At 40.8% G+C, this 59,267-nt stretch overlaps 1 protein-coding gene and 1 long non-coding RNA gene across 4 annotated transcripts; one reads left to right on the forward strand and one right to left on the reverse strand.

Moving 5' to 3' along the window:
* Window positions 1-24,274: 24,274 nt before the first annotated feature.
* Window positions 24,275-25,417, reverse strand: LOC145554734 (uncharacterized). The gene is made up of 2 exons (XR_014090724.1): window positions 24,764-25,417; window positions 24,275-24,596 (listed from the first exon to the last, which is right to left on the reverse strand). It is a non-coding gene; the product is annotated as an uncharacterized LOC145554734 (long non-coding RNA).
* A 3,429-nt stretch (window positions 25,418-28,846) lies between these two features.
* Window positions 28,847-51,162, forward strand: LOC103474634 (uncharacterized). 3 transcript variants are annotated; one of them, XM_017308090.2, is made up of 14 exons: window positions 28,847-29,127; window positions 29,208-29,246; window positions 32,085-32,142; window positions 34,867-34,979; window positions 35,887-36,009; window positions 37,122-37,280; window positions 38,000-38,039; window positions 38,334-38,425; window positions 46,239-46,327; window positions 46,908-47,134; window positions 48,899-49,049; window positions 49,142-49,310; window positions 49,412-49,465; window positions 50,093-51,162. In XM_017308090.2, the coding sequence occupies exons 1-14, from the start codon at window positions 29,100-29,102 to the stop codon at window positions 50,338-50,340; spliced, it is 1,590 nt and encodes a 529-aa protein (XP_017163579.1). In that variant the 5' UTR covers window positions 28,847-29,099; the 3' UTR covers window positions 50,341-51,162. The 3 variants fall into 3 exon arrangements, with proteins under 3 accessions (XP_017163579.1, XP_017163578.1, XP_081470813.1); XM_017308089.2 differs by having other exon boundaries at window positions 28,848-29,127; window positions 37,122-37,304; XM_081614687.1 differs by lacking the exons at window positions 28,847-29,127; window positions 29,208-29,246 and adding an exon at window positions 30,377-30,438 and having other exon boundaries at window positions 37,122-37,304.
* The last annotated feature ends 8,105 nt before the right edge of the window (window positions 51,163-59,267 follow it).

A 59,267-nucleotide genomic window follows, 5' to 3' on the forward strand; every position in this document is an offset into this window, starting at 1 on the left:
AACTGCAGAGTGAAAAGGATGAGAACTATGGGAGAATATTGACATACACATCAGGAGCCAGATGAAACCGTATCTATTGTCGCTAAGTTAAAGCGCTATTTCAGCATTTATTTCAGGATTCTAATCTGAATTTGATCATCTCTACACTGTAAAAACCGTCAAGTTGTTCAAAATTAAGTCAAGCTAACTTGAATAGTTCTTATTTAAACAACTTAGATCTCTACTGGAGTTGTGCAATCCAAATTACACAAAACTATTAACACAACAAACTTTTATAATTCAGTTTTTATTGACTCAAAACTGTAGCTTCAAACAAATCCTTACTACAGAAGCCATTATCAAATATCAAAAATTGGTCTTTTAAAGCTGACACCTTAAAGGTACTTTCTTGTTTGTATTTCTATCCAAATTGCTAAATGCTTTTGAAACATTGATTTGGGTGTACAGCAATAAATTAGAATACTGTAAAATTATTTCTATATTTTCAAAGCAAATTATTTTAGACGCAATGGGAATGGCAATGCTAACAGAAGAGTATAAGTGTTTTTAAGTACCTGTTTCTCATAAAGCTGGTCTATCATTTCACCAACTCCTCCAGTTTTCTTCTTTGCGAAAAGTCCAATCAGCTGACGAGGGTAAACATCCATACTAATTAGTAATCCAGTGAATTTTGCAGTAGAGCTCATGAGAATTAGCGAAAAAAGGAGAACACAGAGAAAAAAAACCTGATTGTGTCAAGTGCAGATGAAAATAACTTCTGTTGTGCTTTTACTCGAATTACTGCACCCAAAAATGCTAAAGTTGAACAGTAAATATTTTCAAAAACATAAAGATTAAACTTTGGTCTTAAAAAACATTAATTTAAACGTTCTTGCTCCATTCTAATTTTATTTGATAGGGATTAAGGATGTGGACTGCACAGCACCACCAAGCAGAGGCAGAGTAAACCTTTACTGTAGAGTTCATGCCAAGAGGGAGCGAAGATGCAAGCAGTGTAAACAGGCAGTTCCTCATAAAACAAATTACTACTTTGACACGTTCTGTTTATACAGTTGGACTAGAACAACTGTAGTTAAAAAGATTAAACTTCATTTTACCGAGAAGTTGTGTGCTGTGTAGATTTGAATTAGTAAGTTACTTAACTATTTCAACCAAATAATCCGTCAACCGCTACATTTTAAATTTATTCAAGTTGACTTAAAACAATGCCAGGCTGGCGATCTGCTAGCCAGCTCCATGAGCATAGTCTATTTTTTTTGCATATCAGCAAAATAGTTGCATAATTTCCCTTGCAAGTTCTGTATAAACACAACGATCAAAGACAAAGCAACCTGCAATTTTCACAGTGCAGCTTATAAAACTCTTCTGTGTTGAAACTTTCCTCTAATAGCCGGCATGTCCGGGCAAAACTCCTCAGCATCGTGTGCCAAGCTCAGTGATGTCACCAGAAAGAGGTTTTATTCATTTTAATATTGTTTCTTTGAATTGTTTAAGTTGTGATCACTGACTCAGACCAAAATAAATGATTTATCTGTGCTTATTGTAAATGAGCTAGTACATCAAGCTGTTCGTTTTGGATCTACTCTGCTCAATTTATAAGTTATTTTTACAATTTAGTTGAAATGAGTACAAATAACTAACTTCTTGTCAGTACGAAGCACCATTGGGGTTTACATTTTCTGATTGCTGAGACTTTTTCTATTTATTTTTTCACTGAAATTAGAGTCTTGTAAGCACAGTCTTATTGTTAGTTTTTATTTTTTAATGGCTTGACTGGAAATGGGACATTCCTAGAATAACAAGTTATACAAGGTACTACTGGGCCTTTAAATTACAGTGTAGTAATAACAGGTAATTCAATGTCATAAAAATATTTAATTTCAATAAGAAACCCAGGACACAGTTTCTGCTCCAATGTTTCATTCTATTTGTAGGTATTTGTTTTTAGACTTGGTCAAATTGATTCCTTAAATTCCTGCTTGACTCAAATTTGAGCTTTATCTATTACCTCATTATGGATATTAAAAAAAGCATTTAAGTCATACCCCTATTTTGATTACGTCTACTTTATTTTGTAGTGTTTCACATACATATACCAGCATGACCTGCAGATGTGACGACAGACTAATGTCAAAACGGTAAGTTGCAGCAGCATGATTAATGCACTAATAACTATCTTCATCTTTCAGGATATATCTGAGTTCAAGGGCGTAGATCCCATCTCATTATTGGGGGGGACCATAAACAGAGACATTTTTTAAGATACATTTTGGGGGGATCGGCAAAGTTACAGCAAAATGTGGTTTAAATTTATTTTTGTGTGTTTCTTTGAAACTGACAAGTTAGTATAACAAAAGTGTTTTTCTCAGTAAACCTATTGAGACCTAAAGAAGTCAAACTAAGATTCAAATGTTGCTTAGATATGAGTTTGGTTCAGAGTCACAGATCTAATCTCTGCTATACCTCAACAACTTAAGGCTCTGACTACAAACAAGTTTTAATAAGTAACTCCACTTAATAAAATTCTTCATAAATATTGATTTATTGCAGTGGTTCTAGATAAAAATCATGTGTTATTTAAATTATAACTTAAATTGCTTTAAACTTTTATTTTTGAGGGTTTTTTTCATGTCCTGGATGGCTGAGTACCTATAAATATGTAGAAATTGAATATCTGGGAAGTATCTTAACTTAAACTTAAAGGTCAGCACCAGGGTTTGCTAGAAAAATATTCAGATTTTATTTTGTGGTTTTAAAGGCTCTACGTTGAAGATAAGAAATAAAGGCATACTTTCTTTTTTTTTTTGTTTTACTGTCAGATGCAATAGTTCCTCTGCTCTTCGCTCCCATACTGAGCTGTCGGCTAGCGCTAATGCTCAGCCGCTCCAGTTTCAAACTCTTATTAAAGTAAGAGTTAGAGCGCTAAATACTATAATTGAAATATTGGCTACCTTCAACAGAAAAAGGAGCTAAGTCTATGAAACCAATGTAGCAGTTTAGCTAGTTTTGATTACCAAGGCATAAGGTGGCAGTTTATCATGATTCAGCCAAAGTAATGAAATAACGAACTGTTTATTGTCAATGTGTTTCTTCTTATTGAGCAGTGAAAGTAAATAAAATGTGTTACATGTCTTTTGCTTTAAGTATTTACTTACTGGAGGATGTTTTACTAGTGCTGCAGAACCACAGCTAACAGCTAGCTCCTCACTTAGCGGCTCTAACGGATCCTGTGCCGTTCAGCTCCTCCTACACTTTGGACTGAACCATTGTTCTAATAATGGGAGGGGGAAACCTAAAAATGTATTCTTATTTTTTTCTTAGATGAATGGCAGATTTAGGATTGAGGATGAGGATGAAACATTGACACTATTGGGATGACTAAGAATAAACGACTCGGACTACGATTTCTTTTGAGACGGTTCCTATTTTTTGGAGCATTTCCTTTTTCCATTACAAGTGAGGATGGATATTACGTCACTCAAGGCCTGCGCAAGAGTAAAATATTGCTTGCGTCCAACTTTTTATTTTTTCCTAATGCACAGGATAGAACAATCCCTCTATGTGGAACCCTACCAAGCATTCAATAAAGACTTTCATTTTTGGAGACATCATTTGATTATTGATCTGCCTCCAAATAATTGCAGATCATTTGATGATGGCAGCCAAATGACAAAGGAAAAGGGGGGACAATAGCAAGCCTCCAAACACCATCAAAAGAACAACAAAGTCGATGTGTTGGCGTTGCCATCACAAAGCCCAGATTTCAGCCCAATGGAGAAGTTGTGGGAAGATCTGAAAATGTGCATGTGACAGTGACATTGCCTGCAAACATGACTGAGTTATGCCAGTTCTGGACGAATGGATCGAGAGGAATGTGTCAGAACTCCAGCAAACAATTGTGAAAAGCTTGAGGGAGGAAACCCAAAATGTTTGACCCACAGCTTAAACTCTACAATTATCCCTGATGCTAATCAAATGTATGTGAACTTCTGAATATGAAGTATGTTACAAAAAAGTGTCTGAAAAACGTTTTTGATATGTTTTCTGCCATTTAGCAAATATAAATAATTTAACTAACCTTAAATAAGTAAATAAATAATTTGTTTTAATGGCAATCACTGAAGTAAAAATGTGTATCTCTTCTACCATTAGACTTTATAGTAGGTTCTTTATAGGTTATTTATAGTAGACTTTGATTAGATGATAGAGGGATACGTTTTACTTGGATTTCAAAAACGATATGAAACCACCACAAATAGTAATAATTGGGATATGGTTGGAAGACAGAAACCTTCATTGCATAACCCTAGATGATTATCTTGGGACATTTTTATGGTGCTTTCAACAGTTGTAAAAACCCAGGAGTGGGCAAAGGAGTGGTGTTAACAAAATACAGGTTGATGAGGCGATACGGTTCAGGTGCGGAGGCCCACCGTTGCTTTGGAAACCACGTTTCTCTGCACTCATATACAGAGATTGAGACAGGCATGCTAAGATAAACACACACACAGTAGGATAGGGGTCCGGAATAAATAAAGCACAAGTCTGAAACAAGGTTCAACAAGTGTTTAGCTAATGCTGGTACAGCCACGGTGGAGGTACTCAACACGTCAGTAAACAAGATCCGTGATAAACAGACTTGTTTTTCCTCCAGCCTTCCCACTCGCACCTCGAGAAGCCACAGACGGAAAAAACTCGGAAATCTGTTAAGGTTTTATTAAAGTCTTTGTTAAAGTCGTTTATGGAAAGGGCGGCTAGACTGTAATTTAAAAACAATTATTTTGTACTTATTCCAGCTACTTATACTCTATGACTTGTACAGAAACAGTTGTGCATCAGACCTGCGCTGACATCGTCATCAAATGATGCACCACAAATGTTGCTCTGTTTAGAATATTTTCATAAGGAATTACTTCATCATTTAAGACTGAAGTTGTAATTTATGAACCACATCCCTATTAACGACTGTCTCTTTTTACTGCAGTGGGTTCTTCTTACTTTCACCATAAATTGACTCAAGATTACAAGACAATGTGATGGCCTGCATGCCCACAGTCATTGCATGCTTACTTAGAAGCAGCGATTGCTGCAGAGGCAGCCGCTGGACGCATTCAGCTTTGTCTCCTTAGATAGGAAACCTTGGCACATAAACTGAAATGACTGTCCTGTTTTATGAATACGATGAAACTGGAATAAGTGATGGACTTGAATTATTGTTTTCTAAATTATTAATTATTGTTTCAGATTTCATCTATTGGAAACTGGTGTAAAATAGCTCAACTGAATTTATCTAAAGTGAATTATATACATGAATAAAAGACACTTTAAGTCAAGTCAACTTTATTTTTGTTAGCACATTTCAGCAATAATCCAGTTTAAAGTGCTTTACATTGCAAAAACATGCTACAGTAACCAATTGTGAAATAAGAAATAAACATGGCATTTTTTGACAAATGCCATTATCCTTGATTTAAAGAAACTCAGTGTTTCAGTAGTTTTCCAGTTTCCTGGAAGTTTGCTTCAGATGAGAGTACCGTAAAACCTGCTGCTTCTCCATGTTTGGTTCTGGGGAATTAGAATAGACTTGGACCATTGAGAAGTCGAGCTGCAGAATTCTGATTGAATTTTTAGGCAGACCTTGAAGTCACTGTTGCAGTAACCAACAGTGACTTCGCATGGATGAGTTTCTCTAGATCTTGCCGAGACATAAGTCCTCTAAATCTGGAAATCTTCTTCAGGTGATAGAAGGCCGACTTTGCTAATTGTCTTTATGTGGCTCTGGATGTTCAGGTGAGAGTCCATCACTACTCAAAGATCTTGTGCCTCTAGTTTCCAGTTCTAATAACTGAAGATGTGCACCGACTCTAAATTGTTCCTCTTTAGGTCCAGAGATTATAACGTCAGATTTGTTTCTGTTCAAGCTGGACAAAGTTATTGCACATTCATGTGTTGATTTGTTCTAAGCAGATGGGTTCAGAGTCACCTGGAGACATCGTAACGTAGAGCTGTGCATCATCTGTGTATTTATGGTAGCTAATCTTACTACTTGTTTTAACGTGAGCTAACGGGGTCGGGTAGATATTTGTTTTTGAACTGATTGATTTCTTGTAAAAGTTTATTTTTTTCTCCCATTTTTCAAGCAGATATCATAAATTCAATGCATTTAAGTACCTGATTATGCTTGTCATTTTAAATGGTTTATTTTGCATTCACATTTTTACATGCAGCTCCTCTGCAAACAAGTTTTCCTGTGTTCAATGAAACTGTGTTCCTCAAAGCATGTATGTGCTAAAGTTTACACCATCTCCATTAAAAAAAAACAAACAAAACTATTTTCCTTCCATGGGGTTCATAAGTTGTTAAGAACATGCAGTTTTCCTGCTTTCTGGACATATTCCAAAGATTTCCTCTTGATTATGACTGACAGATTCTTATGATGATTATAAATGACTAATATATTGTCATATCAAGGGAAACTGAAGCACCCGGATTAAGAACGCTGAACCTCCTCCGCCTGGATTTCTGCTCCTAAGAGGAGCAGTGTTGCTTCACCTATCACACATGTGCAGACCAAAAGCACATGAGCTTGTCAAAAATATCTGTGGGTTTACAGACAATTGAAGAAAACAAAAAATCTTGACGGTAAAAAATAAAGAGGAACTGGAGCCGGTCTGAAATCCTGCCCTCTTCCAGTATATGATAACACCAAACTATTTTTGTGAAGGCTATGTTTCAGGAACTGTTTTTTTTTTTTTTCTTTAGCTTAGGATCTACATAAAGCTGAATATGTTTACAAAGAGAGACACTTTATATTCAAGATTTCAAATCAACACTTAAAAATGTCCAAGCACATTCACATAATGCACATCTGTAGGACGACGTAAAATGTGGACAATGTGGAGGCCCTCCAAATAATGTCTCTAAAAACATTTTATGAATGTAGAAATCTGCGACAAAAAATTAAACAAATCACATTTCAATGCCAACAATCTTGCAGTGAGACATAGATAGATCCTACTACAGATTCAAAGTCCAAAATTACATAAAAGATCAGACAAAACTAAATATTAGAACAAGAATAGATAAACATATAACGACTTCCAACCTTTTCAGAGCCAGTCAGTACCAAAACCAATGTTTTCAGAGAGCACTACATCCAGCGTTAGTATCAGGACGGCTGTTTAGACACATTTAGACAAATAAACTTAGACATCAGAGTTTTTAAGCCAACCAGCAAAACGATAAAATTAGCAGACACAAACAGATCACTGGAACTGGTCCATCTGGGTTTTTTGAAGTCCTCAGTCCTAATCTTAAACATGTACACAAAAATTGAGCTCTAGATTACTTGTGGAAAAAAAAAGTGTCTGGTTATTTATAGGGTGAATATGGGTGATTTACAAAGATTGTGCGCGCGATTAAATACTGGTGCAAAAATGGCACGGACCGCTTTATTTGTGCTGTGGCTGTTATCATGAAGAATGCAGCCGTATGTCGGACTCCAAATGAGGCTGAAGTACTTGTTCAACTTCCAGTATGTTGCGCTTTTTTGTTGGGTAGCATATTTTCTGTATGAAGGCAGACACAATAAATGGCTTCCCCCTGCTATTCTGTTAATTTTACTGATGCAATTCTGGTTGTTATCACTGGTTGTAATCGTTTTTACCCAAATAAACCTTTTAAAGATCATCCTCTTGATTTACCACTGTAAGCCACTAGTAACTTGACAGAGGAATGCATTCTCTGTTTGTGACCACCGTCTGATCCTCAGCAAACCAAACAGGAAGAGAAGGGAATGTCAGGTGACTTGCTCTAAAAATACTCTAGACATTATGTCACACTCCTGCACAGATATCGCAACAGGACAGCAAGCGATTGCAGCTCCCACAATCTGATCATCAAGTGAAAACTTGAGTGTAAAGAAACAAGAAGTGCCAAATTCCAAATACTTTAGAAATTGTTTTATTGCTGCTTATCAACTGGACAAGAACACAAAATAAAAAGACAGAGGAAATGGTAATGAATCCCAGGTCAGTTGCTGACTGGACTCCTGTAGCCATACGTGGTCAAAGTATTAAGCAGATCGATTCACACAAGTAGCTCAGAGTTTTCATCTAGACAGTGACTGAAAGATTCCTTTGCGTCGTCACTAGACTTTCACTGTTTGGACGATCTCCGAAGGCGTCATGTTGATCATTCACAAAGCAGCAAAAGAAATCATTCTTCAATATGATATGACTAGTTAGTTCAACAATTTTTCTCACGAAACTGCTTTGCAAGCAGATAACATGACGCTGGATCCTGCATGTCTTAAACCCTGGGTACATTCTTTTTCAATTATGAAGATGGTTCAGCGGCCCACAATGTATACACTAATGATATAAAAATGAGATTATCCCATGGTCTGTTCACCACCGTAACGGGCCAAGACAACGAGGTGAGCTGGACGATGACAGCTCATCTTTGCAGGCTTAGAATGAGACTGATGTGAGGAATGTGTGGGAAAATGGTAAATGCCCCGGAGACAATTGTTTTATGATTTTTTTAATTCGTATTTACTACCTATTTACATAATCATTTCTTGTATAAACTGAATGATGTAATTGTTGTAGCATTTTTCTTTCTACCAGAGACAAATAGAGATTCTTGACATACTTTTTGTACATAGTAACTTGAAACTCTTACTATATTTCCAAAAAAAAAAAAAACAGCAAATGAACTCAGTTTGTCAGTTTGGATGCATCATCAGTTTTTCAGACTTGCTACAGAGTCTTGCTCAATCTTCGTCTGTGTGTTTGCTGTGTCCTCAAAATCAAAGTTAAATGCACTGACGTTTGCAGAGGAGTATGAAAAGACATGAAATGGTGTAAGAGGTGCAGATGTTGCAAGACAATGTTCAAAACTCATGCAATGACAAGGAGTATGAGCTTGCCTGTACCTTTTAGATTGGGTGGTTTAATTTTTTGTTAAGCTCAAAGGAACCACATGAAATCAAAAGGCAGCATGTCAAAATATTTAGTCTTGACAGTGGTTATCTTTTTGAGGGGGTAATGAAAAGTTTCCAAGCTCGCTTATTTGATTTTTTTTTTAAAGTTACCGTCAGATAAAAAGACACTTTTATAGACAAATGCAAAGACCATTTTTTTAACACATTGATTGATTTAAGAGTTTCTGTTTTGTATACCTTTCCCTCAGCAACATGTCAAAAAAACAAAAAAAATGATAAAGCGCAAAACAAAATTCACTAATCACGATGATCACACATACCGTAACCTCAAAAACATTTACTGGAAAGCCATTACCAGCGAGACAGCAAGTGATTTGACTAGCATTTTCTTTTGCGAGAAAATGTTGTGGGAGAGACACCTCCAGCAATGGGAAGTGGCTCACTTGTGGCTTCAAGGACTCATCGCTTGTTAATTTCTTCACATCGGGTGCAGTTGTTGGCAGGGTCCGACAACAAGTTGGAACAAGTTTCTTTCTTTATTTCTTTCGGTCAAATGAACAAGACAGGTACTGTTCTGTCTCGGGATCGGATTTCTTGCTCTGAGGAGCTAAATTGTCGTCTTTGCACAAGGATTATATCTCTAAATATAAGACTACAGGATTTAGGGCTAGACACATTGCACTGATTTTAATAAATGAATATTCTTTATTAATCCTCAAAGGGAGAAATTTACATTTCAGTACAGCCTAAAAAAATAGAAAAACAAGCAAACGCAAGCGGACATGAGTAGTCAGGTGCCTGAGGCTGCAGGGGATTACTGCCCTTTACATTAGATTAGATGAGGGGAAGAAAAATCATATCTCACACTGCGGGGTTGCAAAAAAAAAAACTCTGCACATAAAAGCAATATATATATATATTTACAACTCTATAAACCGGATGAAAGAACCTCAAGGCTCTCATCAAAGTATAGAGCTAGGACACATTGCATTTATGATGAACAAGTGATTATCACTATCAGAGTCAAGCTTGTTTGTGTGCACAAACAAAAAATTGGACTTTGTTTTATATTTCCATACCCTACAGACATCGATATATCAACTTCAGAGGCCATAAAAAAACGATTAAAATGGAAATATGTATGTGTTCATCCGGTATTGCTTTAAAAAATACAGGCAGGCTTTGTGCTGTGTGAGCTGATTTTTAGAGCATATGCAGAGGTTGCAGTCCTTCACGTGTTTGTCATGGGTTTGATTCCTGGTGTTGGTCGTTTGCTTTCCTGTCACCCTCTCCACCCCATTTCCCATAACTCTCCCCACCTCCTGTTTCTATGCTGTTTAGTAAAGACTACTAGCTCCAACCAAATCTTAAAAAACAAGGCAGGTTGCAACATCCCAATATCCTTATAGCTCAGGCTGTAACGTGTTTATTGAGCTCATCAGCCCGGGGGAAGGAACTGATTTTGTGGCGGCTTGAGTTTACAAAACACAAGCTTTGCAGCGTTGAACTGAAGGTGAAAGTCTTAACAGATTGTGTCCAGGATGTGTGAGGTTATCAGCCCTTCTCAGAACCATACGACTGTATATTTCCCGGACTGGGTAAAGGTCCAGGAAATATACCTTTCCTGGTATATTTGGCTCTCTCTGCAGACCTAGTTGTTCTTTTTTTTTGTTTCTCGCCAAGCCAGTGATCTGACAGCTTAACATTGTCTATTTAAATAGACTTCCTGAAAGCATGACAATGCCACCTCCATGGTGCCAGTGGTATGTTCAGGGTGAGGCGGTGTTCTTTTTCATCCACACATGGCATTTGACACAGGGGTCTTTCAAAGAAGCAGCAACTTTTAAAAGCATACCAGGTTTGACACATCTTGCTTAAGGCAGCAAGTCTTTACTAGGTCTCTTAGCCCTTAAAAGCCTGACTCATCAACAAATAGTCAGAAAATTCTAATTTTTTAGAACTAGGATCTTCATGAAGCCTTGAAGCAAAATCTTTTCTTTTTTTGCCATGTCATTTATTTTATGAGCTATTTTTTGTATCGTATTTGATACGGCAGTCTTTTCTTAGAACTTTTGCCTCACAACAATGTGTGAGTTTTACATGCAAAAACAAATGTTGTCTATAATATTTATAAAATATGGAACACTCTAGGAAGTTTGTCTCTTAGTTTTTTTTTTTTCCACCAACAACTTTTTACAGCCATTTATTTCACATCATGGTGGGCACCAAAAGAGCGTCTGTCCTTGTTCAGGCAAAGACGTATGTTACACTTTTTACAGTAGATGTATAAAAAGTGATTTCCAGAGCAGTGCTTGAGTCTCTGTCAGGCTTTCCATGTTGGAAAATGATCAATGCCATTATTTCTCACATCAAGAGGCACACTGCAGCTTGGTCTTCTGCAGGGGGCTGTTGAAGTCGCTTCAGAAGAGGAAAGTGGTCCACCATACTTGATTTTGACCTTTCCTGCACTTGTAGGAGAAGTGCTAACTAAAGCATTTTAAATTGTAGCTTCAGCTAATCTGTTCTGTAGAGGTTTCAAGCATCGATGATGGTTACTGTAACAGTGAGCCACTAGATGCACATGCACCATCTTCGGGATCTAAAGCCAAACTTAAAAAATGCTGATAATATATCAAGACGAGCAAAACCTCCCATGAACTCATGTGATTCAACAATGGCTGGCTTGAAAACCGTTATACGAGTTTTTTAGTGGATGGAAAATTGCTTCATGAGGAATGGAAAATAATTTAATAGTGGAAGAGGGTGAAAGGATTTCAGAGTGAACCAGGACAACAACATAATTGTGATCTAGTTTGACAGGTAGTGAACCTGTTTCTTCATTTGTTGGCATTGAGCCAGTGGAAAATGTTCTGCAATCCCCTGGAACATTTCATCGGTGACAAAGTGCTTGGATATATACAAGGAGTTCTATAACGACTGTTTGTTTGAACTTTCCTAAACCCTGGAAAGTTCAAACAGGGGTGTTTCAAAGAACATCAACGTATGGAACGTGACAGTATCAGTATCAGCGACAGAAACCATTTGCATTATTTGTTTTTCCAGATTAGTCTACACCGATTCATTTCTGGCTGTGTGCAGGGTAATTGTTTGGACCTCAATTGCCATATTGGTCTGGGTTACACTTTGATCATCATAGTCTTCATCATAGTTGGTATCTGAACATCCTTCATCATGCATGGCCGGGGGAATCCAGTCCTCATCATAATCCTCATCATCTTCTCCTTACTGCTCCATATAGCTGGTATGACATTGATTACTTTCTAAAAAATATTACATTACTGTTCAGTCATTAAGCACCTTAAATACCTGCAGTATCAAATATGATACACACATTTTAACACGATTTTTAAATGTAACATAACAAAAACATTTTAAAGTAATTTTGCATTATTTCAAAATGTAAAACATTACTTTAAAAAAGTGAATAACAATGTATATATTACTTTCATTGTAAGTTCTCTGAAATTGGCAAAACCTTTCTGGAAAAACGCATCTGACCAATCTCTTGCGAGACGACCTTTTGAAAAGAGAAAAAAAGCTGTTTCTCTGCCTGCAGTTCAATGATAAACCAGTAGATGGCAGAATACATGTCTCAAATTGTATATTATAGGTTGTTTGGGTAATTATTAATCACTGTGTAAAAAATAGAAACCACAGAAACTTATGTATCATTTATGAAACAAATGGCGATGCTGCTGGTGATGTAATTCAGTCACAGTGTTTGTTAGAGCAGGGAGGCATCCAAATGTTGGAGGACAGCAGCGCTGTAACGTTTCATTGAATGATTCGAGGACCTCAATCTTGAAAATCCCACGAGGCAAATTATCTGCCTCGAGGCTTCGTTAAATCATGTGTTACTTCTGTGTTCCAGCCAGATGGTTATTTATGTTGCGTAATGCTCTCATTCTTATTTTTCATTTCTCATTTAACAACCCATTATTGTACATTTAAAATGATTGAGAATATCATATATTTGAAGCTCTTTAATTTATTTCCAATCAGAGCATAAACATGTTAAAACTGAACCACTCCCCGTGGCTAATTGATGCAAAGAGTAAGAGTACAGTTATTTGCAGTCAAACAAATCTATTTTATTATGTACTTAGTGATGAAACAGTTCTTTTTACTATAATTGCGTTAGTAATTATATTACTTTAGGCTTGAAAATATTGGCATGAAGCCCTTTGAGTCACACTTATGGATTGCTTCACAGGTACAAAACAAAGAAGTCTTTCTCCTCAGAATGGTCAGAATAGAAAGGCAGGACTGGAATAAACATGAGGCAGCACACTGTCATGAACAGCCATGTTGGGGGCAAGTGGTGGAAAAAAGACACCACTTGCCCCCAACAGTTGCTGTTGGCAACAGCCAACAGCAACTGTTGGCTGTTGCTACAGCCAACAGTTGCTGTAGCAACTGTTGACTGTAGCAGCCAACAGTTGTTGGCTGCTACAACTGTTGTTGGCTGCTGTAGCAGCGTTAGGTTCAGTACAGCCACAGCTTGAACAACATGACCTGTTTAAAATAACAGCCATGTTCTTTCTGAGGCAGATGATTAATAATAATAATAATAATAATAATAATAATAATAATAATAATAATAATAATAATAATAATAATAATAATAATAATATAAAACAAGGATTTGCTTAAAATTGAATATTTTAAGGAGCTGGCAAGTTTACTTTGTAAAAGTTCAAATAACAATCTTCATAGTTGGATTGTTTTGTTACCATAGCAACAATCTGATGCTTTGAATTTAATCTTTGAATTTGAGCTCTGTTTGATCACAACTACAGTACAGACCAAACGTATGGACACACCTACTCATTCAATGAGTTTCCTTTATTTTCATGACTATTGACATTGTAAATTCACACTGAAGGCATCAAAACTATGAATTAACACATGTGGAAATATGTACTAAACAAAAAAGTGTAAAACAACTGAAAATACGCCTTATATTCTAGTTTCTTCAAAGTAGCAACCTTTTGCTGTGATTAATGCTTTGCACACACTGCATTCTCTTGATGAGTTTCAAGAGGTAGTCTATGCTCTCTCACTCTCTCTCTCTCTCTCTCTCTATATATATATATATATAGAGAGAGAGAGATAGATAGATAGATAGATAGATAGATAGATAGATAGATAGATAGATAGATAGATAGATAGATAGATAGATAGATAGATAGATAGATAGATAGATAGATAGATAGATAGATAGATAGATAGATAGATAGATAGATAGATAGATAGATAGATAGATAGATAGATAGATAGATAGATAGATAGATGTATTTATTATTATTATTATTATTATTATTATTATTATCAGCATCTCAGCTTTAAGCCACATTTTATAGAATCCAGTAATATTGATGGTCACTTTACTCACTAACTGCCCCAGCCAAACCCAGATAAATGTTTTAGCCTCTTTATTATTTGCTATATTAAAGCAAATGTATTCAGCAAATACACACTCATTCCGTGAATTAGAATATGACTGAAAAGTTATTTTGTAATTCCATCACCAAGTGAAAGGCATTATATAGATTAATTAGATTACTTCAGTTTTAACATGTTTATATTTTGCAGTATTTTTAATAGCTGCCAAAAGGTTATTTTTGAAAGTTACTATTAATCTGACAGGCCTGATCAGGACGTATATCCAATATCCATTATTCTTAGCAGTAAAAAAGAAAAGGCCTTCCACTAAGTGGGTGCATCAATAATGCATCCACTTAGTTCTTCTACCAAAGTGGGCAATGCCAGGAGATAATGAGAGGCACCAGAATGAGGGAAAATAGAATCAGAGTCAGAATGAATGAAACCATTGTTGCCAACTTAGTGACTAGTGACACATTTAGGAACTATTTCCTGTGTTAGAATCACTAATCTCTGACTGAGTGAGAAGTGAATGCTGCTCTGTGGTTCTCCTGCTTCCTAATCGCAGTACTCAGTCTCACACAGTCATCCTGCAGCAACCCATTCCACTCCGTATCCGTATTGCAAATGTATGACAGAGTGTTATGCTGCGTTCCAGTTACCTCAGATATCAGAACTGGGTTTGACCACACACCTTAAGTAACAGCCATCCAGTTAACACGATGCACATAGACGTTGTTCACAGTGCTTCTTATAAACATAATTGTAAGATTTACTTTCAATCATCAAACATCACTTTTAATTTCTTCAGTTTATAGTTGCAGGCCCTACATGTAACATGGATTTCAGGTACACGTTTACATGTGTGTCTTTTAAAATAGACACGTTTCCACCACAGCTTGCTGTTGCTGATGCGATGAGCAACCATATTGAAAAGTTGGCCTTATAAATCTTAACCACTGGAAAGTTGCTCCCACTTTTCAGTGGAAAAGCCAACTTTAGACGTTCCAGTTGATTTTTCCCACTGGTAAGTTGGGATTTCCCAGTTCCAGTGACAACTGGAGGTTAGCATTTGGGCCAAAGAGACAAAAAATGACCAGAAAAAAGCTACAAAATTACAAGGAAAAAAGTCATTATAATCAGAGCAAAGCTTTCTTCACAGTAAACACAGCTGGTTGCACAATCCTCTCTATGTCCTGCTACTGATAATATTTTGATGTAGGTGTGCTAAATGATTAAGTATGTAATTAAATAAAACCAATACAAAGTACCAAAGATTTCCATTTCTAATTTTTTATTATGGAGGAATTCTCATACCTCGCTCTCCTAATGTACAACTTTATTCTCGTAATAATATTACTTTATTAGGTAATACACTGACTTTATTGTTGCATCATTGACTTTATTCTCGTATTATTCAAAATTTATTGTCGTACAACTTTATTCTCATGATTTTATTCTTGTCAGACAAGAACTTTATTCTTGTAACATTATGATTTCATTCTGACATGCCTTTTTACTTCCTCAGTGTTATGACTTTACTCATCTTATGTCATGAATTTATTTTAGAAGTGAACAAAAATATTTTCCTAGCCCTAATACGCCATCATACAAAATAACTCACACACGTGCAGAGCTGAAAAATGCTACCAATAAATGCTAGCCAACACTTGTGACTAATTCCCAGATTTTCAGCCGGGTCCTTCATGAGTCAGCAATATTCATCACTGTTTGACTTGGACTGGCATCCTACCCAGGGTGTACCAGCCAGTCTACCAACCCCACAACAGCCCATTAACAGCTGGCGTAGACTCCAGTCTGAAGTGCAACAGATCAAAGTAGGAGAAAATGGAATAAGAAAATATCTGTAGAGGAATTCCTTAGATGTGACTCCATCAGTAGGGAAGTGACCTGACTGGAGTAAAGCAGCAGTAAGCAGCTCTGGAAACCTTCAGTCCAGAGCTGCTTACTGCTGATGACTGGGGGAAAAAAGGCAAAGCAAAGTTGGGTAATAAAAAAAGGGAGGATAAGAAACGTTAAACAGATGGTTTGATGTAATGATGCAATGCTGCAAGGAAAACTGTAAAGTCATTGTTATTTCATTGTTGCAGCCGCAGAGTGAAAGAAAAAAGGGGAAATACTGAAAGATTTGTCAGCTGTTCTTTTTTGCTTTTTCTGCCAAAAAGTGGGAGCAGCAGTAAAGTGATCGAATTACTGTACGCATGCAGTGACGCAGATGGACAGAAATAGCCAATAGCCAATATAAGCAACATGGCCAGATCTTTCTTTAACAGCTCTTATAATCTGATGTGAGATTATAAGAGTTTACTTATCACATGCCACTTGATTTCTATGACTGAAAGAAAACAGACTTTGAGGTATTTGGTCTTGCCAATAATTTACTTTCTGACTCTGGAGAACTCTGGAGGTCAGCCATTTGGTAGGCACCTGCACAAGAGCTACAATAGTGAAAGTCAAGAACAGGAAGAATAAAACAATAACGCATAGGAAATTAGATAAACTGGATTGCATCTTTGCTGGGACATTTTTGTTTTAATATACAATAGGTGGCTTGGCAACAAACAGTCTAATTAGTGCCACAGACACTTTTGTTCCTGTTGCGCCTGCAAAACCTCTGGGTCTAATTGCGACGGTTCCATTTTTTCCTGACATTGTATGAAGCTCAACATTCCGAGAAACATCCTGTTTCTCCTTTGACCATATTCAATTTGGTTAACCTTTCTGTTTACACGTGGATTTCTCAGAATGGACCTGAATCCATTTTCTTAAGTGCAAGTAATGCTGTGTATATAATTTACATAACTCACCAAACTCCCACGGCAGGCTAAGATATGGGTGTATGCTGAATACGCTTCAGGTCATTGCTGTGTGTTTACTTTAATTTCTCTATTTCCATAAGTTTAAGAAGACATTATCTTACTTTGACAGTTGCAATGGTATTTCCGTCAGGGTCGATTAAACGATCAACAGAAAGTTGTCCACCAGGTCAGATCCAGGTCCTCTCCATGAACCTGCACACACTCAAACTAATAACACCCCTACACACACAGTGCCGCCCACCACCATGCCCACACATGACGGCGCAAGAGGGCAAGCTTTCAGAGAGAGAGAAAAATAAGCAATATATGGCTCCTGCAATCCGAGTTTAAATTATTTCGTGGAAATAATTCACTACCATTATCACCCATAAAGAATGGCTGTTACAATTGGAATACAAAAATTGGAATACGAAAAGAACTATTCATCCATCAAAGTGCACCCAAAGTCCATAAAAATGTACTGCTGAAAATGTAAGCACACCACCATTCAAATTTATGTGCACATGCAACAAATCCAAGAGTTTTCACTGCCCGTCTGCTTCCTGAAGAAAGCAAATTTTAGTTATAGTTCAGTCTGAACAACTGACTTCAGTTCAATTAAAAAGTTATTATACCTGAACAGTATCCACAATTTATCCCACAGTCGAAGCATTGCTAGAACCACAAGATGTCTTGCAACAACGTTTCTTCTTGTAGCATTCCACTCTGGTGCTGCTGAAATCCACTCAGAACAAATTTGACAAACAGTGCGCTCGCTTCCACCAGCAACAATATGCATAAACATCTTCCTTTTTGAACCATTTTGAGGGTAACGATGGCTGTGATTCTGGCTTGGCTTTGTACTTGTATAGCTCTTTATCAAGTCCAGAGGATCCCAAAGCACAGCATTCATGCCCCATTCACACAATGACAAGCTACTGCATAGTAGCCACAGCTACAGTCTGACAGAAGTGAGGCAATTATGCACCGGCACCACCAAGGCCTCTGATCAGCCCAAGGATACAATGAGGACTGAACCAGCAACCCGCCGACTGAGGGGAACCTCCTACCACCTATTGCCGCATTTTAGCAAGAGCAGATGATTAGCAGTCAACTCCTCCAAATCTTGAGGATATGGTGATCAATGTTGTCATTGGATGGCTGTTAATTGCTTCAATCTCACCAAACAATACCACCAAGCCTTGTTCATCCAGGGTCTGAGTCTTTAAAATAGAGTTTAGTTCTTTATCCGTTTTTCCCAAGCAACTCCATGATGTCGTCTACTTGCTTTCTTTGGGGGAGCAGTAGGTGTACTTTGACTTTGACAGCACCTGGGCTACACTGACAAGCAAGTGTTGTCATTTTTTATACATTATGTAATGACTGATTGAAAGAGTTTATACACTTATTTGCAAGTTGTGCTGTTTGAAGGTAATATTTGCTTTTGCTTCATGTTTTAAATGTTATGGCATGGTTAGTGCCTTTTGCAAACAAAATGTGTCGTTTTGACCCTGGGTGTCAAATGTTTGAAAATGTAGAATCAATCAAGAGAAACTGTAATGGCGTATACAGTGATGCAAAGGATTGAAATACCGCTGTGTAATAGGACGGCATTTCTGACCTGGTTTTTGTTGCTTTAGTCTATAGACGAATTATGCATGTACAATCAATTATAGTGATACAGTGACATTTTTGATAGAAATCCACACATAAAATTAGTCAGAATCAACTTTATTCATCAGGCTATCACACAAACAACAGATTTGACTTTGGTTCTGCTTTGCTCTCACTTAAAATATAAAAAATAACAAAAAATATATTTTTTTTCTTCTGATGATTTTTTTCTATAAGAAAGTGTGCTTTATGGTGTTTTTCTGCTTACAGTTATTGTTTGTCATTTTGCTTAGTTTAGTCCCGGGTTCTGGTTTGTGTCTTCGTAGAAGTATCCAAAGAAAATGAATCAAACGTGTTGAGGGAAAGGATAGTCAGAGCACAGGAGTCAGTTCTGTTGCGTTGACGTTGGTGTCTGTATTCCAAAACCAAATAAAAATAAATGAAAAAAAAAAACTCCAATAAAGATAGACGGGTTTCCTCCTCCTCGATAAACATGTTTATTTGGGCAAACGTCACTGACATAATTTGTCTTATGACGCAAACGAAAAAAAATTGAAGTAAATGTAGCTATCACTGTTCTTAACACACCCCCAAAAAATGTGCATACGTAAACGCACCCATCATGCGGTCTGAGACATCCTCAGGCACAGTTTGAATGCTGACCCGGTGAATGTTTGTCAAGAGTAAATATTTCTGTATAATTACCTGTTCCAAGAAAAACGTACTACAGTGCACACACAGTCAATTCTTTAATTCATGGCAGGAGGTCTGACCTCCAGCAAGATGACCACTGTCAACCAAAGTGGTTTCTGGTTTGGATGTGGAATCAAGTTTGGTTGGAAATTAACTCCAGTTAAGTTTTCATGGGCAAAGCTCCTCTGACTCACTTCCCTTTCCCCACATTTTCTTACGCTACAGTCGTATAGACAAAATTGTGTTGAAGTACTTCTGGTAAGGAAGTGCGAGCCGCCATTTTTTGTCGGGCACAACAAGTCACCTACATGCTATCGGCAGAATAATGGTAGCAATGTAACAAAACAGCAGTCGCCTCCCCTCACATTCCCATTTTCCAACCTGTGTCTCATCAGGATTCAGAAGGAAAAACCTGGTGATCGGCGTTTAGAGTTAGCTTTTCTGCTATTGGTCAAAATCAAGATCCAAGAGCTTCTTGTCTAATGAAACACCCTCCTGTTTAAATGAAACGTCATCCATTTCAGCTAATCAGAATCTATTTGGCTCTTTTATATGAAAGGTTTTCACTATTTTCTATGAAAGTGTTTCACGAATTTATAGTAAAGGTACCCACTATGAAAGGTTTTCAGTAGCAGTTTTAAGCAATTTCGTTTAACTCCAATGCACTGTAAGCAATATTCATTCATTCGTTATGCAAACCTTCTGCAGTTTAGTCCTTCATGGCTGGAGGTCCAACAACAGACAGCTCCTGTCCATGGCTCCAGAGGACTGGGGCCTCTGTGCATAGGGTAGCACCACTGGTCCCTGTGCCACGGCTGCACCCATTGTGGCATCACATCACATAGTCAAAGTGTCCAATGTATTAAAATCTGTGCTATTTGCTGACGACACAAATATCCTCGTCTCTGGTGAAAGCTTGCAACAACTTCTTTCCATAGTCTCCTCAGAAATCAGTGAATTAAAGAAATGGTTTGGCACTAACAAATTATCACTAAATTTGGACTAAAATCATGGTTTTTGGAAACTGTTACAAAAATACTCAAATTCAAGCTCAGATAGAGGGTGTAACTCTAGAAAGGGTGTAAGTTAAGTTTCTCAGAGTAATAATTGATGACAAAATCAGTTGGAAACCTCATATTAAACATATTCTATATAACGCTCTGATTTTGCCATATTTAACATATTGATCAGAAGTGTGGGAAATTAATTACAAAAGCTCTTTACATCCATTGAGTATCCGGCAGAAACGAGCCGTTGGAATCATCCATAATGTTGGTTATTATGAGCACACAAACCCATTGTTCTTAAAATATAGAATTCCCAAATTTGAAGAATTTTGAATTTCGAATTTAAAATTGTTCAAATTATGTTTAAGGCATCAAATAAACGGCTGCCTAAGTTCATACAGAGCACGCTTTTTGAAAGAGAAAGGGGATATGTAGTTTATGAACAACAAGAAAGAGCTTTTCTATTTCAATCCATGGGGTAAAATTATGGAACAACGAGGAGTTAAAACAAAATAAAAATTTAATACAATTTAAAAGGAAATATAAGGTCATTTTCACAAGGTGTAGAAATATGGTTGAGAGTTAGCACTAATGTTTATATGTAAATTGAGGCTAACACTTGGGGATGGATGTATATATACTTACACATACGTAAATAATAAAATAAAATAAAATGGAACATTAATTAATCTACGTTTATTTTATTTTTTTATTTGATTTAATAATGAAGGTCCATCTGAAAATATGGCAGGAGTTCACGAGGTAGGATTTTCTTACTTCTTCCTGCTCCTTTTCAGGCATGTTAAGATTATTGTAGTACAAGAAATGTATGTCTTTTGCATTCCTTGTTCATGTGTGTGATTTTATATAACTCATTTTCAAAATACACATTGAAAAAGACTTGAGGCTGTGATTGTTGCGTAGTAAGGAATGTTTATCAACTGTGGACCTGGACATTTTCTGGCACCAGGATCTGCTGGTTTTCACCTCAACAGTACTTGACTACATCCAACACTGTGTTGGCACCGTCACAGTGGACAGCAGGTGTTGGTGTTTCCCAACCAGACGTCCTGGAACTGCTGTCAAGTCAAGGAACTGCTGCAGAAGAGAAATCAGATCTGGAAACAGGGACTTGTCTAAACGCATCCGAGCCTCTGGCTTCAGAGAGACCAAAGTGAACTACAAGCCAAGGACTGAGGAGGATTTCAGCAGCAACAACAGCTGCTGAAATCCTGGACCTCTTGCCAGGGGCTGGCAAGAGGTCCAACTTCAGATTCAGCAACACCACAGAAATATCTGGAAATGCTTCACTGGTAGAGCACCTCAGTCACTTCTTCACCCAGTTTTGAGGCAGAATCACCAGCAGAGGCCCGACTGCAGACGACATCAATCAATCAATCAATCAATCAAATTTTATTTGTATAGCACATTTCAGCAGCAAGGCATTTCAAAGTGCTTTACATAATTAAAATAAAAACAGAAATAATCAGTGAGAAAGAGAGAGATTAAAAAAATTAAAAAAAAAAACAAAAAACATTACATCATTAAAACGTCGAAAAGAAAGAAGAAGAAATTAAAAACATTAAAGACATAAAAACATGGAAGACATCAAAACCCACACTCTAACCCTAATTTAGCCATAAGCAACTCTAAACAGGTGAGTTTTAAGTTGAGATTTAAAAGCACCATTTTACAGTTTTCTGGAAGTTTGTTCCAAATCTGTGGTGCATAGAAACTGAATGCTGCTTCTCCTCGTCTGGTTCTGGTTCTGGGGATGCAGAGCAGACCAGAACCAGAAGATCTGAGGGGTCTAGATGGTTGGTACAGTAATAACAGATCTTTAATGTATTGTGGTGCTAAACCGTTCAGTGATTTATAAACTAACATCAGTATTTTAAAGTCTATTCTCTGAGCTACAGGGAGCCAGTGTAGGGACTTTAAAACTGGTGTTATGTGCTCTATCTTCCTGGTTTTAGTGAGAACCCGAGCAGCAGCATTCTGGATCAGTTGCAGCTGTTTGATTGATTTATTAGTCAGACCTGTGAAGACGCTGTTGCAGTAATCAATGCGGCTAAAGATAAACGCATGGATGAGTTTCTCTAGATCGCGCTGAGACATCAGTCCTCTAATCCTGGAGATATTCTTCAGGTGATTGAAGGCCGACTTTGTGACTGTCTTAATGTGGCTCTGAAGGTTCAGGTCAGAGTCCATCACTACTCCCAGGTTTCGGGCCTGATCGCTGGACATCCCTCCACTGCCAGACCATTAATGTACAGACACAGGAAGTATGGAAAACGCTGAGGACAGTGAATCTCCGGAAAGCCGCCGGACCTGACAGTGTGGCAGAGTGGGTGCTCAGGGACTGTGCAGACCAGCTATCTGGGGTATTTAATCACCCAGTGCTTCATCCCTCCATGCTTAAAGTCCTCCATCATTCCTCTGCCATAGAAGGACAACTTTAGCAGTGGCCAGCAGGCAGTTTTGATGATGCCACTGTGGTGACCTTGATGCAGAGGTCAACAACCTCTGTTTGAACATCTCCAAGTTAAAGGAGCTGATTGTCGACTTTAGGACGTGTAAACAAGATGTTCAACCCATTGTTATAAATGGGCAGTGGGCCATGGCGTCTTGCTGTAGTTCTCCAGCTGCTCTGCGGCAGAGAGGAAGCAGCTCCACCGCCCACAGACAGACCAGCTGCCCTCTCCCGTCTCTGCAGGAGAGCTACAGGATCCGCTGCCTCCAGAGAGCCCGCAGCATCAGCAAGGACCCCTCACATCCCGGCCACCGCCTCTTTGAAATCCTGCCCTCAGGGAGGCGTTTCAGGGCAATAAGTGCAAGACCAAACAGACTAAAAAACATTTTCTACCCAAAAGCAATTGTTGTCCTGAAAGCAGCTAATTCATCGAAAACCTGATCATTTATTTTTTCTTAATATCCCAGTTGTTTCTGTGTTTCTACAATATCGTTATATTGAGACATACTTATTATTTGACTTGCCCTCGAGAGTTGCCGTTTTGTAAATGTTGTGCTTTCTTCCATGCACAATGCCAGTAATTCTGATTCTGAGTGCTCGGGTAAATGTGATTTCTCGACTTTTCTATTTTTGATTTAAAAAAAAAAAAAGCACAACAAATCTCACTGTCAAAAGGTATTTGTATGTATCATTTTGAAGGAGATTATTTAATAGAATCACAAATAAGGCTTCAGCATAAAATGTGGACAAAGTGAAGCGATGTGCAGACTTTCTGGATGAACTGTAATAATCATAGGTGGATGGTTATATCTAAAATTCATTTCAGATCAAAGGATGGATTAAATATTGCACTGCAAGATGTTTGCAGCTTTAATTTTCTTTGTAACTTTAACCCTGAGATTTCAGAGATTTTCTTTGATCTTTGTCGTTCTGCTTGTTCATCTAATGAGCTCTGACAAACCCTCAAGGCTCCCACGAAAGAACTGGATTTAAACGAGGCCAAATTACACACAGGTGGACTCTGTTTACTCTGCTATTTTTGTTTCCTGTCCTTTAGTTGTAATACAGAGGCTGAACAGGTGTAGTGCATTATTCCAGCTTTTATAAAGCTTTATTTGAGAACAGTGGGGGGCCAGTGAGTAGATTTGGTCAGTCGCAAAAACCACTTTGTTACAGAACAGAGATGGGTGAGGGAAGGAAAGTGTAACCTGTGTTACATTCTAGGATTTAAGATAATCCAAATTATTTCTTAAAAAAAACTAACTAGGTTCGTCTGCTGGAGGTGGCGGCAAATTGTAAAACACAGAGACAAGTAGATGGTGCAAAATCAGCGAAGTGTATTTATATTCACAATATATACAAATTGTTTCACAACTGTGAAGTCCAGTTCCTTAAAACAAGGAAGTCTCTTTGGGTGATGAAAGGGAAAAAACAAAATAGTCATTTAGTTCCAGCTGTGAATGGTTGGTTGAATTTCCAACCAGTTTGGAGACGGCTCCTCAGATTTTGGGTGGATTTCTGGTTCCGCTATGGTTAGCTCGCCAGTCCGGTCAGTGTACATAAACCAGACAATTCTTAATGTGTCCCAGATCCTCCAGTTTACTCCGAGCGGGGGTGGGATCTGGAACACACCTGGCCTGCGCAAACAGGCCAGACAATCAATATACATGTACATGCATTTCTTAATAATCGAATCTGTGCTTACATAATTGCATGCAATTCCAATCCAATGTGTTTTTACGTAGGTGCGTAATCACGGGCTGGGAGGCTAGCGCTAGCATTCTAGCTCCCGAGCAACACTTACCAGTTCCTCATTGACAGACAGAGATCGTTTCAGCGTACAGATGAGTGACCATATGTCTGTAATTTAACAGAGGTATACGATTGATGTATGATCGACATTCAAAAGCAAAACCGCTTTGGGAACAGAAACCCAAGCCTACCTGCACGTCAGAGTCCGACAGCGTCTCCTACCTAAGGTGCGATTCAGCACCAATATAAGCCGTAGCTGTCAATTTAGGATGCTGACGTGCAGCTGTCACATGACATTGAAACATCGCGAGACCAATAATGTTCTCGCCTGCTTGGTGTTGAATAAATTAAGGAACGGGGGATTTTAATTAAATCTTTAAATGAAAAATAAATAAAATTAGATCTAATCAAAATAGAAAAATAAAAAACCAAATCCAACAGAAAAATAATCCTGGTTACAAAAGTGTACCAGTAAAAAAGAAAAAACACAACAGATTTCTCACAATGAAACCTCTTCAAAAGGTCAGGCTAAGGTGACAACAACTATTTCGCCTGCATATGTCAACTGGATTTTATTTTCTATGCGTTGTTCTGTACCAGAAGAGGGATAACCGAAAATCTATTATTCCACACTTCAGATCTGAATTCCTAAAAACCTTGAAAACCATGTATTCTTTTTATAACTTGCATCATTTTGTATTAGTCCATCCATCCATCCATCCATCCATCCATCCATCCATCCATCCATCCATCCATCCATCCATCCATCCATCCATCCATCCATCCATCTTCTGTACACACTTGTCCCTAGAGAGGTTCTGAAGAGTGCTGGTGCCTATCTCAAGCGAACGTTTTGGGCGAGAGGCGGGGTTCACCCTGGACAGGTCGCTAGTCTGTCACAGGACAAACAACAATGGGAGAATTTAGAGAGACCAATTAACCTGACAGTCATGTTTTTCGACTGTGGGAGGAAGCCGGAGTACCCGGAGAGAATCCACACATGCACAGGGAGAACATGCCAACTCCATGCAGAAAGACCCCAGACTGGGAATCGAACCCAGAACCTTCTTGCTGCAAGGCAACCAACTGCACCACTGTGCAGCCCTTTGTATTAGTCTTGAACATAAAATCCAATAAAAACACATAGATGTCTTGATGGCGATGGGGAAACAAGTGCAGAAGCAAAGCATTTTCTGATTTCATTTTTTGCCTTCTCCAATCCACTGGTTGTCCTGAATGCAGCTGTTTTTATTGATCGGGAGAAATAGAGGTTCGCTTTATGTGCCTCTGGTTTTCTAATGGCAAAAAAGTTCAGATCAGTAGAAAGATGAGAAGGATAATTGCTATGAATGGTTAAAATCACATTCAGAATAAACACAGCTGTACAGAAGGTACCGCCGCTACACTCCAAACTCCCCTAATAAATATAATTGACATCATTCTTGAGAATCTTGCTGGCATGCAAGACCTATTAATAGTGTTAAAACAAGCTAGTTATTCATTCAGTGACATGAACCAGTAGCCAACCTGTTGAATGTTTTAATAAATAACACAAGTCAGGAGACGTTATGGGAAGTACAGATTTCAGAGGAATGTGAAGTTGATAGTTTCTCAGAAGTAGAAGCTGACTTCGCAGTTTTGCCCACATTTTGTTTTGGTATTTGGTCACTTGTGATTTTGCACATTGTTTCTCATGTGGACTACAGGAAATACTATTGTTAATGTCACATGAGAGGTTTTCATGCCATGTGAAAGATCCAATCGCTGCCAAGATGTGTGAGTTTCAGACATTTTTGTAAATTGATGAATTATTGATGTTTTAACATCAATAATTCATCTAACATCATTAGAATTCACGGTAAAAGCTTTTACAGCTGTAATTAGCACTAATGAATGGTTTATGAGATCCATGTTAGATTTTGATCACAGCCATGTAAGAGTTCATATTTGACCAGTCTCCCAACCATAAATGCCACTTTAAGGCTCACTTTAATTGGTTTACATCATCAGTGAGGTTTCTATAATACCAGGAGGGAAAGCCATGCTAACCCAGAAGCTAATGTTTGCCCATTTGATTTAAAAGTCTACTTGGCTACAGTCTAGCTGCACCTGCATACAGCTGATATCCAAATAGTCCCTCAGTGTGGTGCAAACACCCCCCATGTTTTACAGCTATTACACTGTTAGATTTGAAGTCTCCTCTTGACTTTTCCCAAATACACTTCTTTACATCACGGTCACGCAGCTCCATCTCTGTCCCATCTGAAGATTTCTCCTGAAGCGACTTGGATGTTTGTGCTGGCAGCAGCAGCTGTTGCCTGAACGTAAAAGGTGGGGCTGTGAGAAAGGCTCAAAGGTTGGGACATTGTTTAACTAAATCTGCTTCAGATTTCCCTTGAGCTCCCTGACATGTTTGTTGTGTCTCTTAGCCCTGACCGTGCTGCTCGTCCACTTGAATCCAACATCACAGGCGGATGCTGCTAGGCTGCTGAGCGGCCGACATCATGACTGTTATTTGTGGAAAAAGGAGAAACTGTACATAATTCGTCTTTCACTTAGCAGATTTACACCAGTTGTAAAGTACTGCTGTTATTAAAAGGTTGGAAATATTTCTATGGGTGTAACAGATTTTTATTTTATTTTTTTTTGTGGCTACAAATGCAGCCAAGACATATGAGATCTGTTCTCAGTTGTTTGTGTTGCTTCCAGAAAAACAGCACATGGCAGAAGTGTGTAAATCTCTTTGACTTAAAAGTTGAATTTGCTTCTAAAGCTCACAGTAATTCATGAAAACCTTCTATGGTTCAGTCCCTCTTTTAAGGTGCTTTGTGTGACATCTGAAAAATCTGAACAAAGTACTTTACTTTTTCTGTATTGGACCAAAATCTGCAGCTATACAAAGATGACAAACCCTGTGGTCTTCACTGCAGTCCTCACGGCGCACTTTGTTACAAATCACGGTGAAAATATGAAAGTGTTATGGATGTATGATTCTGTCGTGCTGCACGGAAGGGAAAAGGGCGCAGCACAACGAAAGGATTGCCATTTTGTTTTCATGTTAAGCTTTGACTTAACGAAGAAACTGCCATGTAATTTGTTTCAATGAAGAATTTACACAAGAGTAAAATCATGAAAAGATGAAGTATGAAACGCTGTCTGCTTTTCATACGTTTCACAAAGATTCTTTGAACATAAAAAATTGACAAACCGAGGTGCATCTTTTGCAGAGATTCACTTATTCCTTGCGCAGGACAATTGAGGAAGAAACCCTCGTCAAAATCAGATGTCAGCGTATTTTCCCATCGAATGTGAAGCTTTTATAACAAACCTAAGCATAAATTGCTTGTATAATAAAAGACTATAAACTTCCAGGTGAGATAAAGAATCCTGCGCACCAAATTCAAAACCTTCCTCGTCCGTCAAAGAGCCGTCTTTCATCCACAAGTACCACAATTTGGATGAGAAGGAAAACATAAGATAATATCACAAAAAAGAGAAAAGAAAAACCTGCTGGATAAGATGTTGAACAAGAGCCTCTCACCATGTTCAGTGCCCTTATAAACTTAAGAAAACAAACGTAAACGGAATAAAACATCCACAGATGAAAACGCAGCGACCGCTGCGGACAGGCAGGATGATGCTGCGGCTGACTCACAGTGAGATAAGGATTTTTAAGAGATACGAGCTCCTCTGCGGTTTATAAACATTTGCTTTGTTCTATCCCGACGTCGAGCTGCTTCCTCTAGGTGCCCATCGGTCGGTTATGATGAAGATAATCTGATTTTAAGAAAATGCGTCAGCTGGAATTGGAAGGTTGTATGATCACTACAGCTAGACGTTTTTGAAAAAGCAAAAAAAAAAACAAAAAAACAACGATCACTTTTATAAGAAAGTGTTTGATTACGCAGGCGTGTTCTAAGACGCCAGTTTTGTCACACGCCAGTGACCATCTTCTTGAAAGTGCAAGGACGTCAAAGAAGGCTAAAATTTTGATTGCTTAAAGTGCGTTATCTCAAAATCCTCCTTTGATGACACAGTGGTGGGATAAGACGTTACCAAAAAGGCGTGATGTCTCAAAGTTGATTTCACTTTTTTTTTAATGAATAATTAATCAATATTGTCAAAAGATTTTCACTAACAAACCCCCTGAGGATGCAACAAGCCTATGCATCGACATTCCGCAAGAGTGTGGCGTTACAAAGTGATACGGCTTTGGAGATGCTTCCTGAAGGCATATTTTTTACGCACGGTCATGTGAAAGCGCACTCCTTGCTTTTAAATGCCATATTTTTAGGTGATATCACGTGGGAGGTGGGACTCATTAGAATATCGTATTTAAGCCTCCTGTAGGTTCAGCCTGAATCCCAAACTGTCAGACACGCATAAAGATGCGCACGATCCATGCTTCCAAAATGGGTAAAACATGACGCATCTGTGTAGACTGTTTTATTTGAATGAGAAAAAAGATTGATAACAAGAACTGTCTTTTGTTCCAGCTTGCCTGATCTATATCGTCATCTTCATAAGTTTTTGCAGTAAGTACCTGTCTCTTGTTTCTTTATTATTTGAATTGCTTAGTTTTTAGTAAGCAGTGCGCAGTGCGCAGTGCGCTTCATCTCCGATTCCCCCACCTCCTCCTCGCCCTACATCCTTTCATTAGATTCCATTGTGTCTCACTGTGTTTCGAGGTGTTTGCGTTCCTTCTGTCTTCTTGTTTGTTTTTACAAGTGTCACTTCCCCCCTTTTCAGTTGGGATGTTAAAACCCACACTTGTTCTTTTACATATTTATAAGATAAGACGTAACTAAACGAGCGTTTGCATCTTCCTGCCAGCCAAAAACACCGACACAACCTGCCTTGTCTTCAGGTTTAGTTCCCCCCCATCATCATCATCATCATCATCATCATCATCATCATCATCATCATCATCATCATCATCATCATCTGAGGCTGCTTTCGCCTGGATTAGGGAAGTCATAGAGTGTGCACTTGTATCTCGAGATCGAGCCGGTTTGTGTATGTGAACGTCTCCGACTGTCTGTCTTGTTCTTCAAGTCTGACCTGGAAAGATTGTGCACGCTCTTTCTCTGCGTGCCGGATTTTGCGAATTGCCGTTGTGTGTTTGGATTAATTTCGAGAATAAAATAAATAAATAAATAAATAAATAAATAAATAAATAAATAAATAAATAAATGCGAGGGAAAGCTCTTGTGAATATCAGGGCGAGTTTTTTTTCTCGCCCTGAGTTTCTTTGCAACATATTCAGCAGCTTTGCTTTAAAGAAAAACCCAACAGAACTGCTGCGTCTGATTCACATCAGCAGCATCCTTAAACTGATGGAGGGTTTGGAAAACGGAGGCTTTCTATGAAAATCCCGTGAACAATATTTAGTTTTGTTTTCATCCTGAAAGAGTTCCTTGGTCTTTGGGTGTTTTTTGCGCGCATACTTTTATCTTATTACTTACCCTAAACACTGATATGGAACTAATGGGTTGTTTGTTTTGATGGGAGGGTGAACTAACAGGTGGCGCACAGTCGGTCTTGCAGTGTTGCTGTCGGGAAAATCCAGACCCCTCCTCCCCTCCCCTCCCCTCCCCTCCCCTCCCCTCCCCCGAAAAGTGGTGTGCGCTGAGATCAGTGAAAGTGAACGAAACCAGTGCAGATCGGGCGGCGGCGGTGGCGGCAAGGGATTTCCCGAGGCTGCGGCGCCATATCCGTTATGATGATGTAATTTTCTCACGCGCTAATGATCTACAACGGGTGAAAACTTGTTGTTCCAACACAGAGAGAGCGAGGGAGATGGAAAAAGAGAAGTTGAGGGGGAAAACTGCAGACAACTGTGCGGTGTGGTTTAAATATCAGTTTGTTTGCTTGTCACTGATCGCCCCGGGGGAAAACTTGAACGATAGTCTTTGTTGAATGAGCGCCTCTGTAGCGTTTTCTCTCCCTTGAGGTTTCACTTTTTTTTTTTTTTTTTTTTTTACCCAAGTTTCGGGTGTCACTGAAGCTGACGCGTAAGCCACAGCGGTTAGTTCTTGCAGCCGTTGCCGTAGCCCGGCGGACGTAACCTCTGGCGCGCGTCCCGCCTGAGCGCAACTCCACTTGCGCTCTACACAGCAGAGCGCAAAGCAATTAGTGCGCGCAGCTTGCAATGCAAATTCATGCATTTTAAGGTGCGCTCTGTCCTGCACCTGATGAAGTTGCGTGTTCTTTTGTGGTTTCTGTATTTGATACTGATATCAGCACGTCAACGCCTCCTGTTGACTTTGTGTCATTTAACGCTCCTGTTATGTTGCGGGTCAAATTGACCGTAGTTTAAACGTTTTTTTTAAATAGTTGGAAGTTTTTTTTTGTTTTTTTTTTTTTTTTGCATGAAACTTTTTCTATTTGTCTTAATATGTGCACTCATATAAATTGAAAATGTCTTCATTTTACACATTTGCCACCCCCCCAGCATCTACTTTTTACATAGATACTATGAACACCGGCAGTCAAGTTGAAGGTTAAAAAAGATTTAAAAATGTACAATTCTATTTTTTTCATTGCAGCTATGAACCATATTTCACCACACACGCACGCACACACACACACACACACACACACACACACACACACACACACACACACACACACACACACACACACACACACACACACGAGCGCGCGCGCGTACACACATCACCACACAACAGCACACGCATGCATGCACAAGCACAAACCCAAGATCCCACTTTCTCACTACTCTCTTTACGTCACTAGGAAATTGCGAGAAAGCAGGTGTTCATAAAACTTTTGACGGGAACCTTTTCTATTCCCGTGGGCAAACTCCACCCACACTGAGTGGACATCCAGAGGAGGTGGAGGAAAACATAAATACTCTGCTTGACTCTTTTGTCTTGATTTGGCGGTATATGTGTCTCAAGTTCAATTATAAAGATCACCCATTGAAAAAAAAAATCAAAATGTAATCTAAAAAAAATTACAAAAGATTAATTTCAAGGAAATTCTTATTTTCTTGTGTCTAAGTTTTTTTTAGTGGACATTAAAAATGTAAATTCCAGTTTTTATTTCCAAATGAGTAAGTTGTTGTCAGTGATCCTTTATTTGTGAGAAATAAAAAAAACAACAACATCATTGCACAAATATTGATTGAAATGGTTAGTATTGGAGTTAATAATCAGATACAAAAAATGTTTTGGAGGAATTTTTTGGTTTCTGACAATATTGCATGATTAAACACTCTGCGGGTCAAGTTGGCCCATGAACATTATTGCTGTACCTCAGAAACGAACAAATCTGGAGGGTTAATGTGTCTCTGACGTATGTAATTCAGTTTAACTGCAAGTTCAACCTTGTTTTATGCTTGTTGGTAGGTTTTGTCTCAGGATTCACTGATGTCAAAGAAGTCTTGCAAAAGGGCAAGAGTAGCAGGTGAGCTGTCTCTTCTTTTTTCTTGTAAGTAAATTTTTGCCAATATGAGGAAGGTTTTTTTTGTTGTTTTTTTTTACTTTGATTTGCTTTCTGGCCTGAGTCAGGTTTCAATCACACAGCAACCAAACTTATAATAACGACCAGCATGGACACAGATATGGGGTTCTGCAACCACAGAGAAAGAAATGTAGTCATCACTTTTTTTTTCATCTATGTGTTCTTGGGGACCTGAGAAGCTGTTTATATACTAATGCTTTGGGCATTGTTTTTTTTTTTTTTAGTGTCCTTCTGCATTGAGAAGTGCACACACTTATCCATAAACATAGAAAAACCCTCTCTCACTTGGATGGAGTGAGAATTTTAAAAACGCGCCAAGTCAAAACAAAAGTCTTAATGCCATTGCTTAGTTATTTTATCCCCCAGTGTTTTCATGGACCCATTAAATAACATACAAGTGTTTTGGAGATGGCAGTTAAGTGTTTAAGCATAATTTTTTTGTTTGTTTTTAGAAGAACATCAGCAGGCAAGCCACCAGTTACATAACAAAAAAGAACAGGTTGTGGTTTTAACTGTCTGTGTCTATGTGTGGGTGTGTGTTTGAGGGCATGTATCAGGTGTATCAGGTGTGTTGTATAATTGTGTTCATTATGGATGATACACTGTTGACACCTGGTAGCTAGTGAATACAATTGGTGTCATTTTATCTTTCAGAGAGTACGGGGGTGGTTAGTTATGACAGTCTGTTTGGACAGGCTTTTTATTGCAGGATGGAGGCTACATGCTTGCACAAGCACCTTAACTGTTGCATCATAATCACAAGTCAGCCGCCCACCCTGTAACCGAGCTTCCTGCAGGGCATGTATACGGTGCCTTGCGAAAGTATTAGGCCCCCTTGAACTTTTCACCCTTTTGTCGCTATTCCGGCTTCAAACATAAAGACCTAAAATTTGTATTATTTTGTGAAGAATCAACAACAAGTGGGACACAATCGTGAGGTGGAGCCAAATTTATTGGATATTTTAAACTTTTTTAACAAATAGAACACTGCAAAGTGGGGCGTGTAGTGTTATTAAGCCCCCTTGCGCTAATACTTTGTAGCACCACCTTTTGCTGCTATTACAGCTGCAAGTCCCTTGGTTTTGTCTCTATAAGTTTTGCACATCAACAGACTGAAATTCTTGCCCATTCTTCCACCAAAACAGCTGGAGCTCAGGGAGGTTGGATGGAGAGCGCTCGTGAACAGCAGTTTTCAGCTCTTTCCATAGGCTCTCGATTGGATTCAGGTCTGGACTTTGACTTGGCCGTTCTAACACGTGGATACATTTATTTGTGAACCGTTCCATTCTAGATTTGTGCTTTATGTTTGGGATCATTGTCTTGTTGGAAGGTAAATCTCCGTCCCAGTCTCCAGTCTTTTGCAGGCTCCAACAGGTTTTCTTCCAGAACGGTCCTGTATTCGACTCCATCCGTCTTCCCATCAATTTTAATCATTTTCCCTGTCCCTGCTGAAGAAAAGCAGGCCCAAACCATGATGCTGCCACCACCATGTTTGACAGTGGGGATGGTGTGTTCAGGGTGATGGGCTGTGTTCTTGCCACTCTTCCATAAAGGCCAGATTTGTGCAGCGTACGACTGATTGTTGTCCTATGGACAGACTCTCCCACCTCAGCTGTCCATCTCTGCAGTTTATCCAGAGTGATCATGGGCCTCTTGGCTGCATGTCTGATCAGTCTTCTCTCCTTGTTTCAGATGAAAGTTCAGAGGGACAACTGCATCTTGGTAGATTTGCAGTGGTTCATCTGACACTCCTTCCATTTCAACATGATCTTGGGAAATCGTTTTGTATCCAGATCTGGCTTTAAAGTTCTCCACAGCAGTATCTCGGACCTGACTGGTGTGCTCCTTGGTCTTGGTGATGCTCTCTGTGCTTTAAACACAAACCTGAGACTTTCACAGAGCAGGTGCATTTATAGTGGTTCTGGAAGGTTGATACAACAATAGATCTTTGTGGTGATAAACCATTCAGTGATTTATCACTTAGTGATAAGCCAACAACAGCACTCTAAAGTCTATTCATCGTAAAGGCTCTTTCTTCCTGGTTTCCCTTTCTTCGAGCAGCGGCGTTCTGGATCGGCTGAATCCGCCTTGATTGATTTTTTCTGTTTTTAGGCAGTCAGGGACAATGAACTCAGGTGTGATAAATCACTGCTATGACATAGGGCTGGGGGGAAATCAGATTTTTACACAGGGCCAGGAAGTTTGTTTTTTTTCCACCCTCAGTAATAACCAACTTAACTTAAAAGTTGTATTTTGTGTTTACTAGCATTGCCTTTGACTTATATTTAAGTTGGTTTTATGTTCTGAAACACCTAAGTGTGAAAATGTGGAAAAAAAAGGAAATCATGAATGGATGCAAACAATGTTTTATGGAGACCTTCACTGTTATGCAAGAGTAGCTACTGTTATTGCTGAGTAGAAATAATAGTAGAAACAAACAGCTGGTATTTCCTTATAGCTACTGTTCAGAATGACTCACACTGATGAGTGTTTTCACTTATGTCCATCAGAGGGCAGTAAAACAGAAGATAAAACCCTTTTAAGGGCTCAAAGAGATAAAGCGTTCCCTTTGATCTTTTTTTTTTTAATTGTGTACTTTCATTTTAAATGTCAGTAGAATACATTTATAATTAACCGAAACCCATGACCACACTCCTTGCATTGCAGAAAAACCTGCGAAGGAGCAAAATCTGAGAACCCTGGGATGCATTGCTGCGCTGGGAAGCCTTACAATCCAAAAACAGAGACTTGCTGCAGAGATAAAGGAGAGAAAAAAACAGGTAATATCTTTCCGTCAGCCAGGTTGAATGTTCCAATACTTTCCCCTTAAAGGGTTTGTCTTCATGTCAGTCTATGAACAGCTGATGCTCTGAAAGAGTCTTATTCCAAAACGTTTGCCTTTTCTTGTGGTGGCAGCATCTTGCTGTGGGGAAACGTTTCTTTCCCAGGAATTGTGCAGGTGGTCAAAGTGGATGAGGGATCAAAGGGGTAATTCTGAAAGAAAACCTGTTGTGTAGAGTTAAATCTGTACACAGGCTGAATACAAATCCACACTACAACTCCTCAGAATGTGTTGGTATAATGTTCACTCACTGTAAGCAAATTTTAAGTCGCTGATTTGCACTGATTTCAACTGGATGCTTGTTCCTCAACCTGAAACAAGTCTGAAAACATGTCTTTAACCTCTGTGGAAGATATTGGTGTACAGCTGCAGTGAACTGTTTCAATTTATTCAGTAATGGCAGCGCACTTCTGCCAAGTCTCTGACAAGAGCATGTAAGTATTTACCAACCTGATATGTTTATGGACGCATAAAAATGGCACAATCGGTTCTTTCAGTTTGCCCAGAAAGTTCACACAAAGTTCTCTTTGCACAGGGAAGATGATGTAATTCTGCACTTTACAGGAAACTAGTCGCAAACCTCAAAACAATCCTCCAGGTTCATGTTGTGATGGGGGAACTCTGCATGAACCTCCAGATGTGTTTCATACTGGGGGGGGGGAAGAAAATTCCTAGAAAGATTTCAGCTGCTCTGACGTGTTTGCTTTGCGTTATTAAACTATTGAACTTTGGCTCTCCCGTAACTCTGGGGCTTCCGTTCAACAACACATCACACCTAGAAAGCATTTCCTTCTATTACATTATGCTGATTAGTCTGTTTTTTTGGTTTATTGCTGTTTTCACAGTCAAAATGAGTGAGAAGGTGTCAAAATGCTGCGGACTCAAAGCTTACAACCCGCTCAACGAGATGTGCTGTGACTTTACTGTCCAACCTAAACCTTTTCCCATGGCGGAGTGCTGTGGCAAAGGTAGGTGCACATTGGATGGAGTTAAATGTTTGTGCGAGAGTTCGTGCCGACATATGCTGCCAAAGTTGTGTGTTAAAAAATAAAGAAAGAAACTTACCACCGATGGGGTTGTGACCTTTACCTGACCTTTGTGTCGTAGTATCTTGTCAGAAACAAGCACCAGCGACATGCACAAAATTCTGACTGCATGCTAGTAGGCAATGCTGTGTCTTTCTATTGTAGTCAAGTTTGACTTCATCATTAGTGTCTCTTATTTCTGAAAACCCGCATAGTTTATCGTGTAAATATTTCACTCCGTCGATAACAGCAACACACAAAAGATGGACACAAAACAAAACCCCCTGCGTTAATCCCGATTTTATTGTTGCTTGACTGACATCCAAAGCAGCCGTTTTACGTCTCAACCTTTGACTATTGCAAAAATCAAAAAGAGCAACAGAGGAGACCACAATAAGGGATTTAATCTCCTATATTGACAATCCTGTGCAAACAGCACATGAGGAGGGATTAATGAGCCTTGTGATAAGTCAAAGAATCAGAAAGTTTCTATAGAGATGAAAGTCCGTTTTATCTCTTTCAATCGTCCAGACTTTGACGGGCTTAGAAGTTTAATTCGGGTGAGTTCAAGTAAGGTTAAAACCTATTAATCTGTGAAGCACTGATCACAATATGTCTAAAAAAAGCTATAAGTGATAGGTTTATTTAAGACTACAAACTTGAGACTCACATCTGATTTAGGTTGTATCAGGAATTTATAAATTTGGCCGATTTCCACTAAAATACAAACAGCAACCAGAATTGTTGTCAGAGGGCCAAAGAAACCATGATAGTTGTTCACAAATGGGGCATTGCAACTTTCACAGTGTTTCCATGATGTACCACTTGATGTATATTTAGAAAAAAGAAGTTTTCCTTTATGTGTATCAGGAGAGAACTAGCAAGAGTTGTAAGAAAAATGGAAATAACAGACATCTAAACAATCACAAACACTGCTTGAATTTGAATTTTTCCGATTCGGAGCCCCGTTTGGGCCAGCTGATCTCGAAGCACAAAGTGTCTTCTGTTAAATCACGTGACCAGATCTCCTGACCTATAATTATTTATTTCTGCAGCGGCATTCAACAGCAAAACTCAGCTGTGTTGTGGTGAAAACAGGAAGATCTTGGACAGAATTTCTCCGGACCATCGGTGCTGTTATGAGAATCAGTTCAACATCAAGACTGAGTGCTGCTGCAGCGGTCAAATTCAACCCAAAGTGTCAGGCTGCTGTGGTAAGAACAGCACCACCAGGACAGGTTAGCTTGTCTCTTTAACAGCTTCTGTGACTTTTAGACCACTAGAAAAAAACTGGACGTGTTTGGAGCGTTCATGTTTTCAACTCCCTCCACTGCAACCAGATAAAATCCGGTGGAACCAGTCATATTCAGACGTCACCTAATTAGTAAATATTGTCTGCGGACATGATCATAAATCCAGCTGTTCTGTGAAGGCCTCAGAGATTTGTCGAATAACTTTAGTGAGCAACCTGCAACATTCAGTATTTAATGAATGTGAACTCGGAGTGGCACTATGCAAGTAGATAGCACACGTTTTCATATGTTTATTTGTAAATTCCCACTAAAATACTGTGAGGTTTGTGGTTTCATCACATTTCTCTGAAGTCTGGAACTGCGAGTGGCTGGAACCAAAGTGCAGGTCTTAAAATCCACACTCAGATGATTACATTTACAACAACATCTTTTGAGAAATTCATTGTTTTAAATGTAAAACAAGAAGGAATGTAGAACTTAAAGGGAGATTAAATTAAATGTTTGCTTGATCCAGAATAAGAAATCCCTTTATTATCGTGTTGGCCATGTTTTTTTAATAATGTCTATATCTTGGAGTTTATGGATTTTAACACATTGCTATGTTAGGAAACATATTATTATCTCAATGGCTTGAACTTCCTCATTCTTGCATATTTATTTGGCTGATGTTTGCCTTGCAGGAATGAATCCCCCTGCCAGTCTTGTTCATGAGCACCAGAGGTATTTAATGCTTCATTTTGCTTCGTTAACACATGTTGAGTGACAAAACAATGTTTTGAACTCAAATATTTTAAAAGTAATTGTAACTTAATAGACTTAGACGTTCTTCATTATCATTACACAAAGACACAGCAGTGAATTTGGCAACAAAATATTGTAGCTTGACTCCTGAAGTACACACACACACACACACAAAATAAAAAAAAACTATAGCTGCATAAATAGAATAATTATTAAGGATGATGTGTAGATGATACTTTTTTTTAAATGCTGCTAGTCTTTGTCTGTCCACAGGTCACATTTTTGTGGGTCAGAGTCTTACGATCCAAAGACCGAACGCTGCTGCCAGAGGAAACACGGAGACATAAACGCGCGGTGCATCTCAGGTAAAATGACCGGCGTGTTTGTCTTTACACCAGGCCACCGCGCACACAGCTGTTGGCATCTTATCAGACTTTACATGAGCAGAGAAGAACTACAATGCATCCCCTGTTAGAACGGCATCAAGATCGTGATAAACATTTATCTCGAACACCAACGAGGAGAGCCAAGGTTGTTTGTTGTCGACTGTCCCAAGATGGCTTAGCAACCGAACAAACCTTTGATTTAAAGATTCGAAAACAAACAAAGTGTTTCTTTATCCCCCCCCCCAACATCTATCTCTTAGTAATGATCTGCAATGTCAGCCAGTCTCCCTTAACTTTGTTTACATACAGTTCTAAGATGTGTCCCCTTTTTTAGATTATGCAGCTGCAGCAAAACATTGATATATTTGAAGTTTTTTCAAACATGTTTGCTTGTGATATCAATGTATATAAATGTACGTGTAGAGGTCGCCAATAGGATGGCCAAAGCCAAAGAAGAATAGTTTATAACAGCATGTCTTTTGTCAATAAAGCTGAAAATAAAGGTTTTTGCACTACAGCAGATGCATCACCCGTTAATGAGTTATCAATGCAAGGGAGGAAGCAAGAAGAATAAATATTTTGGAGATCGGAAATATGCACAGCTAAATAATTTAGACAGTGCAAAAACCCCTGAAGCGGGACAAGAATGTGGAAAAGGGAAACCGTCCAACTTTTGGTTTGGACGGCAGACAGTGTTTGGATTAGCTTTTACATCAATTCAAATGGGACATTTTCCTGTCTGAAATCGCTCCCACTCATTCTTACTTTTAAAAGTCCCCAGACAATGACCGACACCAGACTGAAACCTTGTAATTTGGAAATTACATGGTTTCCAGTCAGAAAACTGGCAAATGTCAGTTATAGAGTTAGTCTTTGTGCAAATGTCTCCATTCAGACATTTGCCATAAAGTGTCTGAGAATGACTTTGGAGACTTTCTTTTGAAAATGACTGGCAGTGTAGAGACAAAGCACCCTCACATTACAAACAGCTCGTTGAATGGTCCAGTCTCTTCCTGCCTTTGGGTAAACTACAGATGGTATTGTTTGTATAATATTCAGTTTAAGGTGCAGCTTCTGATAACCCTCCAAATCCTCAAAGCTCATCTCCATCCTTTTCACAAGCTTCTATCAGAACTTTAAAGGCACTGCTTTATAAAAAAAAAATCCACTTTTTCAACTTTACATTGTATTGTAACAATATCCCATTATCTAAAACATACCTGGGTTGTTGCTTTGATTCTTTCATGCATGTTTGAGAAATACTTAAATCTCCCATGGCAATTATCCAGGGCTGCCACCACTGTCCCACAGAGCTCCTCCCTGCAGCTGCACTTTCCAGCCGGGTTTCGGGTTCACAGCACCGCGGCTCCCCCACTCCGCTCCTTCAGACTAGCCCCAGGTGGAACTGCACATCTGTGGAGCTTATTATACGAGCTATATGTCATATTTAATGCTCCTAGAAACGTTGTGAGCGGCTTAACAGAGAAATGTTGCGGTGATGACTTCCTGAAGAGGGTGTGTGAGAAAGAGCAGGAGCTTCTTAAAGAGATGGAGGCCTAATTTCACGGCGTCAAACTGCAAATTCATTTTAAGTTATGTTTCATATACTGTATATATATATAGCATTTTTATAATAACTGGAGGTAACATAGATACTTGATTGTGTCATGTCGGTTTTAAGGTTGCGAACCCACATGCAAGAACACAGTCAGACAGAGCGAGTCAGAAACAATAATGTTTATTGAAGGATCAGGGAGCTGGTGGCGAAGCCGAATCGGCGGACCGGTTCTTCTACTGCCAACGGGAAAAAGCAGGGTTAGCGAGAACTCAGCGGAGTTTCTCCAGGAAATGACTGAGGTGAGCTTACTTGGCGTGGAGGTATTAGGGGCGAAGCGGAGCGCGAGCCGAGTGTCCGTTGACGAGCGATGCTTAGCTCTGATGTCGGGCACGGCCTGGAGCCTGATCCGTCCAGGCGGTCCTCCGGGAAGTTCGGGCGTGGGCCTCCTGGCCCGTAGCGTCCCGAAGGGGAAATCCCGGGGAGGGATCGACGAGGGGAGATCACGCACACACACACACACAGGGAGTGGCGTCTGACCGGGAACACCGGCAGCGTCGGGAAATCACACAGGAGGGAGGTGATCCACAGCGGGGAGACAGACTTACACGAATGCGGGGGCAGCTGGTTTCCGGGAAACAACTAGAAGACGGCGGGAGAATCTGGCGAGGGAGACAACAAGGGTTAGACGAGAGTAATCACAGAAGGCCTCTTTCTGGAACGCTGGTTACCGTGGTAGGCAAACACTCAGGCGGTGAGACGGAGTGTAGCTGCTGCTTATATCGCAGGTCCACGCCCTCTAAACCAGCTGCAGGTGTGTGTCCGGGTTGAACCAGGACACTTCTCAGGGGTGGAGCATGGGTGACATCTGCTGGATGTCTTGAGAAGTGGTGGTTCCAGGGACAGGTGGAAATAAAACTAACTAAAGGAAAACAAACTAAGAAACTAGGAAAAGGGGAGGACAAACAGACCCTGACAGTACCCCCCCCTCAACGGACGCCACCTGGCGGCCGAACAGAGGACGGGGTCTGGGAGTCCCTAAAGTCTCTAATAAGGGAGGGGTCTAAAATGAATGATCCCGGAACCCAGGAACGTTCCTCAGGACCATAACCCTCCCAGTCGACAAGGAACTGGTGACCCCGACCTCGTCGCCGAGTGGCGACAATCCGGCGGACGGAGAAGGCCGGATGGCCATCGATGACCCGGGCGGGTGGAGGGGGTTCGGCCGGAGGGCAAAGTTCACTGGAGAGCACTGGCTTAATTTGGGAAACGTGGAAGGTTGGGTGGACACGCAGAGACGGGGGAAGGCGGAGGCGTACAGCTGAGGGGCTAATGACTGCCAGCACTTCAAAGGGGCCAATGAACCTTGGAGACAACTTTCTAGACATAGACTTGAGGGGAATGTTGTGTGTGGACAACCATACCTTTTGTCCCACTATATAAGCAGGTGCAGGGGTTCTACGACGGTCAGCCAGGCGTTTATTGGTAGCGGAGGTGTTGTTGAGGGCAGTGATAGTGTCCTTCCAAATCTTATGGCTTCGTCGGATGTGGTGTTGTACCGACGTGATCGAGAGGTTCTCCTCGTCAGAGGGGAGGAGTGGTGGTTGGTAACCCAGGACCACTTCAAACGGAGAGAGACCTGTGGCTGCAGAAATGTGGCTGTTATGTGCATACTCGACCCATGGGAGGTATTGGGCCCAATCGTTGGGGTTCGTGGAGGTCAGGCATCGCAGAGTCGTCTCTAGCTCTTGGTTCATACGTTCTGTCTGGCCATTGGTTTGTGGATGGTAGCCAGAAGTGAGGGATACCTTAGCCCCCAGAGCCGAGCAGAACTGACGCCAGACCTGTGATATGAACTGGGGGCCGCGATCCGAGAGGATTTCCTGCGGGATGCCATGTAGTTTAAAGACATGTTTAATTAATAACAGGGCAGTCTGGGCAGCCGTGGGCAGCTTACGTAGGGGAACAAGGTGACATGCCTTGGAGAAACGGTCGACGATGGTGAGGATGGTGGTCATACCTTTACTGGTTGGGAGTCCGGTAACGAAATCTATGGCCACGTGGGACCAAGGGCGCTTAGGTATGGGTAGTGGTTGTAGGAGTCCTGCGGGGGGTTGATTGGATGACTTGTTCCGGGCACAGATTGGGCAGGCTGAAACAAACTCCTTGACATCCTTGTGTACGGAGGCCCACCAAAACCGTCTGTTTATTAGCCCAATCGTGCGGCTAACGCCGGGGTGACCTGAGAACTTAGAATTGTGTATCCACTGGAGAAAACGGGATCGGACAGAGGACGGAACATACACCTTACCCGGTGGGCAGGACTCTGGGGCTGGTTCTGTTTGCTGAGCTTGATGGACGATGTCTTCGATCTCCCAGGTGACCATTCCCACGGTGCAACTGGGAGGCAGGATGGGAGCTGGGACCACCTCAGCGTCATCTGGGGAATAGACTCGAGATAGAGCATCGGGTTTAACATTCCTTGAACCTGGGCGAAATGTGATAGATAGGTTAAATCGAGAAAAGAACAGAGACCAACGAGACTGGCGGGGATTGGATTTCTTGGCTGCTTGCAAGTATGTCAGGTTCTTGTGATCGGTCCAGACCAGTACGGGGTGTTCGGCGCCCTCCAGCCAGTGGCGCCACTCCTCCAAGGCGAGTTTAATCGCGAGAAGCTCTCTGTCGCCCACGTCATAATTCCTCTCAGCTGGTGAGAGTCTACGGGAAAAGAAGGCGCATGGATGGAGCTTATGGTCGTGGGTAGACATCTGGGAAAGAACCGCGCCGACCCCGGTGTCGGAGGCGTCAACTTCCAGAATGAATTGCTTCTTGGGGTCAGGCTGGACCAGAATGGGAGCGTGTGCAAACCGGGACTTGAGCTCCTCGAAGGCGGCCTCCGCTTGAGGGGTCCAGACGTATTCTCTCTTGCTGGAAGTGAGAGCGGTGAGGGGTGAAGCAGTCTGACTGTAATTGCGTATGAACCTCCTGTAGAAGTTTGCAAACCCCAAAAAGCGCTGTAGTTGTTTGCGGTTTTCGGGTTTAGGCCAGTCGAGTACTGCCTTGATCTTGTCCTCGGATGCTCTAACCTGTCCCCTTTCGAGGATGTACCCTAGGAAGGTTACTGAAGGGCGGTGAAACTCACACTTTTCCGCTTTTACATACAGCTTATTCTCCAGAAGGCGTTGGAGAACCAGACGGACATGTTGTTTGTGCTCCGCGAGGGATTTGGAATATATCAGGATATCATCCAGGTAGACGAACACAAAGACATTGATGAGATCCCTCAGGACGTCGTTCACCAGGGCCTGGAAGAAAGCAGGTGCGTTAGACAACCCAAACGGCATGACCAAATATTCATAGTGGCCCATGGGGGTTTTAAACGCCGTCTTCCACTCATCACCCTCCCTTATGCGAAGGAGGTGGTAAGCGTTCCTGAGATCTAGTTTTGTGAATATGGTTGCTTCTTGGACGGGCTCAAAGGCTGAGGATAATAATGGCAACGGGTACTTATTCTTGATGGTGATCTGGTTGAGTCCACGGTAGTCAATACAGGGCCGGAGAGAGCCATCCTTTTTCCCCACGAAGAAGAACCCTGCTCCGAGGGGAGAGGATGAGGTGCGGATAATCCCTGCAGCTAGAGACTTGTTTATGTACTCCTCCATGGTTTGCCTTTCTGCTCTAGAAATGTTATATAGCTTACTGTTGGGTAATGGGGCGCCAGGCAGTAGATCGATGGCACAGTCATACGGTCTGTGGGGTGGCAGAGACAGGGCTTTGTCCTTACTGAAAACAGGAGCTAAATCATGGTACTCACGGGGAATGGAGGAGACGTCAGATGGGTCGATCTCAGCTGGCTCTGTAGGCGTAGTGACGACTGGAAAGGCGGAATGAAGGCAGGTACTGTGACACTTTGTGGACCACGACTCAATCTTGGTCTCGGCCCAGTCTATGTGCGGGTTGTGCTTGTATAACCAGTCGAAACCAAGGATGATGGAGGCACTGGCGGCAGGAAACACGAGGAAAGTAATCTCTTCTGTGTGATTACCTGAAGTGAGTAGACGCACTGGCTTGGTTTGATGGGTGATCTGTGGCAGGTTCCCTCCGTCGAGGGCTGATACCCGGAGAGGAACTGGAAGCGGCTCGATTTCAATAGACAGTTGCTCGACGATGTCTGAATTAATGAGGTTCTGTTCACACCCTGAGTCAATGAGGGCTGATAAAGAATATGGTTCGTTAATGATTATGGAGACAGGGATGATGAAGCGAGATCTTACTGCTGTAGTCTCCGGCAGTCTCCCCGTCCTTACTGCCGGACCTGCGGGTTTAAACGTATTGGACAGTTAGCGATTACATGATTGGGTTCACCACAGTAAAGGCAAAGCCGGGAGCGCATCCTCCTCTGCCGCTCCTCTGGGGTTAGCTTAGCGTGTCCCAGTTGCATGGGTTCTGGTCCTGTAGATGAGGGAAAGGTGGGTGGAGGTTGGACAGTCGACTGGTTACTGACCTGTGCGGAGCGCGGAAGGGCGGTGCGGCGGGATCGCTCACTCATCCTTGACCGAATCCGGTTGTCTAATCTTATGGCCAAGTTAATAAATTCATCCAGAGACTCTGGTTCATCTAGAGTAGCCAGTTGGTCCTTTATCTGCTCATTTAACCCATGAAAGAATGCGCTTTTAAGCGCAGCAGGGTTCCAGCCTGAAGCAGCGGCCAAGATTCTAAAATCGATGGCAAAGTCTGACACAGTCTTCTGGCCTTGCTTCAATCCGTGTAGTTCACGGGAGGCTGAAGTCTTCTCAGCCTCTTGACAAAACACCTGCTGTAACTCCTTCAAAAACTCGGGGAAGGTACACCCATAGTTAGAGGCTGAAGAAAACCGGGCTTCGGCCCACTCTAGGGCTCGGCCCGTCAACAGGGATAACACGTAGGAAATCTTAGCACTGTCATGCAAAAAACTCTGCGGTGAATGATTAAAGATGATATTGCATTGGAGAATAAACCCCTTGACCTTCCGGACGTCACCTGAAAATTTCTCTGGCGCTGAGGGTCGGACGTCCGAAAACATGGAGCGGGCTGGTGGATCCGGAGCCACTGTCGGGGAAGGTTGAGAGCTGGGAGCCTGCTGAACTGAATTCCGTAGGAAAGTGGTTAATTCTGTTAGTTTATCGTTAGTCTCGGCTTGACGACTAGCTAACTCCCGTAATGCGGAGTCATGTGACTGGACTAGCGCGTGTTGTTCGGACAGCGCCCGTCTGATAGCGTCTGCTGAGGTTCCGAACTGGCCTGAGTGTTCTGTCATGTCGGTTTTAAGGTTGCGAACCCACATGCAAGAACACAGTCAGACAGAGCGAGTCAGAAACAATAATGTTTATTGAAGGATCAGGGAGCTGGTGGCGAAGCCGAATCGGCGGACCGGTTCTTCTACTGCCAACGGGAAAAAGCAGGGTTAGCGAGAACTCAGCGGAGTTTCTCCAGGAAATGACTGAGGTGAGCTTACTTGGCGTGGAGGTATTAGGGGCGAAGCGGAGCGCGAGCCGAGTGTCCGTTGACGAGCGATGCTTAGCTCTGATGTCGGGCACGGCCTGGAGCCTGATCCGTCCAGGCGGTCCTCCGGGAAGTTCGGGCGTGGGCCTCCTGGCCCGTAGCGTCCCGAAGGGGAAATCCCGGGGAGGGATCGACGAGGGGAGATCACGCACACACACACAGGGAGTGGCGTCTGACCGGGAACACCGGCAGCGTCGGGAAATCACACAGGAGGGAGGTGATCCACAGCGGGGAGACAGACTTACACGAATGCGGGGGCAGCTGGTTTCCGGGAAACAACTAGAAGACGGCGGGAGAATCTGGCGAGGGAGACAACAAGGGTTAGACGAGAGTAATCACAGAAGGCCTCTTTCTGGAACGCTGGTTACCGTGGTAGGCAAACACTCAGGCGGTGAGACGGAGTGTAGCTGCTGCTTATATCGCAGGTCCACGCCCTCTAAACCAGCTGCAGGTGTGTGTCCGGGTTGAACCAGGACACTTCTCAGGGGTGGAGCATGGGTGACATCTGCTGGATGTCTTGAGAAGTGGTGGTTCCAGGGACAGGTGGAAATAAAACTAACTAAAGGAAAACAAACTAAGAAACTAGGAAAAGGGGAGGACAAACAGACCCTGACAGATTGTGCTATAAAATGGCACTATGTGCCAGGAAAATAGATAAATATTATCTTTATGCATTCTCCCACTCCTTTTGTTTAGGTGCAAAACCTTCAACTACTGTTTACGACCCAAAGATAGACATCTGCTGTGATGGCTGTCTGACAAAGCTGCAGCCATGGATGGATCAGGTAATATGTTCATGTCACTGTGTTTGGTTGCTTATCAAATAATTGTGTTTTGCTGAGCCTCCTGTGAGACAACCAAACACCTGTAACTGCTAAATTAAAGATAAAGGCCCTGCGACTGATTTCAGGCCTTTTGCACATGCAGTATTTATGTGGACAAATGACAAGTCAGAATAGTTCAATGCAGCTAGCTCAGCTTTAAAACAGATGCTATGACCTACTGGTTGTAGAGGTTTTGCAGCTCTTCGCTCCTCCCATTTCAAATTGGGTGTTTTCCTTCCGAGGGGTAAACTCACACGCTTTTTCAAGGCTAACCGGGTCCGTAAAAGGATAATGTAAAAACGCTCTGGTAAGACAAAGAGGGTTGAGGTTCATATGCTGAAGCTGCTTTTTTTAAATTATCATTATAATTTTTTAGTGTGAAACATTAGACAGACATTTGACCTTTTTTTTTTTTTGTTCCCCCAATTTGTGTCTTTTTTTTTGTTTCCTGTCTTTTAATAACTTTAAATTTGATAAAGAAGAAGGCTACAATGTGAAAGACTTACAGCTTTTCTTACTGTTTTTCCTTTGGCTCTTTCAGTGTTGTGGAGACTCGCCATACGGTTTAGCGCAGAGAGGAGTCCTCTGCTGTGAAAACCGCCTGTACCATAACAGAGAGGATGGAGAGGAGTGTTCGGAGAGCGGAGTGCCTTACAAGCCCTTTGCGGAGACAGTGTGTGCTCACAAGCGGCACAACTCACCTGGAGGTCACTGCTGCGGGGAGGAACTCTACCAGCCCAACAAAACTGTTTGCTGCAAAGGACAAAGGTGAATAATCAAGTGGTGCTGAATTGAAGTTATAGAGTTAGACTTAGTGCGGATGTCTTTTTTTTTGTCTGCAAACAAAGAATCTGGATGTGCATGAACAAGTTAATGTTGCTTTTTAGACTTAAAGAGAAAATATGAAAAACAATTCCAGACGGGAGTGGTGAGGAAATTCCTCAATGTCTGAGAAAAGGCAGACATTTCAGCTTCTGGTGTCTCTCTTTTTTTTTTTTTTCCTCTTGTCGTGTTTAAACACAACTAACTATTGTGCCAAGAATGCTGTTTCCAAGTCTGAATTGATGCTTGAAATTCTTTCCATGTTAAAATCTGTCTGCGTGGGAGTTGGGTGTTTTGACTGTCCATTAATGATGCCAGGACAGCTAGACATACCCGATCCATGAGTCAGACAATTGGAGAAATATTTACTCCTCCATATGAGGAGTAGGTAGCAGTAAAAAGAAGGAAATCTGTATAACCCTAATGACCGCAGCTCCTACACCTCCCACAACATCCTGCATCGCCTTCATGCATCAAAAACGGACCGGAGGCAACATAACTGAGGCAAGCTGTTTTCTTCAATGAAAACAGTCGCATTAAGTGGAGACTTTGAAATAACTTAATGAAGAGCTGAGACACACACACACGCACACGCACACACGCGCACACACACACAAACAGAGAGAGAGAGAAAGAGAGAGACAGAGAGTCTTGTGCCTATGAGTAAATCCCACCTCTTTCCTTTTTCCACTGTCTGCACTAATCAGTAACACCTGACTTCTCACAGCAAATGAATGTGAATGCAACATTTTTTTTATGTAGACGCTATTTATTTCATCCTTTTCCAATTACAACATCAACATTTTTTCTGTTTAGATTAATATGAAACAAAGTTTATAATAATAATAATAATAATAATAATAAAATAGGTGCATAAACCCAGTTTTCACATCCTCATTCTTCAGAATAGTAATACATTTGCATATTTTTATTTCTCAACAAATGATCTCCAGCACAGAGCAGACTGGTTTTATCTGGTGGGCTTGTTGCGTCCATAAAGAAAAACAAAAACAAACAAAATTGTCAACAATAGCAGATGAAATGCAACAACTCTTCTCAAACCTGACCTGAATGCTCATGAATCAGCAGCGCACTATTATTGTTAATCCTTTTCTTTTAAGAAAAATCTGAATTAGCATTAAGATCTTCAGCAGATTGAGCTACAGTGGTTCTACCCGATCCGACCACACTGGACCTCCTTCACTTCCCACGTGCGTCAGTAAGCCTTGACCTTTTTGCAGTTCACTGTGGTTCCTCCACTGAATCGTTTCTGATAAATACTGACCTCTGCAGACCGGGAACAACCCACCAGAGCTGCAGCTTCGTGGACGCTCAGACCCAGGTCTCTGTTAAAATCACTCGAGTTCTTGTAGCTTTTTTCCACCTTCTGACTCATTCGTTTTGAGAACAAAATGTTTACCTGCTGCCTCGAGCATCTCATCTTCTAAGATGGACAAACAGAGAGATAATTGCCTAGCTGCTTGATTAATGTACATTTAACGAATCCAGTGCATTTTGATGGAAGATGAAATAGTTAAATTTATTTGGTTTAATTAGGTTTGTTTTCTGAAACACCTTTCCTTGATCCCAGCGGTGATGGGAACGGTTCAACCTGCTCATGTTTCTGCAGCAATGTACGTTTAGCATTTTATCCTTTTCCCACTTTTTTCTCATCACTTAGTTTTTTTTTTCTCTGTTTGACAAAAATAGATACGATCGAGGAAAGCACATTCGCTGCTGCGGCGTTCATGCCTTCAACATTTCGGACCCTCTAAAGAAGTGCTGCGAAGGAACTCTGCACAACTTGACTGGGGAAGAAAACAACCTGAGGTGCTGTGGATCCGAGCTGCTGAACGCAACGGTACGGTTCATTTACTCGATCAGAGTCGTAAATCTGGAAAACACAAGCGTGTTATTCACCTCCTCTGAGAAAACCTCATAAATGCTGTCCAGAACCAGGACGTTTGCTGCACCAGTGAGGAACAGTCCTTGTTCTACCCAGCAAAGGATGGATTTCAGTGCTGCGGTCACCACTACTACGACTCCGCTCTGTGGTCATGCTGCGCGGGGAAGCTCAGTCCAGTACACCATCAGACCACCCATACGAGACGCAACGCGAAAGGTACCGTGCTCTGCTGAGAACACGGAGCCTGAGAAACACAGTTCATTTTAGAGGAAATTTACTGAAAAAATCTTCTTCTTTTTCTCTTTTTTGTTTTGCAGAGTCCAAACTTCAACTGGTGAACAATCTGAACAAAACACAACTTTGCAATGAAGGTAAGGCAACGCTAAAACGTGTCTTTACCGCCCTAATCATTGAGGGGCATTGATTCAACATGTTGCTGGAAACATTCCTCAGAGGTTCATGGTGAGGTGATCATTTCACAGAGTTGCTGCAGGTTTGCCTGCTGCAATCATTAGAAGCTCCTTTGAGATTAGACCTTTGGGATTACACAACATCCAAAGGTCAGTGGAGTAGAATGAACCCACTGTTTTCTTTGAGGACAATGGGTTCACTGTGTCATTGTCCTAAGTGGGTACAGTGAACCCATTGTCACCATGTCTTAAACATGGTGTAATAAGGTTGACTGATTGGGAAAATATTCCCCCCGCACCATTACGTAGCCAGTCTCCTACACCACATGATATTCTGGATGTCTTGGTTGCAGATTAGCCTGTTTAACGCCAGCAATGACATCATACTCAAAATCACTTAAATTCATTCATTCTTCACTTTAAACTTCACCACAGCTGAAGACGTAATGTACCGAATTGCTGCTATGTGATTGGCTGACTGCCTAATTGTGCTTGCAGGCAGCTGTACTTAACAATGTGGGCACTAAGTGTGTTCTTAAGTTCAGGTTTGTAAGTTTTCCGTGTGTGTGTGTGTGTGTCTCTGTGTAGTGTTCATCGGGGTTGTGGAGAGCGTGTCCCGGAGCAGCACCGTGTTCAGCAACGTGCTGAAAATCACGGGGAAGGAGGCCACAGTGGAACCAGATGTCTTCGTACTGGAAACACCGGATCAGTGCAAGTTCTTCAAACTGACTGCCGGAAAGACCTACTTCTTCAACCGCGCCGACGTCTTCGCCGATTTCAACCACGAGTCCGTCCTGCAGTCGCTGCATTTCATTCTGTCCAAATGTTTTCAGTAGGTCACCACTGGCTGGTCCGGTCCTACGCATTTACCCAACACCTTGTAGTTCTGACTTTTACTTTAAGCTCATATTGCCATGTCAGAAAGTAAGTTTACTTTAACAGACTCACCACAGAGTGCCTCTTTAGATTAATTACCATAGTCTGACAAAAGCTTCAGTAGTGCAAGTCAGGGTCGATCCAAAACGTGGTAACGGTTTGGAGACAAAGAAGCTAGCTTAAACAGAGTAGGCGTTCTGAGAGAATGTCAAAAGCTTGTTTTAATAAGCTAAACTGCTGCCAGCTAATGTGTTTATTAGAAATATGGTTCTCCATATTAAATATATGCTATTTTTTCAGGGGAGGGGATTTTATGCCCTGATTGGATTTGTACCGCACTCTTGACAATTGAATGTTTAAATATTTAAAAGATTTATTTTAACTTACTCAGTAAAGCTAAAGATATTTTTAATACATTATGTCAAGGGTGGTGATTCTGTCCCAGGGCTGTCTTATTATCTCAGTCATCCGACGAAAAATTGACTCACGTCGGTTTGCATCAAGTAATTTTACTGTTATTTTGGAAGCATCTCAAACAAATGTGATCTTCAGGGGAAGAGATGTTGGTGCCTTAAATGTGTTTCACTATTTCATTTCTTTCTGCTGCATAAATGTGAACAACCAAACAAAGCTGAAAGAAAGAGAAGCTCAGTGTTTGTCTACTTTTATCATTAACAGATTAACATTTGTTTTTGTGTTGCATGTTGACAACAAAGCTAAATGTACTGTTGGTGCTTTTCATTTCGTAATAAATGCTAAAAAAAATAAACACTTCATATCAACGCTGTTGTTCCGTCCATCAGTCTAAACCGGTTCATCTGTGCAGAGACTTATATCCAGCTGTAGTGGGTTGACAGGACCCTTGTTTTTATGTCTGATGTTTGTCTCATCAAAATAATGAAAGACTTGGACAACACAAGCATTCATCAATCGGTCACTTCTATTCAAAACATTCTAGTCTGGCACATAAAAAGTTTATGTTTAGCATTTTATTCCTTCTAGCAGTCTAACAGTGAGTGAGAAGCAGCTACGTTTTATAGCATGAATATAAAAATCTATCAGGATTTTCACAGCTCCCTCTGGGGAGGTTGGTTTGCCGATGCCGGACATGTCCGGACTCAAACATGCCGCAGAGACAGCTTCTCTCACGCAGTAACAACCTCCATCTTTAGCTGCACTGGCACCCGTTTTGATAAGCCAGAAGGGTAATCCTGGCCGGAGACGTCGGAGAGGAGTTTCATCGTGTCTGTGACCGATCTAACGGGGCCAGCTGGTCAAGCTCAACCCTTCCTTGTGCTGGTTGATTTAGCCGGCAAGCCGTTTCCAGCGGGACCACAAAGAGGTATGACCATGTAACTACTGCTCCTCTGCTGCCCACTGACACCTCAGTTTTATGACCAAGGACACTCGCCGGACCCACCACGGTTAGTGACGCCTTGTGTCCCTCAGGAGCGGTACATCATGGCGGCTTATCACCTGCTGACCTTATGAGAGTCATAGCTACACCCACGTGACTGACTCTGCAAAAAGTTAATGACCTCTTCCTGCTTTAGCATCTGCTGACCCCACTCTGCCCCTTCTCTGTCAGTGTACGTGGCCTACCGCTTCATAGTTGAGCAGCTTTCGTTCCCAAACACTTCAGTTTTCTTATAATACAGCTGACAGTGGACTGTGGAATTGAAATGTGAAATTTCATGACTGGATTTGTTGCACATCCTGTCACAGCTGCACCCTGAAATTCACTGAGCTCCTGAGAGCGACCCATGCTTTCACAAATGTTTGTAAAAGCAGTCTGCATGTCTAGGTGCTTCATTTTATACACCTGTGGCCATGGAAGTGATTGGAACACCTGATTTCAATTATTTGGATGGGTGGTCAAATACTTTTGGGGGTATAGTGTTTATTCATAACCTTCAAATCAGTACTTGCAGAGCCAGGTTACTCGGTCATCACAGCTAAACGTCTTCTGCAGCATCTCTCTTAGAAACTGACATTTCCACCCCATTATTTGTTGCAAAATAGCTCATATTGGATGGAGAGCGTCTCCAAAGGGAAAGTTTTCAGGTCTTGCCACAGACTCTCAGCTGAAAAAAAGGCTTGGACTTTAAACTGCAACTACATATACAAACCAAAACCCTTCTTTCCTTGGCCCTGAAAGATAAACACATATTCATAAGACTTGTGAAAATGTGAAACGAAGTTATGAGCCAAAAGCTCAGGAAAGTGTTTGCTTCAATGTTAAACCTCCAGTTTAAATAATCTGAATGCGCATCAGAAAATGTCCTGTATTATGGGAGCATTCGACTTTCATTAACATCTTGCTCTTGGCTGACTTTCTGTCTGGTAGTCACTGCCAGCTTCCTCAAACAAACTTCCATCTCTGCTTGTCTTGTACAAATACAGACTGCAGGAAATCTCCCAGACTTTGCAGCTTTCTCATCAATATCTCACGTGTGGTATTTCATTAGCTTGATTTCCTGCTCTCCGTCTACCGGTCTCCCTCACATCCCTTCCTTTCAGACCTCCACTGCTTCACTATGTTGGACAGTTTCCCTGTGAGTGTTTGCGTCTGAAGTGTGGCTGTGGGTGAATTTTAAGTGTGGTCAGCTTGTCGCCTGACCAATTCACAAATGACGCTCTGTGAGTCACATGTAACTGCTGTAGAGCAGACAAACCATCCTTCATCAGAAATCTCAAAGAGGGTTCAGTTTATTTATTATTTCTCCTCAGATTTAATGTTTGCTATTTTTGGAGAATCCTCAAGGGATGAACAGAAACACTTTTTAAAAATCTTTTCATGTCCGTTTCTGCTGTTGAGGCATTATTTATTTATAAACATAACTTATTTCCATGTTGAGATTGTTCTAAGCTAACTATTCTGCACGATTAAGTCCAAGATTATTCATATTTCTGACAGTTTTCGATCTAAAGTCATCTCTAAAGTTTACCAGTGTTTCTTCCAACTGGAAGTGTTACTAATGTTTTGGAGTGAATGTTTTCGGATTCTCATATTTCACAGTTAGCTTAACTTTATGTTTCTTTCTGCACGAAGTTTGAATGTTCTCCCTGTGCAAGCGTGGATTCTCTCCGTTCGTTGCCAATCCGAGTTACAGTTGAGCCGAATTCAAGCACCACTTCAAGCGGACAAACCCGTCAAAAAACACTACAGTCATTCACTGCAAATCTATGCACTTGATCCACTGCAGAATAATTACATCTGATGTAAACTCAAAGTAACACTGCAAGCAGGATTAGGTCTTAGACATTTAAGATTAACAGCGAAATGGGATGTTTTTATGCTGGACATACAAACACAAACAGAATGGAAATAGTTAGTCCCCCCTCACATGTAGCAAGGGGAAACAAACACAACCCAAAACCTCGGTGGACTAAGAAAAAGAGAAAAACAACTCTAAAATACAGCAGGAAGCAGTGATAATGCTGTTAAAAACAATATACAAAAAGGACTAAATGCTTAAAATAAACACTTTAATCAAATCAATCTAAAAACACTGCATACCTGCACCGCATAAAGCCAGCACTCAAGATCAAACCTGAAGGATCTGGTGTAGCCCTAAAAACACAACAACATAAAAACAAAAACATACAATGCAATCTAGTTAAAAAAGTATGGCTCCTACCTGCAGGGTCAAATAGCCCCAGATGGAACCCCACTAATACTGTGGCCCTGTGTAGAAAGCACCACATCGACACATGATAAATTAATAATAGTTTCCCTCTTAGACCTACCACAGTCACCAAACAATGGAATGTGTGGGTCTGACACACACACACACACACACCTACACACGCACACACGCACATGCATGCACACACACACACACACACAGGAAATTGACATTTGACCACAACCCTGCCAGTTTCCGTTTTATGAAAGCTTTGGTCATAAGGGGGGGTGTGACACCTTGTAGTGCCACCTGATGCAACAGGAACGATGGTGCCAAAGCAGTTCGCTGGTTTGATTCCCGCTCCACCTGCCTCTGTCATTGTGTCCTTGGGCAACACACTTCACCAGCCTTGCCTGCTGGTGAAGTGGGCCCAGTGCATGACAGCCTCACTTCTGTCAGAATGCCCCAGGGCAGCTGTGGCTACCATCCAGTAGCTCGCCACCATCAGCGTGTGAGTGTGTGCATGAATGGGTGAATGACTGAATGTAGTGTGAAGTGGTTTGGGGTTGTCTGAACTTGATAAGTTCAATCCATTTGAAGTAGTGCTTCACACATGAAGAGGTTTTCTTGACAGTCTTTGTCCGGTGTATTTTTAAAAGTCAGTATCGGTGACGCCAACAGCTTTTATTTTAATTAGTAGTAAAGAAGACAACTACAATAATGAATGGGTCAGCGATGTTCAAATATCATGTTCTCAAACAGAAAATGATAAGTTGTTGCTCCTGTGTAAAATGTACTTGTCATTTATTGAGATCAGGGACTAAACTGATTAGTCTTCGTTCCAGACCTGTCACCCACTTGTATGATGCATCCTTTCACTTTCTATTGAATGGCTGCATCAATCGACGGAAAAAACAACAGGGTACATCCTGAGTGTTATTTTTCTGTTGGTTGGGCTAAAGAAAGCAGTTAGAAAACAAATAAGAGTGGACCCCACAGGAACAGCAAAGGAAATTTGATTTGGAATCTGAGGGATTTGTAAATTAAGTGACTACCTCAAGCTCACTTTTCTGCTCATAAAGTCATAAGTCAATCGTTTTGGGTCTGTTGGAGGGTGCACTATCCTGCCAAAAGGGTTCAAAGCCATCAGGAAGTATAATTTCTATGAATGCTGCACATGTTGGTATTCCAAAATGCATTTTGGTGCCACGGGTTCCCCTACATATGTCTCACATAGGGACTTGGTCATCCATTTGATGTAAACCTGACTCATCAGAGCAGAACAACGACTTCCACTGTCCTGTGCTGCAGTTTACCAAATGAGAGCAAATTGAGAAAAATGACTTGTCGCTCCATGGCAAACAATTAAATACCAAATTTCAATACACTAGATCAGATGTGTTGACAGATAATGCCCTGCTCAGTCTTTTTTTTTTTCTAAATTACTTTTCAAGCTAAAACTAAACCAGCTCCATCTGGGATAAAGCTTTACTGCTGTCCTTTCTGTGATCTTAAACAACCGAGAGGAAGCAGGGAGACAGGGCTTCCTGAGCCCTGATTAATTTCCATTGCTGCAATTTCTCTAATTATTGAATCATCCCAATATGTAATGGCACACGTGGGAGCTGTGAGAAATGAATCTTTTCCTGAAATAGTTGTTTGGCACTTCACATAACTCTTGTTGACTCCTTTTGTTCTTAGTTGGGGGTCTGGTTTGTTTCCTTCCTCAGGCTTTCTTTTTTCTGCTGTCCAAAGTCCTGCCTATTAGACAGTAGGCTTTATTTAAGCTATATGTGTTTTCTAGCCACAAAGTGCCACTTTATAGCATAAGCAAGTAAATGCAGGTGTTATAAAAGTGCTGTATATATCAAATATGACATAAAAGAAATTTGACAATAATTTGAAGCCTTGAAATTGTGCCTGTGTATCCTTAAGACACTTTTGCTCTTTCCAACTTTCTCCAGAAAGTCATCATAATATGGCTCCTCTATTGACCCTTGAACAACGGTTACACCAGTGTTGCACTGCACTGAGAAGTAGCTCCTATAATGAGCTCAGCAGATAAGCAGTTCCACCAGGTGTTTGCCAATTGCTGCTGGCTAGTCTGAAGGAGCTGAGTGGGGGAGTCGCAGGGGAGGGGTGCTCTGTGAAGCAGAGGTTTGGAAACTGCATCTCCGAGGCGGAGCTGGGTTCACCCAGGCATTTTGCACAGCTGAATGGTTGCAATAGGAGAGTCAAGGATTTCTCAAACATGGATGAAAGAATCAAAGTAACACTCAACGTATGTTTTCGATGAGGAACTGACATCATAACATGATGTAAGTTTCAAATAAGTGGACTTTCCATAATATTGTCCACTTAATTGCTCTTCAAGCCTGTGCATGCATGGTTGTTTGCCAGGTGTCTCTCTGTTGCCTTATGATGGACTAGAGACCAGTCCACAATGCACCATTGACACCAGCGACCCATGATCCTGAAGGATTATGGGACAAAGGAAAAACACGACGTCACCAGGTTGAACCCATACAAGCTCTGAACAGATCCTTAGAAGAGATGAATGTGTGAATGTGAAAAAACGTTCTGGTTCTGATCTCTGCGTCTCCAGAACCAGAACCAAACATGGAGAAGCAGCTTTTAGCTTCTATGCATCACAAACCTGGAACAACCTCCAGAAAACTGCAAAACAGCCAAAACACTGAGTTCCTTTAAATCCAGACTAAAAACCCACCTGTGTTTAAGAATGTTGCTTTTTCTGAGACATTTATCTATTTTTAAGAAAAAGCGCAAAGTAGTAGCATTATGTTTCCTTTGTGGCTTAATCTGGAGGAGAAACTGAAGCAAGTATCGAAGCTCAAAGCCAGTATTAAAACGATTTCATAAAAAAATATTAACTGAATAAACAAACAAAAGTAATATACCGTGTCTTGTTAAATCAGAGCACTTTAAACACATTGAACTTCCAGTCTCTTCTTTGATATAAGCGTCAGAAGTTACAGATCCCAGAACATTGACCTTGGGAAAGGATATGAAATGACAGGAAGGCTGCTGATATAATAGGGGAACACAGGTCCAAAAGATGAACAAAGACATAAATGCTTAAAGAGTATGTGATGATGTTTCCCTTCCCCAGAAGGCCACAATCTATAATCCGGTCATTAACAAGATCAAAAAACAAACTCAACAGGAAGGAGGTGGAAGCGACAATGTTCGCTACAAGCCGGTGCATTTGTTAGTTGACACAAGGATCAAAATAAAAATGACTAAGAGTCAGCCGTTGTGTCAAACAATGAGGTCACAGAAATGTCCTTGATTGGTTTTGATGCAGTACATTCCCTTTACGAGAAATTAATCATCCTGTACGTTGGCCTGCGACCAGATCACATGGTTTTATGTGTTGGAAAATACAGGCAGAAACTGGCAGAATAGAACAACAAGTCACAGCTGGCACATGGGTATAATCCTCACATCTAACAAACTTTAAACATTAATGATTACATCACTTTATATTGCAATTCATGGTGAGTTTTCTTTAATCCCTTCCTGGACAAGAGCACACAGAAATCAAACTGAGAGTTTGATTCTTTGTGCTGTTGTTGTGGGGTGCTTATGTTGCTCCCTTCCTGTTATCTGATATGTGGTTGGCAGATAACAAATAAAGTCTCTGGGGATTTCTTAATGACTCAAAGAAAACCTGATGAGGAAAGCTTGGCCCCAGGCAACCAACCTATCTCCTCGTGCTTTTGAGAAAGTGTTGCTTTTACTTTTCAGTTTTATGTCCATGCAGGCAGAAAGAGTGGAAAACCAACATCACCAAAATAGTTGGCATTGCTGAGAGCAAGAAAGAAGGAAAAAAAAAGAACTCTTACTGACTTTGTCGCCAATTTTATTTTCTATTTCATTCCCAAGCAATTCACGAAGGAACATTTCAACAAGCAGGCGATCATCAACCATATGTACTCCAACCCAAACCTGTGGAGGATTTAAAGCCGTGCACCATCGAGCCGTGCACCACGAGGGCATTTGTTTGGCTCAAGGAAAAGAGAAGATCATACGACTGGCAAGAGAGAGAGTTGGATTACGGAGGACCATAGCTGTGCATCTTCTCCTACCAAACCACAGAAGCTATGGAGCAACGGAGGGGTTTAAATGTAGCGCTGACAGCATCGTGGAAGACGCATCGAGACCTGAATTTGGAGTCTGGCTTCATGCAGTCCATGTCTTCTGGATAAATTCGCTGTGACTGCAGCGACACTCTTGAACTGCTCCATAAAACTACTGATGCTAAAATTTGCTACATTTGCTGATAACATACCCTATTTTTGTAAATGAGTTCCGTGATGGCTTGTTGTGCCAGAAGATCAAATCGTTATGCTGAACTTTATCACTGTATCCTAAAACCGGAAAGCTGTTGGGTTTAAATGACTTTATTAAAAGATTGTATTCTTCTTATTAAAAGACTTTATTAAAGTTCTACTCTCGCACATTTGTTACTAGAGTAGAAATAAGTGTATGGGTGCATTGAATCAGTCATTTTATCATCCATGAAGTAATAAAAATGACCAGCTACTGTTTGAGCATCAACAAAGAGACCATGTTAGTACTACTTCCAGCTGTCTAGCTCTTCATTTGACTTCATTTGGACTCCAAAACCTGATCAGCCGTTTCCCCTATTAAACCCCAGGGGAAATTGTTAACTTTAAATCAACTTGTTGACTTTAAATTAACTGGAGCAGATTCTTACAGTTTGGGATTAAATGTTTTTTTTAGTTAATAGGCAGCATTATTTCATCAGCTTTTATCAGTTTCTCAAAAACTCAGGAGAAATGGCAATAAAGGCAAACAGCCAAGGGAAAGAAGGAAAGCAGACAGAAAGTTTTATGCGTTTTCTATTGTTGTATGTTCTCTGTGGAGTTTGACTTTTTATGGGAATGTGGGAGAAGAGACACAGGAAGGTTGAAGGTTGAATATGAGAGAATGGACAGGAAAAAAACAGCTCAGCTGCTGGATTTGTCTCATGTTTCAATACTTCAGTGTTTGGACAGCTGGATGCCAAGTTAGTCAAGTGATGCAACAGCGAGCAATAGAAGCGTTACTTGCGCTCATCTTCATTTTTTAAAGGTTTAAAAGAGGAAGAAACATGAGAACAAGTGAAAGTGTTTCCTCCTTACTTTGTTGGCTCTTCTACAGCAGATGTAGATGCTCTTTAATTATGTTGTAATTTTAAGCTCTGGTGCTTTCATTGCTGCGTCCACAGAAAC

This window comes from Poecilia reticulata, chromosome 13 (genome assembly GCF_904066995.2).
Source record: "Poecilia reticulata chromosome 13, P_reticulata-male-v2, whole genome shotgun sequence".
Lineage (NCBI taxonomy): Eukaryota > Metazoa > Chordata > Actinopteri > Cyprinodontiformes > Poeciliidae > Poecilia > Poecilia reticulata.

What these genes read in the sequence shown, in the direction of transcription:
- LOC103474634 (XM_017308089.2), top strand. Translation starts at nt 29,100, where the DNA reads ATGCGCACGATCCATGCTTCCAAAATGG. An exon ending in CTTGTTCATGAGCACCAGAG is followed by an intron (nt 38,040 to 38,333) that starts GTATTTAATGCT and finishes GTCTGTCCACAG; the next exon opens with GTCACATTTTTGTGGGTCAG. An exon ending in AAACGCGCGGTGCATCTCAG is followed by an intron (nt 38,426 to 46,238) that starts GTAAAATGACCG and finishes CCTTTTGTTTAG; the next exon opens with GTGCAAAACCTTCAACTACT.